The sequence below is a fragment of the Lytechinus pictus genome, chromosome 5, assembly GCF_037042905.1.
Source record: "Lytechinus pictus isolate F3 Inbred chromosome 5, Lp3.0, whole genome shotgun sequence".
Classification (NCBI taxonomy): Eukaryota; Metazoa; Echinodermata; class Echinoidea; order Temnopleuroida; family Toxopneustidae; genus Lytechinus; species Lytechinus pictus.
Genome location: NC_087249.1, coordinates 13,851,021 through 13,923,109, shown reverse-complemented (window position 1 = coordinate 13,923,109; position 72,089 = coordinate 13,851,021). Strand labels below are relative to the sequence as shown.

Here is a 72,089-nt window from a genome sequence, read left to right as displayed (position 1 = left end):
TTTCTTCACTCCTACTACTCGAGCTCCTCGGGGATGTATCTATAACCCAAGCTAAAATGGCGATATAGGAGTCATGTCACCCAACTTGATGCTTTGCTACCCTAATTGGATAAAAGACCGCTGCAAATATTGCTGCATTAATCATTTACACGACATCTTCGTGCATGTTGTTGCCGCGAGCCCTCACGTGGTTTTTATCTCCCCCTTTCTCGCGCGCTCTCTCTTCGACAACACAACACACTTTTTTGGTAAGACCAGCAAACAAGGCGCGAGCGTCTCGTTTCATATAATACACCTCCTTGTAATGGAGGCTAAAGCAAAACAAGCCTCGTGATATGGGTAGAGGAAAACCACATTTTAAACTCGAACCTCATATTGTCTTTATATTTCTTCACATCTCCTTATAAATCGAACTAAAGTATAAAAAAAACTGCCTGTTTTGAGAAGCTTTTATTACGTTGCACCTCCGGGGTTTTGCGAAAAAGCGCGCCAATTCGTTGTGGTGTAAAACGATATGGGTATCCAAAAGCGGAGACGTTATGGCTAATTGATGAGGGTGGTAGCTTTATCTTCAACTTTCTTCCTTCCTTTAGCTAATCGGTGGTTTCATCTAGTTTATAATCGTTTATATTGGTAAAATCTTTCTTCATTTAATTTCCAATGGGTACTTCCATTAGCGTTTGATCCGTAATACTGAAATTAAGGAATAATGATTATTTTTATCTTACCGTAAATTAAAATAAAATGTCCTATAACATAATGTTCATATAAGGTTGACGAATGCTTTATGTCCTCTTTTTTTCGTTTTCTTTTTGATCGATATCTTTTTATATGATTTGGAATGCTTGTATTTTTATCGGGCATTAGCCCTTATATTGCCTTCCTGCGTGTGGTGTAGGTCCCTGCCGTATATCATTGGCAGTGATGGCTTACCGTAGATGCTCAAATATTTGTCTTGGGACTCCTGATTGAATGGCATTTTCCGTGTATTTAAGAAAGTACGACATCAAGTACTCGAGCGGAAAACACGGGAGTAGGAAAACGCGGGAGTAGTAAAGTCGTCCGACATCGTCTGGAATTTACGGTACACCCATTCCGTATTTTCACTCCATCATGCAAAGACAATCAGCCCAGAATTTGAATTTGCTAAATAGTTTGTTGTAAAAACAGCAGAAAAGGGTAAGAACAATGTTGTGAAGGTTTGGGGAAAATCCATCAAAGATTTAAAAAGTTATTAGAATTTTAATTTTTTGATTTGTGACGTCATATGCGAGAAACTTTTCGTGTATCGTGAACAAAAAAAAATCAATGAAATTAAAAAAAAAATGAAAATCGGTTTTATTGTACCTTCAGTATATCAACAGACAAATTATTTCACATCTGCCCCTGAAAGAAGATTGTTTAGTCATCATGTACCATTAAAAAAATAAATGAAATTTATGCATTTTATATTACATATCATATTATATTACATATCATATCGGCCATAAAAAGCTCGTATATGGCGTAACAAACCAAAAACTTAGAAGACTATATAATAACTTTCTTAATGTTGAATGGATTTTCCTCAAACCGTCCATAATATCTTTGATTTTTGTTGTTGTAATTTCACAACGAACTTTTTCTTAGGGTGAACTTCCCTTTAGTGTTCGACAAGTGGTGCAGAGTATGCCTTGCTGAATGCATAATGGCTTGCCTGACATATCCTAAATCTTGAAGTAGTGAAGAAAATTGATTTGGAGAGAAAATCTGATCAAGGTAAGGCTGCTATCTTGTCACTTCAGACATTCATTTTATTTTACTTTACATTGCGTACTTTTGTTTTCTAAAAAAAATGTAATCAATTATTTTGCTTCTAATCACACGGTGGCAGCATTGCATAAGACATGGTTTCTCTAAGCTGTTTCTGCATTGTATTTTTGTTTTAATCTTGTAATATTTTTTATATATCTTGAATGCAATAAATTGAGATTAAATTTTGTTTATTTTTCACATTACATCGATTGTGAATGAGGCGTTGACACTGCGCTCTTAATCCTACATTGTTCGAACGAAATCGTCCATAAATGCCCCCCCCCACCTTCCCTCTTCCCCGCACGAAATACAAAATGCATAAGCCTTGGAGGACAACACGAATCAACCCGTGCGAGTGCATGGGACGCCCCGCAGAGGTGAGATGGTAATGAATGAGATAATGGACTCTGGTATTTGTTTCTTCTGTGTACTCATTAAACATTCTATATCATTTCCTCTCCCTTTTGTCTTAACCATGTCTTAACCAACCCCACAGATCGGTGAGGGTAACAGAGATGGAGTGGATTTAAAGATGGGTTGCTTGCTCCGGAGAAATGCACACACAGGAAACACCAAGAGGCAGGCGGGGATGTTGAAGCCCTCATCATCAGTGGTCATAAACTTCCTCTTCATTTGCCTCTTAGATATATGGGATGATGGAGGATTCCTGTGGTCTGTATGTGAGAATGAGAAAGGAGGAGGAGGAGGGATAGGGGGGGGGGGAGAATGGGGAGAGAGCCCAATTCACCAGTTTACAGTCATATTCAAGAGTCAATCTACTAAACAAAGTCGAAGAACGCTTTGTGTTTTTCATTTACGATCGTAGAGCAAAAAAAAAATCTTCGAAAATAGAGTGATTGATATTAAAACTTTATTTTGGTTACGAATGGAGAGAATACTCTTCCATAATTATGTTGCATTAAACATTTATTTGGCATATCTTCATTATTGGTTAGTGGGGGCGTCGTGGTCTAGTGGTTGCGACGCTCGTCTTTCAATCAGAGGGACATGGGTTCGAATCCCAGCCATGGCGTGTTTTCCTTCAACAAGAAACAATAAATTTATCCACGCTGTGCTGTACTCGATCCAGGTGAGGTGAATGGGTACCCGGTAGGATTTATTCCATGAGTGTATGCACATAGTAACAACGCTATATAAATGGACATATTATTATTATTATGTAGTCGGAGACCTTTTTTGGTATCAAAATCAACACTAAAGCGGTCATCATGAGCATTGTAGCTATTTTCATTTAAAATATCTGTAGGCCCTATATAATAAGATAAAGCTTAATCATTGGTAATTCGTCATTGATATCACACTTCTATATCAATATCCCTTCAACCTGCTCTAGATTTCATAAAGGAATTTCATAACCCTCCCTAAGTCTCCTAAATCAAAGAGATGGGTCGCGATAATTGATATAACACATTTTTTCGGGACGGTGAAACTAATTACTCGAAAAAACTGGCGCCAGCTATCCCCGAAACGCACCGCTGGTATAATTCGTTTGCCATGACATAGTCGTTACCTTCTTTTATTGAAATCCTTATAAATTGGTGATATTAGATTGTCCTTGTAATATAATTTTAAAATGGCGTCTTATTTCAGTAAGGTAAACGGTCAATTTACCCTTTCCTAAATTAATTTTGTGTACTTTGATAAATACAGTATATAGCGTTGATGAAAAATCCAAATGCGTTCAATTTTATCATCATTATCTTTGCCGACATCGTGCTTTGACCAGTTTTCATGAGGATAAGATGAAAATGTTTTTATCGTAAAGTTAAATCTAATTAGCATAAAAACTTGTGACTGCTGGGTAACTGAGATATTTAAAAGACTATAGCAATTTCATTAAGCCTTAAAGTATAATTTCAATGGATTTCTTTTACTTTTCAGTACACGAAATCACAATAAAGTGTACTTGAAGTGTATTGATGTAAATTTTATTAGAAGAAAAGAGTAATTGTTCAAACAAGACCGAATATTAAATCTTAGAAAATGTTGGAAATAATCCTAATGAAAATGAATGCAAACCTAAATTTATTTCTTATCATGGCTTAGTAAAGAATTTAAGTTAATGTTCGATCTTAGCGGAAGTTTTAATTCCAATGGCAACTAATTACAACGCCAAAATAACTAGAAAAAATGAATGTTTAGTAACAATGAGATACAAGTAGGAAGTAATGGTCCAATTAGTATACTATCGGGGAAAGATGAATTTATTGTCGGGTAGCATCCAATTTTCAGTCTGAAATTATTTTTTTCAGTCGGGAATTAAAAAAAGAAAGAAAATAAGTTATCTTCATATTTTAGACATAGACATCGAACAAACTTATAACAAAACAGCTAAGAAGCTTTAATAACGCAGCCATACAAAGGAGCGATCTGATAATGACACAGTGTGATTAGTATCAATGCGTGATTGTGAGAGTTAGTGATTTGTTGAATGTGTGATTGTGCCAAGATGAAAAGAAATATATTGTTGTCATGGTTTTGGTTAGATGAATTTGAATAGAAGAGTTCTTGAAAAAATTGTTTATTTTATTTTGTTTACAGTATGATGTGTGCTCAATTGTGTTGACTTTCTACAATCTTAAATTGTTGAATTTTATTCATAGTCCCTACTGGAATGAACACAGTGTGTGCCACAGTGTGTTCACAGTGTGGAACACAATGTGAAATCACCTTCACACTGTTAAATTTTTATAATTTTAACAATGTGAATCACTTATTCACATAGTAAATCCTGTGAACACGCTGTTAAAAGTCACACTGTCGAGGTGTCCACAGTGTGAAAATATCTTCACACAGTTGAATTTGAGCATTTTAACAGTGTGAATACTATGTTCACATAGTTCACTTTGTGAACACACGTTGATCACACTGTGTGACACTGTGTTGCTGTGTTCTTTCCAGCGGGGGTGTGACTGTGTTCGTGGTGTTGTTACCGAACGCAGTCAACACTGCGAACCATATTTTTAGTGTTCCACAGTATGGTGGGTGTTGTGATTGTTCATTGTGTTATGAAAATTAACAGTGTAAAATACGACCATTTTACAGTAAATGGTTTGGGAACACTGATCACAGTGTGAGACATTTGCTTTACACTGTAGTCTAATTCATTCACACTGTTAAAATGCTGGAAATTATTATTGTGATTCACAAAGTGATGTAGTATGGTGCACTTAATACACAATAAGTGTGTCTACACTGTTAAAAAATTGCTCTCCACTGACATATATCACTGTTCATACTGTAAAACGCACACATTTCATTGTGTCCATTTGGATGGACACATGTAAAAAATTGACAAGCAAAAAAAAAAAAATTCTCGACATAAATTTTAGGGGGGGGGGGGCCATCCCCCACCTCGAATTTAGGGGGGGGGCAGGACCCTCCCGTCCGCCGCCTATGCAGTTTAGTACTGTGACACACAGTGTTTCCACGATGTGAGGCAGTGCGTTTACACTTTGGTTTCACAGATTCACACTGTAAAATACCCGAATTTCACAGTGTGGTTCACACTGAGATGCTGATTCTGACATATTGTGATAACGTGTGACACAGACAGTGTGTCCACACTGTGAATCTGTGCCGCTCCACATTGTTCTCAGTGATTCACAATACAGTTTGTCATACCTTGAAACACACAGTGTGATTCTTTCTTCGATTCTTTCTTTCTTGCCCAGTCAATGCATAAACCTCACTAAAAAAATACACAATATGCCACAACTGCCACTATAATGATTAGGTAAGATTGTCTCTTTCGTTTCTACACAGCAAAAAACTGTGGTGTTAACCGGTTTACATAGAGGACCACACCAGTCACTTTACACCGGTGTTAAATCGACAGTATAATTTTAACACCTACAGGTGTTATTAAAACACCTTTGGTTGTTACATTAAGACTCTTTGGGGCTATGTTCAATCTATAGGGTGTAAGTTTAACACCTCAGGGTGTGGTCCTCTATTAACACCAACTGGTGTCTGTTTTAACACCACAGTTTTTACAGTGTATTATTATATTGGTTCGGTCTACCATTCTAGTCATTCATGCGATTTTACTCTGATGAGTGCATAACGAAAAACTTATTGTATGTCCGTTCTTAGGTGAGATTCCTTCTATGTTTAAAAAAATATCCACAAAAAACATTTGCAGGCCTAAACCATTCTCGTTTAGTTAATGCGCTTAAATAAACATATTTATTTTGAAATGATTCTTTAAGCATGTTAATTCAAATACTTTTCATTCAAAGAAACGTACAATGCAATTATGAAAGGAAGCATATTTCCGTTGCTATTGGTCAAAGACCATTTTATAAATAATCTGTCAGTGATTAAATTGGATCACGATGATTACAAAACAAACTCGACAAAAATCTCACGTACCTCCAGCAAACGTGTCAATATATCGATGGTAATTTATCAACATTAACGCAATCATTGTTATATTGAAACGACCTCAAGCACAAATTAACACGTGACCGGATTCAATTAGTCAAACGCATCTCCAATGTTGTTGAAATTCCAGTCTCACCCCGATATGAATGTCTTAGGACATATTAATATTCTTATTGGTTTCTCAAGTCTTTGAGAGATTTGGGGAGTCAGAATCCCCGACTTTGATTCCATAATGATTAAGGCAAATTAGGCATCTCTCACAGTTGTATAAGTGACAGTATTGTTCAATAAATATGTATATAAAGTTTGTGACCTGCATTTCGCGCGTATAATCATTATTTACATCCTGGTTTCCTAAACACGCGGCACTGTCAGCAAACAGTGTTGCTTTATAGATAAAACGAAGTCAAAAGTTAACGATGTTTCTATCATGAATTGATCTTAAAAAGATAATAAACGACCCATATCATGTCATGCAATTAATACAAAGAAATATTTCGCTCACGAGAAAGTGCAAGAAAATTTTATATGGGGTATCAATTAGTCATTTCATGGATCTCAATTTCGGAGAGAGAAAAAAAGTCATATTTTTAGCCTTTCTGCCCTTTCACATGACATAAAATAAACAGAAATGAACCAGAAACGCCCTTGTTCTGACTGTTTGAAATGACCCCACTACGCTAAAACGTTATAAAGATTATTCTTTTTTTACTTGCTACCTTTTGTCGTCATAGCATTAGGGCTATATCATCCACACCAAATCGGAAATGCGAGTATTGCGAATATGAGTACAATTGGCATGATCATGGCAGCGTTATAAAATAAAAGGGTCTTTATTGACAAATATGTGCATTTTATCAATCATAATTTGCGGATCGACTTGAACAATACGTTTTTCTTTTTTCTTTCTGGGAGGTATTGCTATTTACAAAAAATACTCCCCCCCCCCCCCCCGTTAGATCTGACATTTACTTTTCTTCACCGATATCAAAGAAGTTTTTTTTATCCAGCTCAATGTCATCACAATCATCGTCACCAAAATTACAGTAGTTGTAAAGAGAAAAATAACTGGCAAACATAATCGAAAAAGACACGTAGCTCCCATCGGATCTACGTGGTATCTACCCACGAAGGCTCGGCTCTTCCAAATGACTATTTCCCGAAATGGGGGCAAGTAATGATTGGTCACCGTTAGTGATTAGAGGCTGAGCACAGTCTGACAACAGGCATTTGTCTTCATTCTTAGAATCCCAAGACCCGTCTATTTCATTTTCCACTGTCATGTATTTGTTTGTAGGGTAATTAATACATCACACCGCTGAGCCGTGTTGAGATTTTGGAAGCAGTTAGTGATACAAACAAACCAAGTCTATTATCGCGTCTTCGTCAACAAGATGTGAAGGGGCGGGCATCGTAAAAAGAAAGCTGAACGGAGTTATATGTCATAATGATTTTCCCCTGATGAGAAATACGATCCATCTTTCCATTCAGTAAACAGGTCTTTTGAAGCGCCGCATTTTAACCCATATTACTCGTGTTTGGTTTGATATCGGATGGGAATGTAATATGCTTTTTGCACATCTTAATGGCTGAAGTATAATCTGATGAAAGAATGCAGGTTTATATTTCAAATGGCATGGAGGGTGAAGTTTATCATAGATATAAAGGAAATTGATGTATGTAGTCACTTATAGTGAACTTCATTCGTAAACAGATTTTCTTCATTGGTGACGTAAAAAATTGAAATTATCATCACTATCGTTGTTGATGTGTTGTGTCGATGAGGATTTCTTGAAAGTGAAAACATATAAGTTTGATTTCATTTCGTGCGAAAGTATCATTCTTTTTTTTATATTTTTGTTATTCAGTATTTAATTTGAACTTATTCATGCGTCTCTAATCTAGAACAAAATGAAAATCTTGCTAACCTTGACTTTTTCAAATGATTTGATGTGAATAGACGATTTGTGCTGAACCCCCCCCCCCCCGTTGTGATTCGGCTTATCTTTGGGGGGGGGGGGACCGCATCGGTACTCAATTCCCTCAGATATCAGTCAAAGTCATAATTGCCAGAAAATTTTGTATACCGATATGAATGTTTATCCTTTTTATTATTTGGAATATTCAAATATACGATAAAAAGAATAGGAAATTCAAATTTGATAGGCAATGTTGACCTATCTTGAAGTTATATACGTGTTTTATCATAGGTTTTGTGTGTGTGAGTGTGGTGTGTGTGTGTGATCGTGAGTGAGGGATGCGTCTGCAAATGCCATCAACCGTGGACTCCATAGAAAAGTATGCCCTCCAATCGTGGACGTACGTGTAATAGGGGACCGTCCACGGTTGGTGCGCGCATGTGTGTGTTTGTAAATAGGGGGTCAGCTCTTCACAAACTCCGCTTTTTGTCGACCCCCTGATTTCATTTGCATATTTAATGTTTAACTGTTTGTTATTGGCAGTCAGGGGGAGGGGGGTAGTGATCCAAGGTAATCATCCTAGAGGGTAGTTGTAACCGAAGTAATTGTCATAAACTGTGGTTGTTCGCAGTCTTCGAGGGTAGATGTCAAAGGGTAATGGTACCCAAGATAGTTGTCCTAGATGGTGGTTTCTAGTACCGATAGTTGTCCGGGGTAATCATCTTAAAGGGTAGCTGTAGCCGAGGTAGCTGGCCCCATTTGTAAATGGCAGGGTAATCATCCTTAGAGGTATTAGGACCGGAGGAAGTTTTACTAGGAGGTTGCTTTAGAGTACTTGCCATTGTGTGTGGTTAATAACCACTGGTTATCATAAGAGGTATCTGCGCGATGGTTTACAGGGTTAAGTCTCTAAAGTCCGATTTACCTGGAACGAAACACAGATACTTGATCCTCCAACACCCACCCTCCCCCTCCCCGCATCCGTTTACCCCTCCCTAATTTGTCCTTTCCAAACATCTCGACTGTAACCACTCTATCTCAAATATATGATCTTCCATAATGGATATTATTCTCAAGTTGTCACAAGTCGTTAGCCTTCTACAAACATCAGTTTCTTTCGAAGCGAACATTACGAGTTGCCACATCTCCCCCAAATCGAACATGACTACCAAAAAATGTCGGAAAGCGCTCCGGATTTAAGATTTTTTTTTCATCCGCGCCTCGATAATTGGGTTACCTAGCTTTCCCAAGCATGCTCTGGACGAGACGGTGTAAATTACCTTGTTGCTATTGCTGAAGTTTAATGTTTGTGTACATTAGGCGGGCGAACTACAAATTGCAAATGCACACCTTCTAAATGAGCTAAATCACGTTGTCGTGGGCCGATAATGAGGAGAACGAGATAGTCTTTGCCTATTTATTTATTAGAGTGTTTCTTCTTTTTTCTCCCCATGATAGCAACTTGATATAATTTACTCGTTCCAAGTCGTTTATACATGTTGTTGAGAATATGGCAGTGGCATGATAAGCCAACAATTTTGAGAGGGGCAAGGCATGGCGTATGGGGCAAAATTTATACCTAAAAGATGAAAAAATTTGCGGGAAATAATTGTTACATTTTCACTTTTTAAAAATGTGATTTTGACATAACTTTCAGAAAATAATCTCTTAATTTCCTTCTTTCTATCTATCTTTCTTTTTTTCTGTCTCAGAACTGATCAATATTTTGTTCATTCTTATAAAACATAGTAATCTCATAAGCCATATTTTAAATAGTGCGAGCGCGAGCTAATTTTTTTCAAAATTTCATGTATATTGTCCTGAAAATCAAACATTCTGGGCAATGTTTGTGATCCTGAACAAAATGCGTACATATAACTGATCGAATAGGGACTTGTTGAGGACTGTTTGTAGTTAGCCATAAAGCGATACATATTCAATAATCAAATAAAGCTAGCGTAAAGCGCGAGCGGAAATTTTTTGACATTCCAACCTAAAAAAATAGAAATTCTAAGCATATTTTATAATCATGGGCAGGATAGGCATTTAACCAAACAATGCGAACGCGAAGCGTGAGCGGAAAAAAAGATTTAGACCTAAAAACGGATCACTCTATTCATGTTTTGTAAATCATGAAAAGAATGGGTAATTGTGTATCCTAAATCAACAATGCGAGCACGAAGCGCGAGCAAAAATTTTAGACTGAAACTGGATAATTTAGGCATGTTTTAAATAAAGAACAAGCTGTGTATCTCAATTAACATGCGTGCGTGTGTTTAAGATTTATACCTATAGTGTCTGGGCATTCTAAATATATTTTTATCATGAAAATCAATGTGATTGCGAAGCGCGAGCTGAAAATATTTGACATTCCTATCTGAAAAAGGGCCAATTTAAGCACTAATTCAAGCACTATGTAGGAAAATTGTGAAGTGGATATTATGGATCGCTCTTGATAAATGATGTGAGCGCGAAGCGCAAGTTTAAATTTTTATCATTTTTATTTTGATCTAGGACCTGGACATTCTAAGGACATTTTGTAATCATATGAAAATGATTACTTTCTTATATTCCTCTTCCTAAGCGCAAGATATTCCATTCTGAAAAAAGGACAATTTGATTATTACGAATTCTTGAAAATTTTATTTTTGTATTTATTAGTCTTATTAGCCTAACGACAGCTCGAAATTTGTTGATATTAATTCCTGAAAACTGGACACTTTAAGCAATTTTTTAATTATGAATAGGATGCATGGGTTGATATATTTTTAACAAATTAATGAGAGCGCAAATCGCGATGCCATGAAAAGAGGATTTTAAGTATAGTTTGTTATATAGAATTGCTTATTATAGAGGAAATTATTGAGGTATATATTACTCACCAATCAAAATACGAGCGCGCTGGCTGATATATTTTGACAATCAAACCTGAAAAGGGATATTTTGAGAACTTTATGGAATACACAAAGAGAATAGGTACCTGAAAAATCAAATAACGCGAGCGCGCAGCGCGAGCTGAAAATGTTGATACTGAGACAATGAAACGGACATTTTACAGAGCACTTTTTGAAAATCAATTTGTAAATCAAACAAAATAATGAAAGCACGATGTCGGAGCTGAAATATGTTTGTACAATGACTTCAAAACTTGATATTGTAAGCTCCACATCAGCCTATTGAGCAAGAATCTCATGTAGGCCTATCTCATCAAACACGCAATGCGAACGCGAAGCGCGAGCGAAAACTTTATATAGTGACATGAAAGTTTTTTATTTTTATTTTCCAGGTCGTCCCCTCACCTTTATTTTATTCACTTTTCTTCATCCTCTTATTTTCTCCTCTCTTTTCCGTAATTTTTTTTAAAATGCCCCCCTTTTTTTTGCTCCGCCCCCTGGATCCGCCTATGTAAATTTGACAAGCAAAAAAAAGTTCCATTACAAAATGAAGGTCGTTTTGGTGCCAAGAAATTTGATAAGCAAAAAAAAAGGGTTTCAACACAAAATGGTAATTTTCCATACATTTCTCCATGTGACACACCAACCAGAATTCCAGAGGATGCTGCCTATGGAAAATAATACACGCAGCACTCCCTTGGAATATCCTGGGGTGCTTCAGCACCCCCGCTTCCCAGGTCCATGTCTGTTGGCTCTTTCGGTTGTCTTTATTTTAGCATGCTTTCAGCCATCGCGGGTCTTCATCAGGCTGATAATAAACTCATCAAGTCCATCTGTCGAAAGAGGGCGGTCTTTCTCAGCGGAAGATTGCCCTGTTGAAAGGCAAAAATGGAAATAGAAAAAAAAAAAAAATTGTACACGGTACAATACACACACAATCTAATCGAGATTATTTAATTATGAACAAAGATAATTTCATATTCGATTATCTGTTTATGATCATTTGCTTGATAGACGTTTGTTAAAACTCCAAAACATAGACGCACTAGATGGAATAACATATTTTCCCGGTTAGTTTGAGTTCGAATACCACCCAGCTCCTCTCCCCCTCCCCTGTGCATCGGCGCGATATCAACTGTATCACATTACCTAAATTCTCTTCCAGGGAATATTGCGATGGGGGTAATATAAAGGTTGTTCCGAGGTTTATCTCAACCATCAGGATTAGAAATAAAGTTACATTTTGGTTGGTGATTTACTTTTTCAATTTCCGGTCACCTTAAAGAAGCTCCATCACCCCTCCCCCCTCTAAATTTCTCTCTACCTGCTTCATCAGCTCTAACCCCAATAATTGTCATAATGTCAAAACATTATGACAAACTCAATTCAATAAGTTTACCCCCCCTCTCCGAAAAGGGTAGTTAAGAAAAAACACCTGTGTATGTACAACGATGTAGTTGAGTTCCTTCATTCTCACTTCTTTCTTTTCTTTGATTTCTGTTTCCCTTATTTTGCTTTCTTTCTATATTTCCCTCTTTTTCTTTCATTCTTTCTCGCTTTGTTTGCTTCTTTTCTTTATCTTCTTCTCCTCCCTTCATCTTCCACTATATTTCTTTGTCACTTTCTGTCTTATTTCCTCCTTTTTTTTCTTTCTCTCTTTGTTATTTGGTATTCTGTTTATTTCGCTCTTTCTCTATATCTTGTCTTTCTTTATTGCTTCCTTTCGTTGTTTCTTTTCTTTCTTTATGTTTTCCTTTATATTCTTCCTTCCTTCCTTTTCTTTCTCTTCTTTCTTTTACTCCTCCCCGCTTCTTCCTCCACTTTCCTTTATTTGTTATTTCTTTCCTTCCCCCTTTTATTTCTTTCCTTTTTTCTTTTGTTCTTTGTTTGATCTTTTATTTTTTCTGTTCTTTCTTTTCTGCCTTTCTTTTTTTTTCTTTCTTTCTTTTTTTTCTCTGTTTTTTCATTTTCTTTTTTTTCTTTCTTTCTTTCTTTCTGTCCGTCTTTATTGCTTAATTTCTGTGTTTCTTTTCTTTCTTTCTTTCTTTCTTTCTTTCTTTCTCTTCTCTCTTCTACTCCTCCCCACCTCTTCCCTTCATTTCTTATTTTTTCCCATTTTCCTTCCTTCCTTTCTTTCATTCTTTCTTTTCTTTTTTTTCCTTTCTTTCTTTTTTAATTTTGTTCTTTCTTTCATTTTTCTTTCTTACTTTAATCTTTTTTTCTTTCTTTTGTTCTCGTTTTTTTCCTACTCCTCCCCGCCTCCACTTTCTTTCCTCTATACCCTTTCTACGTAAGTTAACACTTGTGTTAACTTATTCAATGTTCCATCCAATTTCTTTCATGGTTTGTTGTGTTTTGTTGTTGTTGTTGTGTTCTTTTTTTTTGCTTCGTTCTGTTAATATGTTTGTGTTTCTTTTTTCCTTCTACGAGCCCATTCGTTCAATTTATATATGATATACATTTTCGTTCTTTTTGTATCATTATTCCTTTCCCTTTACTCACATTAATTTTCTCTCATCCCCCCCCCCCCCCCCCGAATCTAGGATGAAATATTTGACATCCCCTCATTTCTCCAGTTTTTCCTTTACCTTCCGGCCAACATAAGATATAAACAGGTGTGGCGAAAAGAAAATACTCGTCGATTGTTTACAACTATATAGAACATGCATTTGAAAAAAACCCGAATAATGCAACATTTGCATTACAAGTCACTTCGGGGGCGGGGAGAGGAATTGGATAATATAGCTTGCGTTCTTTTTTAAAGAGAGAACAAAAAATATGAGCAATGCATTAACCTCTTTGTATGCCCTTCTATTCTCGTGAAATGAAGAGGTTTAAGTCAAATAATTGACAAGATGCGATCGAGGCATTTTGTTTGACACCAGGTGATTGGTTTGCGGTGGTTGTGCTGGGTAATTGGCTTCACGGATTGCCCTTTTGCTCTCCCTCTCTCATGCTCTCCCCCCCCCCCCCCACACACACACTCTCTCCATCTCTCTCTCTCCCATGCTGTCCTCTCCCCCACTCTCTCTCTCTCTCATGCACATACATACAGGGGCGGATCCAGGTCTTCACCTTCAAGGGGGGCACACTTCTGTTTTAATGTCATTTTCACATTTACAAATTTTAATTTTGCTTCTCAAAGGGGGGGGGGGCACGGGCCGGCTGTGCCCCCCCCCCTGGATCCGCCAGTGCACACATACATACGATTTCTTTCTCTCTCAACCTAAACTACTTCCTCCCCACCCCTCTCTCACCCATTCCCTTTTCTTTTTCTCTAGTTCCTATTTGCAGTTTTATTTGTTTCATTATGTTCTGTAAACATTCCTTGTTACCCATGATGAAGTTTAATCCCAACCATTATAATTCAAACCTTCTATTATGTTTAGGTTGTTTAAGTTTAGTTTTGTTTAGTGTTGTTTAATTTTGATCTATCACTTTTTATATTTTCACTCCCTGGCTCTTTCCCTCACAGAGCCTTTTGACTTTACATGTAGTTTATCTCTAGCACTCTACATGTATATCAGACGATATCTTCCATTTTGTGCGCCGCATAATAGTCGTGTCATTTTGCAATAAGAACTACATTCGGAAAGAAAGTCATAAATAAAAGCTGAAATCCTTTTTTTCAACATAAGTTTAGTAATGATTCCCCCATACGCCGTGAGTTGCGAAGTTATAGAAATTTTAGGATAGACATGCTAATTTAAAACCACGAACGTCCCCATTCCCTTCAATGTTCAATTTTCATAACTGCATATTACGTACTGTATACTTGTTATTAACTTCCAGATTCCCTCTTCATTATACATTTATTTCTTCCTTGTTTCCAATCCTTTCTTCCTTTACCCACCACCGTCCCGTTCTTTCTGAGTTATTTGGATTAATCTTCGCTATTTTGATGTCGTACCTGTATACTCAGGTGTTCCAGGCAGGTGACACAATTTTGATGTACGTCTAAGGGTCAAATATTTGAAGCAATGGCGAAAAATGCAAACAGAACCTTCAGATCTGTATAAGCGCTGTATGAGTTTATCACCACCCTATCTGGACGTGTTTGTTAATATTACATTTCTGTATTTGCTTTCAGTTCATGTCTGACTTCAAGATAATCATGATAATTATCAGAAAGAAAGTGCAATTATTTGCTCTCTGTAGGCCCAATATCCGTCATGTACGTCGAAACCCGGTGTTGAAGGAGTCGATCGTATAATGCCCCTTTTCTTTATTTCATAGACGCTGCTTATAGCCAATGTACTTACTTATCCCATGATATTGCTTCAGATATGAATTAAAAACGATGACAAAAATATAGCAACAGTGTATAGTGTCATCCGTAAGAATGCCTATTTGGCCCGGGTGTCGTAAAAACCATACAGATAGCGCTTACAGGTGCATGGGCAAATCCAATGACTATAGGAGTGAGGCACTAACCTATTCGTATTTTTTGTAAAAGAAAAGATAATACTAATCATAAACCTTGGTTATGAATTTTTGTTTATGCTCATTAATTAAGTTAATACTTTAAAAAAGTATTCTAGATACAACAGTGTATTTTGCTCCAAAATGATAAAATTATAGACACCGATGCCAAGATTACCAACGTGAATCTTATCGTCTTTTCAATACCATAATTTTATACAAAGAGTAGGGGCGGCGCCACCTGAGAGCAGGGAAAGGGGATTCCCCGCCCTATGATTTTGCAAGTAGTGAACAAAAGTGGAAGAGAGGAGAAGGGAAAATGAAGGAGACAAGAGAAGCAAACGATAGAAGAGTATAAGAAAGAGACATATCGGCATGCACAAGAGGAGGGGGGGGGGGGGAGCAGGGTGACCCCTGACCCTTTGACCACCTCCATCCCCACTCCCCTCCAGTCCCGATCTCCTTTGCACCGGATCTTGCCACTGTCTGTGGCAATGACCTTCAGCCGGTTGGAACGTGAATAAGACTGTACAAAACACACATCACCTTTTGGTTGTTTGATCTGTTATTGTGTGTTCATCATCGTATCCTTCTTTCTCATCTTCCATCGCAGAGCAAAGAGAGCTGAAAGAAAAGCAAACAGGGAGGAAAATTGACAAAAAGAGTAAGGAAATGAATGAATATGAAGTGACCTCAGCGTTGCACTTTTCTTTCTCAGGTGTGTCGGTCTCCGCGTTCCGCCGCCCCTAACCCACCTCCTTTCTCTTTTTTAATTCTCCCTATTACATTCACAGTCACAGATATCATTATCCGTTAACGATCGGCCACTGAACATAAAACTAGGAATTTTCTTTAAAAAATTGCAGAAATTTTCTAGAAAAAGCCATATGAAAAAAATATTTGTCGACAGTTCGAAAGATTGTTTGTTTTTATTTCCATATAAAAAGTGATAAATAAAATACATGAAAATCATGAAAAAATATTTACAATGGAGGATAGCCCATTTCAGTGATATTTACAAAATATCACTGTTCTTCCATGGGGTCCTAATTAAACGAAAATAACTCAAAAAGATGTAAGATTGAAAATTAAAACAAAGCATAAAACACAAAACAATTAAATTAGTATTGAACAAAAATAAGATAAATAAAAGAAAACCTAGCTAACTCAAAATCATGTATAATGCAACAAATAATCAAGATTGATAGAGATAAGTTCGAACGTTTGATATAAAGGACTGTATTGTTAAAGAAAGAATGATAACATGGGATGGTAGTTTGTTGTACAATGAAGCCCCCCTATGTAGAAATGTCCTTTTACAAATCTTCGTTTTTGGTTTTGGAAGACAGGTTAGTGCAGAAGTACAAAGAGAATATTGATGAGATTTAACAGGTATTGATATTTTCATGTATTCCGAAAGATTGCATATCAGTGTTCTCTTCCATTCTTATTTGCAGTAATATTTTGGAAGCAGTGCGTACTTCCGCTCGATCGACAATTTGCAAATGTCAAACTTTTTAACGTCTATTGCAAACCATCCTTCTTTAATATGTCTATTTTAACAAAAAGAAAGAGCTTTCCACTAACACTTGGATCCATATTTACCCCCATCCTAAATCAGAATTCAGTCGTCTGTTTTTTTTTTCAAATTTCAAATATAGGTCAATTTTTATATTCAAAATATATTGATAAACTGATATATTATAGTTTATAATTGCATCGTATTCTCAAAAAAAAAAGTTTAAAATCTTCTTTAATAACTGGCCTACTCTACTTCCTACACACCAAGTCTTATATATTCATAAACTGGAAAGCTTACTTGATCAATTTATTCATTCATTATTTTTTTTCAATCAATTATTATCATTATTTTTTTTGGGAGGGGGGCTCGTTGACTCTCCTTTTATGTTTTTTTTTTCTCTAAATAGTGCGCTATTCCAAAAGCCAGCCCCCCCCCCCCTCTCCCCCGCATTTTTCCCCATCTTCATTATGCCACTGGGCAACGCTGGCTGCCTAGAGGCCCAACACTTCAACCATATAGTCGATTTGACAGTCCCATAGGCTCAATACACCAACCTAGAAATGTTCTTTCCGATGAAGTTTTTTTCTTGATTCGTCTTCCCATGGGGTCCTAGAACAAATTCAGATTGGTTGCCCAAAGTTGCCGTTTGGGCAATTTTGCTCATTTGCATAAATCCAAAATGGCCGCCAGATGACATCTTGAAAACCTAACTTTTGAACCCCTTGACCAAAAATGATGAGTAATGACTCTTTTTAGGGGTCTAGGGGTGTGTAGAACAGATTTCTATTATCATTTTTGCAATATAAGGTCATCTTCAGGTCAATTAAATCCAAGATGGCCGCCAGTTCCCATTCTGAAAAATTGACTTTTGATCCTTTTGCCCAAGATTTACGAGTTATGCCTCTGTTTAGGGGTTTTGGGTTGTGAATAATATCTTTCTGCTATCTATTTTGCAATATAATGTCATCTTCAGGTTAAATTCAAGATGGCCGCCAGAAGATGCCATTTTGAAAAATAAACTTCTGAACCCTTTGTCCCAGAATCATGATTAATACCCATTTCCTTGAGTTATTTGGTACGTTGATTCCATTTCTGTTAATAATTTTGCAATATTAGATCATCTTCAGATCAAATCTAACATGTCCAAGATGGCCGCTAAACGCAATATTTAAAAAAAAAACTACTTCCCGTGACTATTGAACCTTGAAGAATTTTGATCCCTAAAAGCGTACACGCTGTCCTGAAGAGGTTAGTATTATGTGTAGATCATGTAAGGGATTTTCAGTAAGAATGATTAATTTCTTTTAATCACTCCATTTTTAGTTCGAGGTCAAGTCATGTCTAAGATGGTCAGATGGTTGATAGATTTCATCATTAACCGCTCACTTTAGAATGAAACCATTCAAGGTTTTATGATCTTTTTCGGGAGTTCTAATTCTTGTTTATGTCCAACCGTACTTTTCTAGTGAAAGGACTTGTATTATTGAATTAAAAAGTGATTTCTCCGTATTTTTCAGTAAAATAGTTAAGTTATTACCTTCATTTATATCTATCATTGGACCTTTTGTCCTGACAAGAGCCATTGACTTGGTGAGCAGGAGTGCACTATTTAGCCTCCTGCAGAAGTTCCACCAAGACTGTTCCCTGGTCATATCATTCCACGAGCACAGTTTGCTACAACACTGAAACACCTGGTACCTTTCCTCAGTTCCTGTGAGCAGTGGCGTGAAGCAAGGCTGCGCCTGGCCCTGACACTCTTTAGGATCTTCTTCTCCAAGCTTCCCCAGTATGCATTTGGTGAATGCACAGAGGGCTTCTATATCCGTACCAACGCAGATGAGGAACTGAACATCGACCGACTACCTGCCAAAACAATAGTCAGGATGGTTCTCATTCGTAAGATATTGCACGAAAACGATGTCGTCCCTGCCTCTCAAGAAGCAGGAGTACAAGACCTAGTCATACAGCATGTACAGCCGCCTGTCCTGTGCAGGTAAGGAGTTTGGATCACCCATCAGCTTGTGAAACAGAAATCCTGATCGACTCAAGACACTGACTGTTCTCCAGATATCTCTATCAACAGCACGCACTCGTCTGGTTGTGATGGACTCCTCACCTGCCTTGGACCACATATCTGTCTCTAGCTCCCTTTCACTGGATAAGGAGATAAGCACCAGGATAAGAAAATCTGCCACAGCCATGGCAAAGCTCCTGTACGGAAGTAAGTCCTGAGAAAAGCGGCTAAACACCTTCCATGTCAGCTGCCTCAGACGTATCATGCACATTAAATGGCAGGACAAAGTGAAAAATACAGAGGCCCTTCAGCGTACGTGCTGGCATCCCCAGCTTATTCTCGCTCCTTTATTGTCAACATGGTCAAAAGCGCCTCCAATGGTTCGGGCATGTTCGCCGCATGAAACCTTGGCGAATCCCAGAAGGGATTCGCCAAAATAAGGTGAGCTGTGTGCTTGGTCTCACCCCATTTGTAGATCACACCTTAAAGACACCTGCAAACGTGACATAAAACTGGCCGGCATAGAAACTAACACTTATGAAGATGTATATGAAAGTCGCCATTCTATGGAGAGCTAATAACTACAGGGGTCAAGACGTCAGAAAATAATCGGAATGATAAATTGGCAGACCAAAGACCTAGGAGGAAGGCTAGGGCAGCATTTCTATCTATACCTGTCTCACCGCCATCCTCCTTAACCTGTACAAATTTGCTCTAGAGACTGCCACTCTAGAGCTGAGCTCTACAGCCACCCTCGAAAATGTAGGACCTAGCGCTACACCATCGTCTTTTAAAACGAACTAATGCCTACCAATCATTGGACACATTGATATAGGATAAATATTCAAATATTAAGACTCCAAATGCCTATTCAGTACAAAAGTATGGATGGACATTAAAACAAATAAAAATACACACGAAATGGATCATAGCCAAGACCTAAAGAGGATTCATTCTAAGGTAAGCAGTTAATGTCGAAATCTGACATCTCAGATGTGACTTCACCTTGACCTAAAACGTGAGAATTAATGAAAGATATGAGTATTCTTACTGAAATCCCTTTACATTAGCTCTCACACGTATAAGTCTCGAAAAGTAGTTTTTTAAGATGGCGTTTGGCGGCCATCTTGGATTTGATCTGAAGATTATCCTTTATGCAAAATTACAATATAAATTGAAGCAACATACCAAACATGCCAAATGACTCACCAATAGAGTTAATGTTCTTGATTCTGGATCAAAGCGTTCAAAAGTTAATATTTCAAGATGGCGTCATATGGCGGCCATCTTGGATTTGACCTGAAGATGACATTTTATTGCAAAATAGATAGCGGAAATGGATTCTACACACCCCAAAACCCCGAAACAAAGGTATTACTCATCATTCTGGGGCAAGGGGTTCAAATTTAATTTTTCAAGATGGCATCTGGCGGCCATCTTGGATTTGACCTGAAGATGACCTTATGATGCAAAAATAATAATAGAAATGGATTCTACACAACCCTTAACCCCTAAAATTAGTTATTGCTCATCATTTTGGGGCAAGGGGTTAAAAACTTAGGTTTTCAAGATGGCATGTGGCGGCCATTTTGGATTTATGCAAATTAGCAAAATTGCCCAAAGTTGCCGTTTGGGCAACCAAGCTGAATTTGTTCTAGGACCCCATACGAACATGAATCAAGAAAAAAACTTCATCGGAAAGAACATTTCTAGGTTCGGAAAATGTCAAATCGACTAATATAGCTCCATGCTCCAACAAAGCAAATGTGAAGTCAGTATGATCACGCTCTCCCTACTGGAAAGAACAGTGTGGAACACAATATGAAATCACCTTCACACTGATAAATTTGATCATTTCAACAGTGTGAATCACATATTCACATAGTCGAATATGTGAACACGGTGTGAACAGTCAACCTGTTCAGGTGTCCACAGTGTGAACATATTTTCACACTGTTGAATTTGAGCATTTTAACAGTGAGAATTATATTTTCCCATATACAAGGAACGATACAATGTGTTCTTTACAGCAGGGCTCTCTCCCCCCCCCCCCCTCTCTCTCTATTTAGATGGGTACAAAACCACGGCTGAAAGAAAATTTGTTGAAGGACACACTACGAGGTCTATGATGAAGTTGCATTTATTGTCCAAAAATAAAAACTTGCCTTCATACATGTATTCATCAATAAAATACGTAACATAAATGTACTAGACAAACAGTGTAAACTCAAATTTGCAGGGATTCCAAATTAATCTAAATGGATTGTAGTTAAGGACCAATCAAATTCTGAATTTAGTCTTAATCCTGAAAATTAATTTACAAATCTCAAAGGATTTTAATTCATATCCCTGGAGATTTAAAAAATATATTTTTTAAGTATAGAAAGTAAAACTAAATCCAGAATTCATTGGTCCCCAACTACAATCCATCTGGATTTATATTAAATCCCTGAAATTCATAATCTGACAAACAAATAGAACCATTCTGATACAAGTTGAAAAGACACTACAAAATATAATTGATTAAAAAATACAAAGTTTCCTTTCCCTCCTTGAGATATGAACTAATATGCAGAATAAATCCATTAACAATGAAATGAAGTTACTTGGTTGAATGAGATATAAATACAATGAAACATCTAAATTGTCATGATGGTTGCAGATACAGTGGAATGCACTGAATTAAAAAATTGTATTTTTTATATTAACAAAACTAAATTGTATTTTTGATTTTGTTTGTGGTATCACATTTTTATACTTGATAAGAACTGCCTAAAGATGCAATAATGCAAGCATTGTATTCTGGGAAATAAGTTTTAAAATGTCCTCAAAGTGTTACATATAGATAATTTTGTCGTTTGAAATGACTGAATTTGCATATTGATATAGATACCCCCAAATAATAAAATGTTAGAGGTTCGATGTCCCATCAATGATTAATTTCTCACTTTTTTATTTTCTATGATTTATAATCATTGTCCCATACATACTGCTCATTTTAACAATTATGCAAATTAGGTGCCCCAAAACTAGCATAAATATTGATACAGCTTATTTTTCTTATTGACGTCTTGTCTATTTGCAACAGTTTGTACACACTGCCATACACTATACAATATAAGTAGGTAGTGAAATCTAACCGAGGTCTGAATGAAAAATACATCTGAAGAAAGATGATTTCTGATTCCTTTCAAATTTCAATTCAATTCAATCATGGTTTATTTTGTATTACAAAAAAACGATACATGTTACACAGTCCAAAGGCTGAAATTAGCATGTTTATATGAAATCAATTCCCTAAGTTTATTAAGTATTTTAGAAATAAGAACACATGGCTATTGTGTATATTTTTCTTTCATTTTTGTTTTAAATTATTCTCACAGATGCTGGATGAATTGCTGTCAACATTCTGTTGAAGCTGGGGATGCTGAGGAGCAAGGGTCAACAGCGGAGCCTGCATCATCAATGGAAAATCCATCAGACTCTGATGAGCCAGGATGCAGCCAATGGCCAGATGAACATTCATCTGAGTATGAAGAATCCTTAGATGAACAGGTATAAATTTGTTTTCAAATTGTGCACCCGCTCCCCGTGAAAAAAACATGAAAGCAAACAAACATAAAAAGTATGTTTAATTTAGCAGCAAATAAGGGATAACATTGAGTATCAATCCCAATGAATTCAGCAGAATGTGGGATACATATACAGAGTGTTGACATTATTTTCTTTCCAAAGAAAACAAAACCTTTATACATGGTAAATGATCCAAACAAAATATATGGTTTATGAAAAACTTATAATATTGGTCTTCCAAGATTAAACCTGTGACTGAAATTACAGTTTATCAAAAAAATGATTCAGGTGTAGGTTTGATTGGTATTTGTGCTGGAAACCATACTTTATTTATGTATATAATTTTTTGCATGTCACTGGTATGTATTCAGCATATTTTGGCTACTGTATTGATATCCAATTAACAGCCGTTCAAAGATGCAGCTATGGAATTTCATCAGCATGGCCTTACAATCTCTGTTGGGATACAGGTCTCTGTAGCAACAAGAGTAAAACTTAAGTTTATTTTTCATTTGTTTATATGTATTAGATGATAATCAACAATCACCAATTTTCCTTTTGAGGCTGGTTATGTCAAATAGAATGAAATTTTTGTCAACATATGCTCTAGATAATAGATTTATTGAGGCTATAAATATTGAATCCTTGATATTCATTCCTAATCTGACAGAATCAATGTCATGTAGTTGAATTAACTTGGCTATGATAGTCATGAACATCTATAGCTAATCAAAGTTGAATGTTATACATTTACATTTAATAGAATACTGCATCATTCAGTGTTCCTTGTATATATTTGGATACTTGCAAGCGATTTTGATGATTTGCATATGTACAGTACCAATAAATTAAAAGAACACTAACAGATGCCATGCTCAGTATGTCACATATTATTCACGGGGCGTGTGGTCCAGTGGTTTTGAGCATTGGACTCAACAGAAACAGAAATAAGTTATGGGTACCAATTTGAAGGTGTTATTGTTGCAATTCCAGTTGAGGAATAAGTCCTCCGCAGTATAGTCTGGGCCACAGATAACTTACACTCTGGATTGCAGATGTGTTGTGTTCCCCTATGTCTGAAAATTTCTTCCACAACCAAAGTAAAAGTAAAATATACATGTACAATTTTAGGGGCCCAAAGGCTGGTACATGTACTTCTGCAGAACACAGGCTCACAGATAGCACCTGACTGTACCAGCTTTTGTATCAAGAGGGACCTCTTTTGACAAAGGGGATATACAAGAAGAGAAAGTTGATTCGGAGGAAGCTGAGGAAGAAAGTTTGTTATCACCAGAGAAAGTGACACTGCAGAACACTTCTCACCAGGATACCAACCACCATCATCTTCATCATCAGATGAGCGTGTTATTGACAAACCACAAAAAAGACGGAGAAAAAAAAACCGGATCGTTCTTTTAATATTGTTCAAAATCAACACTAGTGCTGTAAATTCAGAAAAAAACACAGACACATATCATAGTGATTTAATAAATAATGCATTTTAGATCATATTTCTTTTATATTACAGCAACAGCTGATGAAATTCTTACATCATTTTTTAAGTTTTTTCTATTTCTAAACAATTTTATTTGTTGTTATTTATTTCAAATAAGAAAAAGACGATCAAGCAAAAAGGCGCAATGGGAAGCCCCAGCCTAAGATATTCCTCCACACAAGGAAAAAAAAAAAATCGTATTTGAGTCAAAGCTTTTGGAGCTGTTGCAGGTGTGTCCATCCTGCAAGTGTGCAAATGTCTCCATCGTAAAGAGGGAAGTTAGAAGCCTTCTCGCTGTGACAAGGGAGTACCTGTCGTGTGACAAAAAGCCAACAACGTGGGAGAGCCAGCCATGGATAGGCCCCTTTCCTGCTGTCAGTGGCAATCCTGTTTGCTGGCGGGAGCCCCAGTGAGTCGCTACGAGTGCTGAAGCACTTAAACGTGGCAACCCACACACGCAGGACTTTCTTCAGACACCAGCAGAAAGTGTTACATCCGGCAATCACCAACCAATGGCAGAAGCAACAAAAGCATCTACTCACTACACTCTGTGAACGGGGTCTGCCACTCACCATTGGGGGAGATAGGAGAGCGGATAGCCCAGGCCATTCCGCAAAGTTCGGGGTGTACACTGCCCTAGAATTGAATGTCAACAAGATTGTTGATTTTCAGCTGGTTCAGGTGGGTCTGATTTTCTCTCTTTAGTTCATGTTCCCATGATTCATATGACAACAAGTGCCTCGTTTTATTTAATGAAATAGAAAGTAAATATAAAGAATCTGCATTTTTTCCAAGAAAATGGTTAAAGTAGAAACACAATTCCTCTTGTCTTGGTTACTGCCTTATTATATTCATGTCTGCCAATTTAAATTGATTAAATTTAAAGGATATTTAGACGTTCCAGCCCCAAAATGGTATTTCTTGTTACCACTTCTGTGTGTAATGCAATGTTAATTTATATATTTTTTTTGGATAGAGTAATGAGGTGAAGGGTTTGTACCATATGGAGTTAGAAGGGTTCAAACGTGTTGTCAACTTTCTTGATGGCAATAACTGAAAGTCCCACCACACAGAGAAACATGGTCCAGGGCAATGTTACTTAGCATTGATTTTTACCACTGATCAAACGCAATAATCAATGGAATCAATGCTAGAAACCAGCCCATGATCAATTACTAAGCTTCATGTTATGGGCCAAGATATCTAATTTTATTTTATTTATTGTTTTCTTGTGCATTCATATTAAACATTCGTATATAATACGTTTTTTCAATACATAACAAACATAATATACTGGTTACTGTTTGTTTTTTTGCATCAGTCATAGAGTAAAAAAGGACTAAATAAAATATCATTCTAAACAAATATGATCTACTACCAAATATTTTTAACATTTACTATTGCAGGATTGTCATTATAAGCAGATTGCTTGGAAAAAAATTGACAACCCCGAATTAAAACTCATTAAATTAATTGATATATTTATAAAGTAGAATGGTAATACCGGCTCATAATTTGAATAATGAAAATGGAGAGATTGTAAAGATGGTGACAATGGTGAAGATGAAGGCCATACATGGAGATATGTCGCTGATAATCTCACTAGAGACAAAAAGCGATTTAGATTCCACAACCTTGCCCAGGACTAGTCCTGTGACCGGGCCCATGACCTGGGGGGGGGGGGGGGGACGGCATTTCATCAAACAATTAGTCGGTGGTTTTCATGGACTAATTCCATTTTCACAGACAATTTTTTCTATCACCAACTATTTTCCATTTCATGAAAATTTGTTGTTGGAAAACACTGATTTATTTCCAAAAGACCACTGACTATTTTCAATAAAATTTTGCTGCCTTGGCAACAGAAAATGGCAGCACTACTAGATTGCTGGCTGCATGGGAGACTGCAGCTAAGGTGTTCCCCTCTCGATGGGAAAGAAGACAGCTGGGGCCCACCTAAAGGACATATAGCAGAAGATGGTCTCGAGGGCCAAAATATATTGGGACAGAGGAAAGACAGGTGAAAATCAATTCAAACATAACCAAGAATGAAAAATAATCACCCTTTTATGAATTTCATCTCCCATTGATTTTGGTCTAAAAAGTTGCACGACACTTCCAAAAAAAATTCACAAAATTGTGTGGCACATTTTTTGAAAAATCCTTTTAGAGTTAAAGGTAAAAGAATGTATATAGATAGATGTATGACAGTAAACGTATACTTTTGTCAAATTTCAGACAAAAGGACGATAGCTGGCAGCTTGGGAGACTGCAGCAGAATGCCTCAGGAGCCAAGGTGTACATGTCCCCCTCTCCAAGGGCAAGAAGAAAGCTGGGGCCCACCTTAAGGTTATATGGCAGAAGATGGTCTTGAGGGCCAAAAAATATTAAGATGACAAGACAGGTGAAAATCATTTCCATCAAAACCACATATCAGAAGTACAGACAGACAAATTACTACAGATAATTGCTTGAATTACACATTACACAGCTGTTGGTAGTAATAATTATAATAAGTATAATAATATACATGTAGACTTACTTTAATATAATAATATAGACTTGCCGGGAGAGACCAATTTCCCTCAATAGTCACATATTCCCCTCAAGACTTGGACAATATGAAACTACTTTTGGAAATATAATAGTACCGCCCTCAACACCAGTAATGTTTGATTATTATAACATTATTAAATGTAACTTGTTGAATGGATACCAATACAAGTATAAAATTGTTCAAAAAATATAAGTTTTTCAAGTCTGATGAAAGAATGTCATGTCTCATGACAGTATTCTAATATATAAATTTGAACTTACTAGAAAGCAATATTTCTCATTTTAGATTTAAAGAAAATGATTAGCAAGAGAAATCCTTTAATTGAATTACAAAGATGTCTTTAAAGGTGTACTATTCATTTTTTTACTGGATATCTTTTTGGCATTGATGTGACTGAAAGTGTGTTAAATAAGAGATTTTTAGACTGAAAAAGATGTTTCCGAAAGAAGAATGATTTTCATGACCTCCTTGTGAGTAATGCTTTGTGATATATCAATGGAAGACATTTCTCGTAAGGTGGTGGGCCCCGGCCAAAATTTCATGAATGGCGTGATGCCTTGCCCATGCCCGCAGTTGAAGACTTTCAACGCTTGGGAGTCTGAAGCTGGAGGCTTAATATCATTGGTGAGTTAAACATGAACTTTAGTTCATGTTTAAACATGTTAGTTCATGTTTACGGACTTAATAATTTGCTGCATGGCATGATAAAGGTAATTGAGAAAATTGTGTTTAACCAAGTATACAATTAAATTTTAAAAATAGTATTATGTTCATACCAACAAGGTTTTTGACCGAAACACTCTACATTGACTGTGCTTTTATCTCTCATCCAAGAGATCTGTAGACAATAAGAAAATGGTTACGCAGTAGGTATTGTAATGCTTGATTTAGAGAATGCATTCACCCTTATAACATTTTGTTGAAAAAGTTACGTTATTATGGTTTTGATCCAAATTCTACCTTATGGTTTGAAGATTATTTCAAGGTAACATGTCTTAGATCAGAAAAGTAACAAGTGGGGTGACCCAAGGAAATATTCTTGGGCCACTGATGTTTATCATTACTTCAAATGATTTACATACCGGTATATCAATAAGGAAGTGCTCTCTCCTGTATGCAGATGACACTTGTATGAACTGTATGGCAAAACGTCCAAGGACATTAGAGAAAGTAATTAATGATAATTTAAAATCAGCTTTAAATGTGGGCAACTAGCATATTTTGTTTTCAACCGTGAATACAGAAAGTTAAAACAAAACAAAAACAATAGCAAAGAATTGCAAACTTTTTTTGTTTGCTTGTTTAAAAAAAAATAACATAGTACATTTCATAGTTCCATGTTTTCTTTTCAAACCACCTATTAATAATATAGGAGTGATTGAGGTGCCGCTGCAAAGTATAAAGAATGCTGCAAAGGGGCTTACTCTGTTAGAAGCAAATCACGCCAGAGTGGACACTTTCAAGGCCACTATCAAAGGGAGTATAGGAGATCCACATACCAGTTCTTCCTGTATTGACGGATGGTGCCTGGGAACAGGAAAACTGTGAAGAGGCCAGTTATATTCTCCTTGGGGGATATAGCATGTGGGAAGCTCTGCTGGATCTTTCTAGCGAAGACAGGTAATCCTAATATTTTTAGGACTTCAGTTTCTTATTCCTGTACCATCCTTATCCCTAAGACTCTCAATCATCTATTTCCTTTCAATTTAATGCCTTTCAGATTGGAAGATGGCAAGACCAAGGAACTCCTTGTTGACGCTGCAGATATAGAAGCGCTCAGCGAGCAATTTAATTCCTGTGAAAACTTCACACTTAATGACTTGACCCTCGAACTGCAATTCCATTTTACCCCCAAAACACGTCCTGACCCTCAACCAAGGAGGAAGAGAGTGAAATTGAACCCAGGAAGGAATACCAACTCTGATGCAGCAGGGAAATTCAGAGGTAGGACATTTCATATTTTCTTTATCTGATGATGATTTAGAAACAAGTGCAGATATTCCAGTAAAAAATAGCTCAACAAATCTTCCAGTCAGTACTTGGGGGAACAAAAAAGTATCTGTTGTCTCTGCTTCATTGCAAAGATAATTGCAAACTATTTATTTGTTTATTTATTTATAATTTATTATTGTAATTATTATTATTATATATATTTTTTTTTGGGGGGGGGGTAAAAAGGTTGTTTTATTATGCATTAATAATGTATGTGTATATATCAATTTCAAACAGTTTAAACTGCTCTAATAATTTTTTTGCATGTTTTCTTTTCAATCCACTTATTAATGCAGGAGTGATTGTGTGCCCCTGCAAACAATAAAGAAGGCTGCAAATGGGCTTACTCTTTTAGAAGCAAATCACCCCAGAGTGGAGACTTTCAAGGCCACTATCAAAGGGAGTATAGGAGATCCACATACCAGTTCTTCCTGTATTGACGGATGGTGCCTGGGAACAGAAAAACTGTGAAGAGGCCAGTTATATTCTCCTTGGGGGATATAGCATTTGGGAAGCTCTGCTGGATCTTTCTAGTGAAGACAGGTAACCCTATTATTTTTCAGACTTCAGTTTCTTATTCCTGGACCATCCTTAACCCTAAGACTCTCAATCTTCTATTTCCTTTCAATTTAATGCCGTTCACATTGGAAGATGGTAAGACCGAGGAACTCCCTGTTGATGCTGCAGATATAGATGCACTCAGCGAGCAATTCAATTCCTGTGAAAACTTCACACTTGATGACTTGACCCTCGAACAGCATTTCTATTCCATCCCCAAAACACGTCCTGACCTTCAACCAAGGAGGAAGAGAGTGAAATTGAACCCAGGAAGGAAAACCAACTCTGATGCAGCAGGGAAATTCAGAGGTAGGACATTTCATATTTTCTTTATCTGATGATGATTTAGAAACAAGTGCAGATATTCCAGTGAAAAATAGCTCAATAAATCTTCCAGTCAGTACTTTGGGGAACAACAAAGTATCTGTTGTCTCTGCTTCATTGCAAAGAAAATTGCAAACTATTTATTTATAATTTATTATTATAATTATTATTATTTTTTTTTTTTTGGAGGGGGGGGGGGGGGTGGTAAAAAGGTTATGTTGTATTATGCATTAATAATGTATGTGTATGTATCAATTTCAAAAAGTTTAAACTGCTCTAATAATTATTTTTCATGTTTTCTTTTCAATCCACTTATTAATGCAGGAGTGATTGTGTGCCCCTGCAAACAATAAAGAATGCTGCAAAGGGGCTTACTCTGTTAGAAGCAAATCACGCCAGAGTGGACACTTTCAAGGCCACTATCAAAGGGAGTATAGGAGATCCACATACCAGTTCTTCCTGTATTGACGGATGGTGCCTGGGAACAGGAAAACTGTGAAGAGGCCAGTTATATTCTCCTTGGGGGATATAGCATTTGGGAAGCTCTGCTGGATCTTTCTAGTGAAGACAGGTAACCCTATTATTTTTTCAGACTTCAGTTTCTTAATCCTGTACCATCCTTAACCCTGGAATATTCTGGTTTCAGACTGTCTTAACCCCACACTATTTGCTTTATACATGTAGCTGGTGTATTAAAACACCTCAACCCCTGACTATAAGTATCACAAAGCTTTCGAATATTGATTAGTTTGCCACACCGTCAAATGAATGTGCGTAAAACAGAAGTGGACTATGTTAAAAACCCTGGGAAATCCAGCCTTAATCCCACCTACACTATTTCCTTTGGGTTAGGATATAAGATCGGGTGCAAGATAGTAGCAGATATTATTGCGGCTAAATTTAAACAAGGACTTTCCAGTTTTAACTCGAAAGATTACCTAAGACATGGATGTTCAAAATGACTCTCTTCCACCTAAAAGTACCTTTTCGCCGCATGTTAAGAAGTTGAAACTAAGTGATTCGCCTGCTAACGGTAAAAGGACAAAAGCCAGAAAACACTGACTCTAGCACTACGGTTGAGACAAACAAGTGCAAGCATGAAACGGCAGATGTTTGCAACAGTAGCCGATCCAGCTGATGGTTCTCCCCCGGTCTGGTTTCAGGAGTTTGCCAATAGAACGGATGCTTAAATGGATTTGGCGTTGGAGAAATTATCTGGTAAGTTTGTAGACAATGAACAAAAATTCAGAACCTAGATTTTGAAGTAGAGAAAGTGAAAGAGGAAATCATCCAAATGAAGAAAGAAAATGAGAACCTACTTTTATGTCTGCAAATTTAAAGGTAAATATTCACCTGTATTTGAGGGTTTCTTGGCTCTAATGAGGAAAATAGAATATTTCATTGCCAAGAAAAATAACAAACTTCCTCTACATTTAAAAAAATTGAGAATTGATTTCAATGATTGAAAAACCTTTGTTCTCTCTATTTAAATTTTTAATGCTGCTTTGTGTTATCGTGTAAATACATTGTAATTATTGTTTTGATTTCTGTAATTATGTTTTATTTGATCAATAAAAATTGAAAGAAAAAAAAACAAGCACATTGCAAGCCAGCTTGTGTGTACAACAAAACAGTCTTTGTTGTCAGTCATATTGTCTTTTTGATTCATTTACTACATGTTAATTTACATGTAGGAATGATGTTATATGCCACATATCTTATAATTTAATTCATCTTACAAATTTGTATTGTTCCAATAAATGCATTTAGTATTTCATTGAGGACTGCATTCATGACTAAGAACTCAAAATTTGTAAGGTTTGCTCTCTCTCTCTCTTTTCTCAGGTATTCATGATACAGGCAAGTTTTAGTCAAAGTATATGAAGGACTTTTTCCATCAGAGGCACTGCAAGTGGGAGCTCTCTTCCAGCAGGAACAGACCCTCTTGATAGACGATGCACCAACTTTACAGGCCAAGGTTGCATTGTGTTGAAGCCTACTGTATGCCATGCATGATGTAGATGAGACACAAGAACTACCACCAAGGGTACAGCTTGAGTGGAGGATGCAAGCTGCAGCCGCATTAGATACTGTTGCATCTACAAGAAAATACATTTTATTTTTATTTTGAATGTATATATCCGAGATTTGATTAAAAATAGCATTGATATAAAATGGCATTGCCATCAAGAAGTTCCGAGGGCTCTGCCCCGGACCCTAACCGCATAGCACTGCCGTATTTGAGTATGGAAGGCCCCAGAAGTTCTACAACCAAGAACAAAAAAAAGGAGGAAAGAAAAGCAAAGGAAAAAGAGGAGACATAATTTTATTTCATCGAGAAAAATTATGACAACTAAAATGCATTTTTTCATTGTTTTTCTCCCTGCAGAGTTGTGTGGTAGTTGGACGAGGGGAAGCTGGAAATCAGATTACGCAGCCAAGTGGGGTGAGGTCACTAGATGTAAAAAAGAGAGGATGGAGAAAAGGAGTGAGAGAGAGGATGAAGAGAGAGAGAGAGAGGATGGAGAAGAGGGAGAGGATGGAGAACAGAGAGGTGGAACAGAGAGTGTGAGAGAGGAAGAGGAAGAGTTGGAGAGTGAGCGATAAATATTGCACCGGTGACTCATCCCGCGTTGCACCGGAGACTCACAATGCCGTAGGGTTGTGTAGTAAACTTCGCACCGGTGGCATAGACGCTGAGTGAGTCACCGATGCTGCAGAATCGGTGGCACACTCGGCGAGATGATATTTATGGATCACCGTGCGTGGTTGGTGAGAAGTAGCAGGCTAATAATTGACCAATCTGAGGTTTGACGGTGTCTTCAAAATGGCAGACAACATTAAACTTAATTACATTTCAATTATCAAAGTCGGCTATTTTTCGTTCTTTTTTTAAATTTGATCATTTAATACTTAATTTCCCTAAATAAAATTGGCTCCCAAAGTAGAATTTGTAAGCAAAAAAAAATATTTTTTACCTAAAGTAAAATTCAGCTCGAAGACAGCGTAGACTCAATGCGTGCAAGAATCGGGCGTTCACTTCAGTTTTGGATAAACTGTTAAATTTGAATGCACTCGGCGACCCGGCTCATCTCATGCAAGAAGGGGTAGGTTATATACCGTATATCTTCATGTAAAATATTGAACTAACTTAGAGACCTAGATTTATTTTACGGTGTCTGAAGCCACAATGAAAAGTGTTGGCATAAAACAGGCTGATTTAGGATAAAAATGGTACATTTTTCGGGAAATTAAACCTGCTAGAAAAATGTGATCTGAATTGATCAGATGATTTTGTGCTTGGCCTGTCTGGCCCAGGCCTCCGGCCCGCCCGCTTCGCGGGCCGGATCTCCCTGACCCTTGGTATGGAAAAAGAAAATTCAAGGGCTTCTTTTGACAGTAAGGACAAGTCTATAATATATGATTATTTGAGATGAGGATTTAGAGATAAATTGCAAACCATTATTTGTGTGTGTGTGTTGAGATTGTCATGTCCCCATTCTGTAGGAAAATGAAAATTGTTTTTTTTTCACTTTGTCGTAATTTTTCATTGTGATCTGGTATCTAAATTTAAAAAAAAAATCAAACCATCAGAAAGAGCTAAAATTCCTCTTAAACACTTTATGGATAAGTTTTGGGCGTTAATAAATCTAGATCTGTATAGAACCATGATATTACGCCTATCAATGTTTTTAGTTACATCTCTTTCCTTTTCAGGTTGATTCTATCATTGGGTGTTGGTTTCCTTTAAATGATTTAATTATGAATCAACAAAATTTACTTCTTTTATTTATTTTTTGTCTCTAGAGTTTAAATTAGACAAATTAATTATCTTTGTTTCACATTCCGATTTTTTGACGACATCCCCGGCCCAGTAGGATACAGTAGTCAGTACATCTAAAGTTTGAACATGGAATTGGAAGGAAGCGAAGCAATTCAAGAAATTATCAGTGGTGAGTGTGTAATTTATTCCAAAATTATATTGTTCAAACTATCACGGCTTTTACTTGTAGGCCTGTTTTGCAAAACTATTGTACTTGCTGACAGCATGGGTTTGTTTGAAAGGATAAAAAACTAAAGCAAAATACATATGGACATTTTTAGGAATACAAAAACATCCCAATCATATACATGTAGCGTGGACATTGTATTTAATATTTCCGTCTCTAGAAGAATTGTTCTATATAAATTTATTTTGCATATTTGAAATTACTTCTGGACCCCAAACAGGAATCCTTTGTCATAATTCCATGAAATCATAATATTAAAACATTATGATAACATTGATTCATATCAGATTTTATTACTTCTTACACAATTAACTAATTTTAGCTTTTTTGCTGATTTATACTTTTTCATACCTCACCTATTTTGCTAATTTATACTTTTTCATACCTCACCTATTATGAAAGATGTATATCATATTTTGTATCATAATTATGTGTATTCTTGCTAGAGAGGATGGAGAAGAGGGAGAGGATGGATGGGAGAGTGAGTGGGTGTATGAAGTGAGTATGAGGGGCGAGAGAGAGGGAAGAAAGAACGGCAAAAGCTGTTATGGTAGTAAATCAGTGTCAAAAAGTTTGTATAGGATTGCAGTTGCTTTAGAGAGGTTGAATGGCAACATTGAAAAATTGAACAGCAACTTCAATAATAATAACCATGTAGCCGTACCCGTAGCCGAAATCATAGCATCATCCGTAGACGAATCGGATGATGTTAGTGCATCCGAGGAGGCAACTATCCCTCTCTCTTCCACAACGCTCAAGTCTATCCAGGCAAACTCATCCTCAATGAAGAATTTTGCAAAAAAGTTAGTTTGTAGATTAATTACAAATGAGGTTCTAGCACAGAGCAACTGTGCTGGCAAGACAAGCAAGGTAAGCAAGAGACCAAATGTACAACAGATTGATCAGGGGCTCCTCTCCTACGTACTCGAGACAACCATGGAAATGTATGGAGTTATTACTTATTTATCATTGTGTGATTATTTCTTTCACAGAAGTGGGCTAAGTTAAACCCTGGGAAATCCAGCCTTAATCCCACCTACGTTTATTTCCTGGGTTTAGGATTTTTTTAAAGTCTGAAAAGGATATAAGATTAAGTTCAAGATTGTTGCAGGTAGTAAACACATTGCAAGCCAGCTTGTGTGTACAACAAGACAGTTTTGTCAGTCACATTGTCTTTTTATTTTATTTACTAATCATTATGAAGCAGTTGCTAAAGTTACATGCAGGATTGATGTGATATGCCACATATCTTATGATTAGTCATCTTACAAATTTGTATTGTTCCAATAAATGCATTTAGTATTTCAGTGAGGACTGCATTCATGACTAAGAACTCAAAATTTGTGAGGTTTGCTCTCTCTCTCCCTTTTCAGGTATTCATGCTACAGGCGAGTTTTAGTCAAAGTATATGAAGAACTTTCTCCATCAGAGGCATTGCAAGTAGGAGCTCTCTTCCAGCAGGAACAGACCCTCTTGATAGACGATGCACCAACTTTACAGGCCAAGGTTGCATTGTGTCGATGCCTACTGTATGCCATGCATGATGTAGATGAGACACAAGAACTACCACCAAGGATAGAGCTTGAGTGGGGGACGCAAGCTGCAGCCGCACTAGATACTGTTGCATCTACAAGAAAACACATTTTATTTTTCTTTTGAATGGATTATAAGCATATATATTTTAGTTACATGTATGTATAGTTTGGCATTTCAAGGCCTGTGTTTGGTACAATTTTTAATGCATGCCAGTCCACGGTATTAATTACCAGTAAGAAATTCATTCCCCCTGAAGAACTTCAACAGAAGTATGCACTGCCACAAGACTACGGTAAAGTGCTCAGAAAGGATCCTTTTTGACAGGTTCTTGTTAAATACTTGTTAGATGTATTTTCCAGTTTATCAGAAGTATCCAAGGGCATCTTCCCAGAACAAATTTGATCCAACAAAGGAAATACTGGATGAAGCCATGGCCAATGCAGACTTTAATATGTTAATGGCTTCATATGAGAGCTTCAAAGAGGACATGTAAAAAGAATCTCTTGGGGAAAAATGCACAATTTGGCCGACGTACATGGATTGTGTGTGGATCGTTCTCTCACTGATCAGGTCTGGGAAAGAGAACAACTGCACCAATATCAAGGAATCCCACTCAGGTGCCTGTGATCTACTTGAACGAGTCAACTGGAGACCCAGTAACTGGTATTGTGAGGCATGAATCAGTAGCAGGATAAAATGAAGATGTCGACAGTTTATATATCAAATTCATCAACTTAATCCAATACAGAGACGGCATGCAATTCACATTTTATATGGACAAGAGCACAGCCGAAAATAAGAACTGGACCATATTTACCTCAATGGTAGCCGAGGTGAGCAGCGAGTGAGAGGGGTCTGAAGAAATCAACTTTAAATACCTTGAGAAGGGACATACCTTAATGTATGCAGATGCATTACACAGCAAACATGAGGAGGGCAATGGAGATGACGTCGTTAGAGCAGACCTGCCAGCCTCTGGGAATGAAAAATTGTATTCTGTGATAAAAAAAGGGTATTTTTCCCCCCAATAAGTGTATTTCATAATAAAATGTGTGCCGCATTCTCTCATCGGGGAGGAGACATAATTCTATTTAATTGAGAAAAAATATGACAACTAAAATGCATTTTTTCATTGTTGTTTTTTTCCCTGCAGAGTTGTATGGTAGTTGGACAAGGGGAAGCCAGAAATCAGATTACGCAGCCAAGTGGGGTGAGGTCACTAGATGTAAAAAAGAGAGGAAGAGAGAGGATGGAGAAAAGAATGAGAGAGGATGAGGAGAGTGAGAGTCAGAGAGAAGGAGAAGAGAGAGAATGCGAGAGAGGAAGAAGAGTTAGGGTGTGAGGGAGAGGATGGAGAACAGAGAGAGAGTGAAACAGAGAGTGTGAGAGAGGAAGAGGAAGAGTTGGAGAGTGAGAGAGAGGGTGGAGAAGAGGGAGAGGATGGATGGGAGAGTGAGTGGGTGGATGAAGTGATTGAGAAGGGCGAGAGAGAGAGAGAGAGGAGAGAAAGAACGGCAAAAGCTGTTATGGTAGTAAATCAGTGTCAAAAAGTTTGTATAGGATTGCAGTTGCTTTAGAGAGGTTGAATGGCAACGTTGAAAAATTGAACACCAACTTCAATAATAATAACCATATAGCCGTACCCGTAGCGGTACCCGTAGCCGAACCCATAGCATCATCCGTAGCTGGATCGGATGATGTTAGTGCATCCAAGGAGGCAACAATCCCTCTGTCATCCGCAACTTTGATGTCTATCCAGGCAAACTCCTCTTCAATAAAGAACTTTGCTAAAAAGTTGGTATGTAGATTAATAACCAATGAGATCCTAGCACAGAGCAAATGTGCTGGCAAGACAAGCAAGGTAAGCAAGAGACCAAATGTACAACAAATTGATCAGGGGCTCCTTTCCTATGTACTTGAGACAACCATGGAAATGTATGGAGTTGCAGCCCCCTGACAGAAAAAGAGCCGTCAAAGAGTGCAAAAATGCGATTGACCTCCACTGCCGTTTACTGTTTTATAAACAGTAATTTTTTTTCTTAAAAGCGCCAGAAAATTTCATCAATGTCGGTTGTCATGTGACCAGCCAACCCAAATCCAACAATAAGTAGCCGGTAAATAGCCAAATAACAGGCTGGTGGAGGCCTACAGCAAGTAGCCCTATGAACAATTTTGCAAGAAAATAAATCCACTCGGGTAGTTTATAAATATGTATATTAACTACCACAAAACCACAGGGGTAATCAGTACAATTATTTTTTCTTAATTTTCAGAAGTACAAGTACAATGCTAAGAGAGTGAGTGGGTGGATGAAGTGAGTGAGAGGGGCGAGAGAGAGGATAGAAAGAACGGCAAAAGCTGTTATGGTAGTAAATCAGTGTCAAAAAGTTTGTATAGGATTGCAGTTGCTTTTAATAGAAAGGTTGAATGGCAACATTGAAAAATTGAACAGCAACTTCAATAATAATAACCATGTAGCCGTACCCGTAGCGGTACGCGTAGCCGAACCCATAGCATCATCCGTAGCCGAATCGGATGATGTTAGTGCATCCGAGGAGGCAACAATCCCTCTGTCATCCACAACTTTGATGTCTATCCAGGCAAACTCCTCTTCAATGAAGAACTTTGCTAAAAAGTTGGTATGTAGATTAATAACCAATGAGATCCTAGCACAGAGCAAATGTGCTGGCAAGACAAGCAAGGTAAGCAAGAGACCAAATGTACAACAAATTGATCAGGGGCTCCTTTCCTATGTACTCGAGACAACCATGGAAATGTATGGAGTTGCAGCCCCCTGACAGAAAAAGAGCCGTCAAAGAGTGCAAAAATGCGATTGACCTCCACTGCCGTTTACTGTTTTATAAACAGTAATTTTTTTTCTTAAAAGCGCCAGAAAATTTCATCAATGTCGGTTGTCATGTGACCAGCCAACCCAAATCCAACAATAAGTAGCCGGTAAATAGCCAAATAACAGGCTGGTGGAGGCCTACAGCAAGTAGCCCTATGAACAATTTTGCAAGAAAATAAATCCACTCGGGTAGTTTATAAATATGTATATTAACTACCACAAAACCACAGGGGTAATCAGTACAATTATTTTTTCTTAATTTTCAGAAGTACAAGTACAATGCTAAGAGAGTGAGTGGGTGGATGAAGTGAGTGAGAGGGGCGAGAGAGAGGATAGAAAGAACGGCAAAAGCTGTTATGGTAGTAAATCAGTGTCAAAAAGTTTGTATAGGATTGCAGTTGCTTTTAATACAAAGGTTGAATGGCAACATTGAAAAATTGAACAGCAACTTCAATAATAATATCCACGTAGCCGTACCCGTAGCCGAACCCATAACATCATCCGTAGACGAATCGGATGATGTTAGTGCATCCGAGGAGGCAACAATCCCTCTGTCATCCACAACTTTGATGTCTATCCAGGCAAACTCCTCTTCAATGAAGAACTTTGCTAAAAAGTTGGTATGTAGATTAATAACCAATGAGATCCTAGCACAGAGCAAATGTGCTGGCAAGACAAGCAAGGTAAGCAAGAGACCAAATGTACAACAAATTGATCAGGGGCTCCTTTCCTATGTACTCGAGACAACCATGGAAATGTATGGAGTTGCAGCCCCCTGACAGAAAAAGAGCCGTCAAAGAGTGCAAAAATGCGATTGACCTCCACTGCCGTTTACTGTTTTATAAACAGTAATTTTTTTTCTTAAAAGCGCCAGAAAATTTCATCAATGTCGGATGTCATGTGACCAGCCAACCCAAAGCCTACAATAAGTAGCCGGTAAATAGCCAAATATTAGGATGGTGGAGGCCTAAAGCAAGTAGCCCTATGAAAAATATTGCAAGAAAATGAATACACTCAGGTAGTTTATAAATATGTATATTAACTACCACAAAACCACAGGGGTAATCAGTACAATTATTTTTTCTTAATTTCAGAAGTACAAGTACATTGCTAAGAGAGTGAGTGGGTGGATGAAGTGAGTGAGAGGGGCGAGAGAGAGGAGAGAAAGAACGGCAAAAGCTATTATGGTAGTAAATCAGTGTCAAAAAGTTTTTTATAGGATTGCAGTTGCTTTAGAGAGGTTGAATGGCAACATTGAAAAATTGAACAGCAACTTCAATAATAATATCCACGTAGCCGTACCCGTAGCGGTACGCGTAGCCGAACCCATAACATCATCCGTAGCCGAATCGGATGATGTTAGTGCATCCAAGGAGGCAACAATCCCTCTGTCATCCGCAACTTTGATGTCTATCCAGGGAAACTCCTCTTCAATGAAGAACTTTGCTAAAAAGTTGGTATGTAGATTAATAACCAATGAGATCCTAGCACAGAGGAAATGTACTGGCAAGACAAGCAAGGTAAGCAAGAGACCAAATGTACAACAGATTGATCAGGGCCTCCTCTCCTACGCACTCGAGACAACCATGGAAATGTATGGAGTTTCAGCCCCCTGACAGAATAAGAGCCGTCAAAGAGTGCAAAAATGCGATTGACCTCCACTGCCGTTTACTGTTTTATAAACAGTAATTTTTTTTCTTAAAAGCGCCAGAAAATTTCATCAATGTCGGATGTCATGTGACCAGCCAAACCAAAGCCAACAATAAGTAGCCGGTAAATAGCCAAATATCAGGCTGGTGGAGGCCTACAGCAAGTAGCCCTATGAACAATTTTGCAAGAAAATAAATCCACTCAGGTAGTTTATAAATATGTACCACAAAACCACAGGGGTAATCAGTAGGCCTACAATTATTTTTTCTTAATTTTCAGAAGTACAAGTACATTGCTAAGAGAGTGAGTGGGTGGATGAAGTGAGTGAGAGGGGCGAGAGAGAGGAGAGAAAGAACGGCAAAAGCTATTATGGTAGTAAATCAGTGTCAAAAAGTTTGTATAGGATTGCAGTTGCTTTAGAAAGGTTGAATGGCAACATTGAAAAATTGAACAGCAACTTCAATAAAAATATCCACGTAGCCGTACCCGTAGCCGAACCCATAGCATCATCCGTAGCCGAATCGGATGATATTAGTGCATCCAAGGAGGCAACAATCCCTCTGTCATCTGCAACTTTGATGTCTTTCCAGGCAAACTCCTCTTCAATGAAGAACTTTGCTAAAAAGTTGGTATGCAGATTAATAACCAATGAGATCCTAGCACAGAGCAACTGTGCTGGCAAGACGAGCAAGGTAAGCAAGAGACCAAATGTACAACAAATTGATCAGGGGCTCCTTTCCTATGTACTCGAGACAACCATGGAAATGTATGGAGTTGCAGCCCCCTGACAGAAAAAGAGCCGTCAAAGAGTGCAAAAATGCGATTGACCTCCACTGCCGTTTACTGTTTTATAAACAGTAATTTTTTTTTTTTTAAAGGGGCCAGAAAATTTCATCAATGTCGGATGTCATGTGACCAGCCAACCCAAAGCCAACAATAAGTAGCCAGTAAATAGCCAAATATCAGGCTGGTGGAGGCCTACAGCAAGTAGCCCTATGAACAATTTTGCAAGAAAATAAATACACTCAGGTAGTTTATAAATATGTATATTAACTACCACAAAACCACAGGGGTAATCAGTACAATTATTTGTTCTAATTTTCAGAAGTACAAGTAGAATGCTAAGATTTAGTAATGAAATTTGGAATTGCCCTGAAAAAAACTATTTCGGCACAATTGGAAAATCACTTAACTGTAAAAAAATAAAGTTGTCCAAACAGGATTTATTATTGTACCAATCCAGGTGACCTGTTTAAGTTGTTACTTATTTATCATTGTGTGATTATTTCTTTCACAGGATGTAAAATTCCCTATGTAATATGTTACCAGTATAATTTTAGTTCAAATGCTTTTAAATTAGTGAATGCAGCCTATAATTGAAATCATAATGCGTCATAAGTGCAATAAGCCACTGACTGCCATGTTTGTAAATGTTACATCCAGATGAAAAGGGTGACAAATGACCAACATGTATATGAGGTAGAAAGCATAGCAAGTCACATTTTATTCGAATATACTTCACTTTGTGTTAACATGTTTTCTTGACATTAGATCTGATTGTACCATATGAAGTATTTTCATAATTTTTTAGGACCAATCTCAAGTACATGTACCATCAAGGGCGCAAGTGATAATGTATGCTTAAAGTTATATGCAATAGTTTCCCTGCCAATGGTTTATAAACTGTACAAGGTTTTTAAAAAGATGATTTTTCTGGTAGGAATAACAATATTTTATTGATGAGATATTCCTATCCATGAGTAACTGAAAAATGTTAGTAACAGTCTCATTTACAGTCACGATTGCATTATTGAACCCCCCCCCCCCCCCCCTGTATATCCTGGTCTGAAATAGCCTAGTTAAGATAGGGTTAATAATGAATATTGTACGTATCAATTCTAAACACTTTTAAATAAACTGCTCTAAATAACTATAATTTTTTTTCAATCCACTTATTAATACAGGAGTGATTGTGTGCCCCTGCAAACAATAAAGAAGGCTGCAAAGGGGCTTACTCTTTTAGAAGCAAATCACCTCAGAGTGGAGACTTTCAAGGCCACTATCAAAGGGAGCAAGGGGATCCACCTGCCAGTTCTCCCTGTCATGACGGATAGTTCCTTGGAACAGGAAAACTCTGAAGAGGGCAATTACATTCTCCTTGGGGGATATAGCATTTGGGAAGCTCTGCTGGATCTTTCTAGAGAAGACAGGTAACCCTATTATTTTTCAGACTTCAGTTTCTTAATCCTGTACCATCCTTAACCCTAGACTCACCTTAACCATATACTATATTTTATTCCTGGTTTCAGACTGTCTCAACCCCACATTATTTGCTTTATAGCTGGTTTATTAAAACACCTGAACCCCGGACTACTAGTATCACACAGCTCTTGAATATTGATTAGTTTGCCACACCGCCAAATGAATGTGCCTGAAACAGAAGTGGACTAGGTTAAAAACCCTGGGAAATTCAGCCTTAATCCCCACCTACAGTGTATTTTCTGGGGTTAAGCTTTTTTTCAAGTCTTCTTTTAAGGCTTCTTTATGACAGATTCTTGTCAACTACTGGAGAGAACGCTGCATTTTCCAGTTTATCAGAAGTATCCAAGGACATCTTCCAAGAATGAAATAACAAAGGAAATACTGGATGAAGCCATGGCCATTGTGGACTTTAATATGTTAATGGCTTCATATGAGAGCTTCAAAGAAGACATGTAAAAAAGAATCTCTTGGGAAAACTCCACAATTTGGCCGACCTACATAGATTGTGTAAAGATCGTTCTCTCATTGATCAGGTATGGGAAAGAGAATATCTGCACTAATATCAAGGAATCCCACTCAGGTGCATGACAGGCATCATTTTTTATTAAAAGATTAAATAATTAAAAGGAATAAGAATGATTATAATGGACTATTTGTGTACAATTTGCAGAACTAATGCACAGATCCTATTCTTATGGATTCTTTAAAGCTGAAGAAGGGAGCATACTAATTAAAATGACAAGAACAAAGGTTTTTTTTTGGAAATTATATCAAACAATAACAAAACAGTCCTCTTAAGGACTACCTCATCTTCTTAGTGTATCCGCAAACCTCTTCACATCGACTTCCTTTAATCACCATTGTTTGAGCTCTTCCTGCATATCACCATGCAGTGGACACCATCTCACTTTCATCTCCTGCAGATTGCCTTCACTCCTAGATGGGCAGGACCAAGTTGCTGACCATCGACCTCTGTCAGTACATCTATTGGTGATATCCTTCACTCCTGGATGGGCAGGACCAAGTAGCTGACCTCACTCCTGGCTGGGTGGGACCAAGTAGGTGACCTTTGAACTCTGTCAGTTCATCTGTTGATGACATCCTTCACTCTGTCCACAATCGTTGTAACCTCTGCCATGGCTCCAAAACCTGTCAAAAAAAGTGCCAAAATAATTTAATTTTCTAAATAATACATTGCATTTAAAAAAGGTGGCTAAACCAGAAACTAGTTTCACAAAATAATACAGATATGGCAAAAATGGTGATTACAAAAGTGCAAGGCTCATCAACATTAGGCTAAGCAATTTATCTTTGGGCTACTTTCTGTGATAGATTGCAATGATTATGTGCTTTAATTAACCATAAAAATCAGCGACACAATCAATTACTAATCTCATGAGACAGGACCGAGACGATGCCTTAAACATAATGACACTGTGCAAGATGAAATATACTTTAATTGCCCCAATCTAAGGCTTTAATATCAAAATGATGATAAATATAACATTCTGTTTTAAATGACGTTTGGTACATAGGAACGTTTCTATTAAAGTACTTTAAAGATTATTACACAATATAGTATATTATACTCAAGGTTAACTGGAGACCTACTAATATCCCTTACTTTACAACAAAAGTTGCCCCAACCATTCATTTTTGCAATCAGCACATTAACGAGAAAAATATGTATTTGCGCTAAAATTTTTCCATCATATCCAAGACAAGTTCTTTTCAAACTTGCAACCTTTAAGAAAAATCATCAGTCAACATCATGTTAATACTGGACAAAAAATGGTTGCTGAAGGCATGGACAGAACAGAAGGCAAAAACAGAGATCAAATGAATAATAATAAGAAGAATAACGGTATATTTACCCAGGGTTGCCACTTCAGTACCACAACTGTTCTTCTAGCAGGCCCTGCTATTATTATTACCCCATCTTTAGCTCAGCTACCTAGGCGCTCAAGCATTCAAGGAATGTCTTCCTACCATGTACTCATTTACTACACCAGGGTTTAGTGAAGCACACTTTGGATATTTCTTGCTGAAGGAAAACACACCATAGGTATGAATCGAACCCACGTTCCTCAGATTGAATGACGAGTCATATCCATTAGACCCCCACGAGTTTGACTAAATGTCTCACCTTTGTCTCCACAAGCCAGTAGTTTCTCTACGCAAGGGATCTCAGAATAACCCAAGGAAATCAGCTCTGACACCTGACGCTGGGTGATTGGATGATCCCACATGTGAGTGTTCATTGATGGGCAGAACAAGAGAGGGCGCTTCATGTCCCATGCCCTCACAACACATGTCTGTTAGAGAGAGATAAATATAGAAGCAAAATCATTATGAACAGAGCAAAATAATTACTAGGGCCCTCTCTTTTTTTTTTTCCTAGTCTTTCTATGCAAAACTCAAACTTTTATTGACAAAATTGGGATTATGTTATAAGTTTTTAACTTTTTAAATGATCCCCCACATTTACATTACTGTTCAGATTTTGATTTATTGTTTCGTGTAGTGTATGTTTTCTTTATGCATTGGAATATTCATATGTATATATTGTACTGTATTCTGTAATACCATCTTTACACTGACTGTATTGTTCTTTTTATGAAGTGTGGAAATAAATGAATGAATCAATCAATCAATCAAATCTCTTTTCCCCCTAAAAAATGAACAACACAGTTTTGACCAAATTACACTGGCAGTAATGTCCCTGATCTCATTGCCTAACTTATGCCCCTTTCACAATTGGTGGTGTGACTACTTCCAACCATTGCGATTGTGTGCATTATATATTACATGTACGACCAAATGATCGCTAACGATCACACAAGCAATTCTGAAAGCCCTTTTACGTTTGAATATTCTGATCCGCCAAGTCAAGCATGAGTGAGCTCTTACTAAAGGTGTTATCACAGATTTTACTTTGCTAATGTTCAACAATACCCCTTCTGATAAATGGTTTAACTGTTAAAACGTGTTCATTAAAAAAAGAAAAAAGAACCTGCGGGCTTTGTGTGGTATTATAGCATTAAATGAGGTTTGGGGAAGGGGAATTCGAAATGTGGAATTTGTTAATTACATGCAGGTACTGCAGGTAAATGCAAATTTATTCAATAACCATTATAATTGAGTTCTAAAAAAATCTGATCAAACTTTTACAAGGGCACAGCACAAATTCCACTCTGTCAAAATCAACAATATTTTCAACACACAAGCTAGCTTCAATAATCTTGACTATGCACATGTTAATAATCAAGAGATAAGTTCGAGGCTATAGCCCCTCAAATCAATTGGTTTCAGAATCCAAAGTCACAAAATGGCAAAAGAAAGATCAATAAAAATGAGATTGAAAATTGGATTAAACAAACTTCCAAGTTTATTACACATGTTCTTCATAGGCATGTATAGTGATTGGCTCAATCACAAAGAAACTACATGAAATTAACATAAATATTTTACATGACTAGAACAATCACACAGCCACACACAGATTCCCTGGTCTTGGGGATATCTGGGTAAGCGGGGGATAATTTGTAATAACATAGCCACAGGTGTACGTCAAACAAATTTCTGTTGTCTCAAAAGCATCAATTTAATTAAAGGCAAAGTTTCATATATTTGTTTGTGGCAATTTCTGCTATTTACATGTACAGTATTTTTTTTGTTTAAACCTACCAAAAGGTTATCACAGATTCCACTGGCTATCTTGCCAAGAGTATTGGCATCCAGAGGAGCAATGACCATCACATCGGCCCAACGTCTTAACTCAATATGTAGGACTGGATCGGAGATGGCCTTCCACACCTAAAGCAAAGGATCAAATTAACATAATTAAAAACTATCATTAGATCTAGTTACATAATAGACGAAAATGTTGGCATGAATAAATCCATACTTTGCTGCACTTAACCCAGGAGAGATGAGTACATACCCGGTAAGATTAATTTCTTGAATGCACAGCACTGAAAACAGCAGCTCATGCTAAAGCTGGGGGTAATAACAATAGTGTGCCATGTAATACAATGAAGATTATAGCAGGTGCCAGGGATCGATCCCCGGCCGCAGCACCTATGTCTGTAAGCATGGCAATGCTCTTTTATCCTGTATTCACATATAAAGTGGAAATGCTACATGCATTCTTGGTATTAACTAGAAGTGCACTTGTTTAAAAAAAAAAAGATTACATGTATTTCTAGGTACACTCTGTAGATGTATGTGGTGCTATATGAATGCCTATTAAAAGGGCTTATGCACAGATATCAAATCCCTTCAACTGCTTTACATTTTAATCTCCACTGTAAAAGTAAACAAACAACGCAAAAGCGATTTTGTGGACATCTCGCCTACTTATGAAAATAACCAGAAATATTGTGATTTGCGAGGGCACGCAACAGAATTGTATCGAAACTTCATTGTGAAATGATTGGGATGGAATAACCCTTGTCATAAGTGCTTTGCACGTAAACTTTAATGTTGACCTGAAAATGACCTTTGACCTTACCATGTGAACTCCGACTGCAACATAACATGCAGGTCACCTAAGTACATCTACATGTACCATCCAAGTTTTGTTGAAAAGTGACTTACGGTTGCGGAGTTAGGTGTCATAAGAGAGTCTTGCATGTAAACTTTAACGTTGACCTGAAAATGACCTTTGACCTCACCATGTGATCTCCGACTGCAGCATAAAATGCAGGTCCCCCAAGTCCATCTACCATCCAAGTTTGGTTGAAAATTGACTTACGGTTACGGAGTTAGGTGTCATAAGAGTCTTGCATGTAAACTTTAACGTTGACCTGAAAATGACCTTTGACCTTATTATGTGACCTCCGACTGCAGCATAACATGCAGTTCCCTTAAGTCCATCTACCATCCAAGTTTGGTTGAAAAGTGACTTACGGTTGCGGAGTTAGGTGTCATAAGAGAGTCTTGCATGCAAACTTTAACGTTAACCTGAAAATTACCTTTGACCTTATCATGTGACCTCCGACTGCAGCATAACATGAGGTCCCCCAAGTCCATCTACCATCCAAGTTTGGTTGAAAAGCGACTTACGGTTGCGGAGTTAGGTGTCATAAGAGAGTCTTGCATGTAAACTTTAACGTTGACCTGAAAATGACCTTTGACCTTACCATGTGACCTCCGACTGCAGCATAACATGCAGGTCCCCCTAGTCCATGTACCATCCAAGTTTGGTTGAAAAGTGACTTACGGTTGCGGAGTTAGGTGTCATAAGAGAGTCTTGCATGTAAACTTTAACGTTGACCTGAAAATGACCTTTGACCTTACCATGTGACCTCCGACTGCAGCATAACATGCAGGTCCCCCAAGTCCATCTACCATCCAAGTTTATTTGGAAAGCCACTTATGGTTGTGGAGTTATGTGTCATCAGGTTTGTGACGGACGGACGACGGACAACATTTAGATCCCCAAGTCTCGCCTTCACCTCTGGTGGGCGAGACAATAAAAGTAAAATGAGACACTTTCTACCAAATGATTACAAAACACTATTTTCTTCTTTTTTTAACAACATTTCAACTATTGTTTATGTACATGTACTAGAAACTTGTTTTTTACTCCTCTGTCAACAATTCAAATGATTTTATATGAAAATCTATCAATAAATTATTTTATATGAAAATCTATCCATAAATGATTTTTTACAAACATAACTATTGTTGTTCATGTAAAAGGAGTAAACTTTTATTATCTACACCCCCCCCCCCCTCCCCGCCTTTCTCTAATATTAGACAACCGAATCCCAGTACATTAATAGGCCAAAGTCTGCAAAATCTACTTTTCCCTTTTTTAAAGATATAACAAGAGCACACCACATTAAGTTGGCTAAAATGTTTCACTGATAAACGTCAAAACATGATACTAATTTTGCCTTTCCTTGGCAGAATTTTATCCAGCCTGAATCAGGGATAAAGAGCCTTTCAGGTGAGCACAAATACAGGGTGTAAAAAAAAAAAAAATCTTATTAAAAAAATATCAAATCAGTGGATCATTGAACACCATTATTAATTTTTATAAATATTCAGCATGTATAATGCAAATTTGCATTTGACTCATTTGCATGCTAAAGACATTGAACAATGAAAGTTAAAAAAGAAATACGCACATTCATGCACACATGTACAAAAAAAATTCTAAGCAGTTGGTCCAATAATAAATCTCCGTCTTTAACATTCTGTGTGAGTAAAATATTTTAGAAATTACTGACGCCAACAAAAAAAAATGCTTCATGGCAGTTGTTTTTACTTGCATTTACTTCAAATGCCATTGAGAGGATTTATTATCATCTGACAGACACAATTTATATTACCATTGATCTTTTTTTTCTCTCTCTAATACAAAGATATCCATGTATATTAAGTACATTCTCTTAAGACACCCTGTATAACTGACATCAGATCACACCAAACAACAGAAAGGTAGAACGGTTATCATTACTAATGGACTTGCTGCGGGCTGTTTGGTCTTTCATTTCAGCTGTTCAAAAGGTCTCTGATGGATGGATGCTAAAAGGGTTTTTAAGGGAGTGTAATATAGGTAAAAGGATACTACACCTACAGGTATAATTTCATCTCCTACATTATGAAACCAAGATAGCTAGATATATTCAAAGGTGGAGCGGTCAACCATGATGATGATGATTAACATTGAAAATCAAATCAAAACAATGAATTCGAAGAGCAATAAAAACAAATGCAAGTTGTATGCAGATAAAAAAGAATTAGATTCGAACATGGATTTATTGCTCAGTGCATACTACATGTGGGTATTATTTCTTCCGTTCACGTGGAAAAACATATTAACTCTATCCGACATACATATTGCGAGATAGCATTTGGTGACGGTAGTAGACTGTATCTGAGGCTCAATATAAGTACTGCAGATATGTGGGTTGCCTAATAGTTGTGAGTGAATTAACTATAGCTTCATGAGACACCACCCCCCCCCCCCCCCATCCCTGGAGCTGTACATATTGGCCCGTATTCTGAACTCGGGTTTAAATTAAACCCTGGTTTAAAGTTGTGGTTAAACTATGGATAGCCAATTGGGGCACAAATCCCTAACACATTCAATCTATTAACTCATATGACACACAAATTGTTCATAATTGTCTGGAGATGATAGAACATATTTTTCTTCATTATGAAAACAAAAGGAAACAATATAGTAAAAATAAAAAATATACAGTGTAATATATAGAATTTTTTAATTTTTGGCTCCCCATAATTTTAGCAGAGTTAGACCGTGGTCGAAGTTAAACCTGACTTCAGAATACGGGCCATTGTATCTATCTTACCTCCCATTCATCTTGATCCCTGTAAAGCTGAACATCTGGTGGTAATACTGCCACATCGAAAAACTTGAGGGCGTGCTCCGTCACCACAATTTTTACCTCAACCTAAGTAACAGATACATTGGTTAAATGAACTTATGACAAAATTTGCAGACTAAAATATATCACATACAGTAATGAGCAAAAAAACATACAATCTATATTCAAATAACAGTAGAATGATGATGAAGAGAAGATGATCGCAACAATGAATGATAATGGTGATAATGATGATAGTACTGGTGATTGGTGAATAATGATGATATGATGATGAAAATTATGAGGATGATGATGATGATGATATTGATGACAGTGATGATGATATGATGATGAAAATGATGAGGATGATAATGACGACAATGATAATATTGATGACAGTGATGATGATGATGATGATGATAATGATAAGGAAGATGATGATGATGATGATAAGGAAGATGATAATAATATGATGATGATGATGATAACAACGACAGTGATGATGGCGATGGTGATAATTATGTGATGATGATGATGATGATGAGGAAGATGATGATAGTAATGATAATTACAATGTATGATAATTGATGATGATGTCGATGATGATGGAAATAATGAAAAGAATAATGATTATGATCATAAAACAATGATCAGCAATCATCACCACTGTCCATGCCAATATAATTTCTTATACATTATGTGGCCCTGTGATACTTCATCAATCTGCACTATGCCAGAATGCAAGTGCCACCACAAAGCCTAAAAAATAGTTTACATACATGTAGGTTCTAGGTTGCCCTCATTAGCCCAAATTCGGAAAATTCACTTTAGAAAATCATGCATGGGAAGATTTCTGCCTTGCAAAACACATATTATTAAAATGTTTTTTTTATTAGAAGCTGGCCATTGAATATGAATTTGAGCGAATTCTTCACCCAAATCTGAGATTTTCTCACAAAACATTGCATTTGTGCAAAAAAAATAAATACAAAGCGACCCTGTTTTTCACATTTTACGGTCTGTCAGATTAGGGCACCGTAAACAATTATTTTTAAAGGCCTAATTATTTCTTTTCTACACATGTACAGTGCATAAGTGTACATGTATGCCACCATCCCCTTCTTTGTCAACAACATTGCTGATGGATTCAAGAGTATTTATCATATTGTACATGATTTGAAAAGGCATACATGCATTATAGATGAAGGGATCCTTGGCTTTCTAGAATGGTGATTGATTGTTAGACGTTACCCAAGGTGACATAATGCATATTGAAATATTTTTTATTTAGGGAAGCCAAGGGATAAAACTTAAATGTCAAGTTTACCTCAACAAAAAGTGGATTTGCATAAAGAGAGAAAAAAAATCATTAAAATCAATACAAATACATGCACGATTAGGAAAGTTATGACATTTTAAAAATTTGTTTATTTTTCACAAAACTGTTACATGCGCATCTTGATCGGTATGCAAATGAGGGAACTAATAACATCAACAACTCAGGCACTCACTATATCTTTTTTATTTTATTGTACAAATTAATAAAATATTTCAATTTTTTCACATTTGAAAATAGGGAAGATTTTAATTGTCAGGGAAAAATTAAACTTGACAATGAGGCAAAAATTATTTCAAATACAAAAGAACTAGTGAGTGGGTGATGTCATTGGTTCCTCAATTTTGCCTAGGCCTGAGAGTGGCCCTTTTCAAAAATATCTGTTTTTGTGAACGTAGGGAGCGAAGTGACCAGAGTCTCGCACCTAACGGCCGAGGGTCCAGGGGCAACGCCCCGGAGGGGGTCGAGGGGGCGAAGCCCCCCAAAGGTCATGGATTTGGGGGCTTTCAGAGGATCTAGAAGGCATCTCTTCAACACCATGAAGTACCTGGAATTTGCTGTATACATAAAAGGGAAAGAATTGTGTTTCTGAGGCACAAAGTGCTTGAATGCACCAGGAAATATACTTTCATTGGTAGTGCATGCAACAATACCTCTCAATTATACATGTTAGAGGTTTATGAGATTTTGAGTTCAATATTTCTGAATCAAATGCACAATACGTACATTAAATAAAATTCTATAGTAAAACTTGTGAGCATCATACATGTACATGTGCTGCTTGATCATGCTCCAGCCGCCATTCGCGTACTTGACTTTCTTATTACACCACGTACAGTAAGCTTTACCGGGTTCCTCAATTTTCTGTATGCACTCACTTGCCACCCTTCCATCCACTGATTTTTCAACCCACTTCCAAGTCCATTTCTCACGAACTGAAGCGTCGATCCCTTTCACCCTCGCCTCTTCACCTCGATCAAGAAATTTCCGTTGAAAAGCCATAATTTTTCACAAACTTTTCTTGTTTTTTCGCTCGCACGAAAGAACTCCCGTATTGACAAATCACCGTAATCACGCCTAGCGCTAACCCAGGGAGCTCCCGCCCGCTTCGCGACACGGCCCAGAGTTCCCTGGGCTATCCTAGCGCCTGCATGCATGCATGAATTGAATGCAGCCATCGCCCGTGCACCGAGTGCCCGCTGTTTCCTCCACTGCAACGCGCGAACGGTCTGGTGGGTATTATACAAAATGGCAGCGCCCATGATCAATACCGACCGTGTGCGATAAACTTCAAATAGCCGTCGAAGAATCAAGTTTTCGAATGCATGACGGCAATTTTAATTTTCTAGCAATTTTTGCGAATAAATAAGGCATTGAAAATAGACACCCCAACCCCCTTAAGTTTATACCGGATTTACATCGATCTCAGAGACCACCTAAATGTATGTTGGTGAAAAAAATATCGGGAACCCGATAAATATCGGGAGAATCTCAGGCCTGCTACCAACCAGACTGGGTGTATACATGGAACTGTTTAAAAAAAAACAGAAAACTTTAAATCTTATACATTTAGAGCTGCTTTCTAATGTTACATTAGATTCTAATATAATTTTCAGCACTAAGAATGTTGGGTTTTTCTCTTTAATATCATATAAACTTTTTGTTGGGTGGATGGCACTAAGAATGTTTGGTTTTTCTCTTTAATATCATATAAACTTTTGTTGGATGGACTTTAAGTGTATTCCATCAGTAATGCCGATGTCAAGCTTCTGTGAATTTTGTTCTAATATGCTGACTGGAAGACAACATAAGGCACACTGCTCCATATTACAATTTCAATGCATAATTCAGACGACTAATCCCCGTCTCACAAGTCCATAACATTCTGGCATCCAAGACAGAAAATCCATCAAATTTCTTTTCTCATCCAATTAGCAAATTATGCGATGCTTTCTCCTCTAACCGGCTCGTCCGGAATGATTTCGAACCTGCTGCAGGCGACATATTCAGATTTTACTAAAAAGGAGGCTGGAGATGCCATTTCAGAATTCTTACTTGTTTTTCTACGAATTTTATAGCTGGAAGGCGCAGGAGTACAGAATTGGAACATGAAAGTAGGTCATGTACTGAACATGTAGGGGGAAAAAATAAAGCTCTGTTTTTTGGGGGGTTTGTTTTGTTCCTGTCAGTTAAAAAGAACAATAAACTATCATTAAACATACAGGTACATGTAGTGTGTATAAAGCATTAATCAAGAATTTAAATCCAGTTATAGGAGTTAGCAATGGTGATGAAAGAAAGCAAACCAAGTGTGCTGTACATATGAATTTTAATGATTGAATACATTGCTTCCATTGGCCACTCAAGCTCACAGTTTACTTCCTTTCTTGTATACTACGCTTGCTTGTAAATTAAGCAGAAATACCAGATTGAAGCAAATGATCAAAATAAAGGAGTGTCACATATGAAAGTTGGTATGCACCCCCCCCCTTCTATTGAAAGTTTTATTGGTCAAACCTTCAGAAGTCCCCCCCCCCCCCCGCTACAAATTTTGTCAGAAACCGAATGGTTAAAGGACAAGTCCACCCAAATAAAAAGTTTATTTGAATAAAAAGAGAAAAATCCACTAAGCATAACACTGAAAATTTCATCAAAATCGGATGTAAACTAAGAAAGTTGACACTTTAAAGTTTCGCTAAATTTCACAAAACAGTTATATGCACATCCTGGTCGGTATGCAAATGAGGGGACTGATGACGTCATCCACTCACTATTTCTTTTGTATTTTATTATATGAAATATTCTAATTTTCTCCTCATTGTTAAGTATTGTTAAGTGAATCAACGATCAATTCCTCCCTGAACATGTGGAATTAGCATTGTTTAATACTATATGGTTCAGTCAAGTTGGTCCTTATTGTCAAATCTGTAAAAAATGAAACATTGTATAAGCGAAACTTTAAATATCATAACTTTCTTATTTTACATTCGATTTTGATGAAATTTTCAGTATTATGCTAGTTTAATTTTTCTCTATTTATTCAAATTAACATTTTTCTGGGGTAGACTTGACCTTTAATACATGTAGAGCTATCAATGAGATAAAGACTGCATACAGATGAACAACTTAAAAACATGCTTTTAGCAACCAGCTACTTACTGTGAAGGTAAATTGCCAATTGGTCTACAACCACTTGGTCTACTACCCGTTCGAACTCATTCCAGAATGTCTGCATTTTCGTCTAATATCCTTTTGGTTTAATTGCCAATTGCGTCTATTTACCATTTCATTCAGTTCCCTTTCAGGCTTATGCACATTTAATTTCACCTGACTTCCAATAACAATGTGATGAAGTAAAAAATTAGACCAACTGGGAAGTAGACTAAATTAGAATAAACGGGTACAGTATTAGACCAAGCATACAGCTTTTCAAACAACACAATACAGAATCTACCAACTTGCCATTTTCTAGCTGAAAAGTCTCCATTTCATCCCCCTTTTAATAATGGCAAAAAGAAGCTGCTGAAAACTGTTTTAAATCTAATAAAAGAGAGCCAATGGAGTAAATTAGAAAGTCAAAAAGGGGCCTAAGCTTTCGATCCTAGCAGAATCTTCATCGGAGGCAAAATGACAAATATAATAAAGTGGAACCATAATATAGACCACAAACAAGCTACAGCAACACTAGAAACAAGGAGACAAAAGGGGCATTAGTGAGTAGAGAAGACCAATCAGGTTAGTGAAGGGGATGAAAGAAAAGGAGTAGGCAGACACAAAGGGAAGTTAGTGTGAGTAAGGCCAGTAAAAGACCTCAAGCCAAGAGGGATTAAGATAATGAGGCAGGCAACATCAAACAGGATCTGGAACAAAACAGTGATAGAGGGATGAATAACAAGAGAATTAGTGAGAGGTGGGTCAAACAGGTTACAAAGAAAGGCATAATAAACTGGTGCATAAGAGTGGGGGAAAAAAAGGAAAAGAATGGGGAACAACTGATAATGTGCAAAAGACATATAAGTATATATGATAAAGCATTAAACAAACTAAGAGAAGAAGGTAAGTGTAAATATGTATCTATAAGTGATATGTATATAAATATATCCAAAAAAGAAATGTATATGAAAAAATATAAATACACATATGGTGTAACTGATATTGTGATCCGCTAGGTGTGACGGAAAAAAAAAAAAAAAAAAAAGACTATATAGTAGGAAAGAAAAAAAAAAGTAGGAAAAAAAATATAATAATCGCGGCTTTGCAGCCCTTTTATAAAGAGCTAGAAAAGTGACTTTTGTCCCTTAAGATTTTCCCATAGGGATTTGTACGCCAAACGACGACAATCCAACAAATCGTGTCGCATCTGCACAGCTTGCTCACTGTGACAGTGTATCTAGACCAAATGGGATCTAGACCAAGACTATCTGTGAAGTATACCCATTGCTGGTAGACCAATAAACCATGGCTAGAGGAGAAATTTAAACAAACCATGAAAGAGGAATGAAGATTAAATATACTTACTTGTCCTATCTTCAAAATTTCCTGAATAAGAAGAGGAATTTTGATAGCAGCTACGCTCCCTGTGCAGCCAATTAATACATGTTTCTTGGGATTGCTGCAAGATGAAGATTTGTCCTCTTCTTTCATACAAGCCTCTCCGGAAGTGCTCATCTTTATATTTGGCTGCCAAGAACGTCTGTGAGGAATACAAAGATTAGAGCTAATGATAAGTGGAACGCCTGGCAGTCTAGCCTGCATTAGGAGATTCAATATAGTGCATTGCTGACACTGAAAACAATTATTCACAAAAATACACTTCATACATGTATGATAATAAAATACTATGTTCACTGACCCTAGATGACCTTTGACCTTGATCATGTGACCTAAGACTCATGCAAAATGGCAGTGCTACTTGATTACCCTTATGTCCACTTTCAATGAACTAGATCCATCAACTTTCAAAGTTATGATGGCAATTCGACAAATACCCCAAACATGGCCAAAGTTCATTAACCTTAAATGACCTTTGACCCTGGTCATGTGAACTGAAAACTCACACAGGATATCAGATACCTGATTGCTCTTAAGTATTATGAACTAGATCCATACACTTTCAAAGTTATGACAATTCAACAAATACCCCCCCACATGGAAAAAGTTTATTGACCCTGAATGACCTTTGACCTTGGTCATGCGACTTGAAACTCAGACAGGATGTTCAGTTATACTTCATTACCATTATTTTCAAGTTTCATGAACAAGGTCCATATACTTTCTAAGTTATGACATTTCTAAAACTTAACCTTGGTTATGATTTCATTGTACACAACGCCGCCGCCGTCGGAAAAGCAGCACCTTTAGTCTCGCTCTGCTGTGCTTTGATCTCGCCTTGATGACCTGATTTTGGCGCACTGTGTGAAGGTTGTATTCTGATTCTGCTGCAAAAATTTGAGCTCAAATTTGTTATTTTCTGACATTTTAACTAATCATTTATGTTTAATTTTTTTTATAAATCACCTTTTATTGATTAAAAGGGAAACAATTACAATAAGCCCAGGTTATCTGTTCTAGACAAACATCTAGTTATCTCAGCCAGTTTTGGTACATTAGAGCCCTGATCAATTGTAAAGTGCAATTCTGGATGTTGTGAATGTACTGCCTCTGTCAATTCAATGTCGATGTTGTCTTCTTTCATCCTGCTGTTTCATGTTGCTATACTTGTGGAGTGTACTGTTTACCCAAGTCTTCTGTCGTGTCTGCCCAAAAGTAAAACTAGCCCAGCTTTGATTCCGGTTTGAATGTACTGTCATCTGTATTACAGTACTGTCTATTGACTTCATTATTACTTTGTTGATTGGATTATCTAATCAATACCGGCTATCAAACATGCTGTATTGTAGGTCACTTGATCATCCATGTGCATAGATCTATATGCTACTGTCATCTTCCAATAATTCTGTGACAATTTATCCTCTGTATTAATTATGCACTACATTCATCATGCCAACTGCATCCTCAAATTCTTCCGGCGAGCCCATGGACTTTCTAATCTCCTCAGAGGGTCGTACAAAAGTTGGTCGGAGATTTGTAAATGTAGCATTCAAAAAGCTCTGTTCACAAGAATAAAAAAATATTGTATGAGAATCTCTGGTTAAACATCCTACTTCCAACCCAGCACATATGGCCGTTCCATTCAGCGGTAAAGTGAGCTGTGGCTTCGAGATTTACAATAAGAAAAAATGTGGAGATGCAAGAAAGGTAAAAAGTTATGTCCTATTTTCCTTTCTCCAAGAAATCGACCTTCAGCTTTATAGCTATATGTACATGTATGTCACATCTGATTCCTTTTCCAGAATTAGCTTGAACCGCCTCTTTGATGAAATCTGCAAGACAGTGTGCACACCATATGAAAATGTTTAGTATAAACTGGTAATGCAAAGGTATACCAGTGTTCCCCCGATGAGCGGAATTAGCTGTGCCCCATCTGCAACAAGGATGCGTGCTACAATACAATTTAATGTCATGCATGCAACACTTGGATTCCTTTTGAGTGTACAGGGCTGTTGGACCAAGATTTAGCAGAGCTAATTGACAAAGTGCCCCATTCACTTGTGTCTCATGTATTGCTACTACAAGTCTTCCTCAATTACAACCACACCTGGTAGCAGTGAAGGCTCCTTGCCAAGCCAATCCAATAGGAAATCCCATACTGAAGAGCAATCAGAAACAGACCTGTACTTTCTGACATGCCCTCGTGTAGTTCGACGGACTTCGACCCTTGCCTGCTACATGTAGTCTGCACTCCCTGGACAAGCCTGCCCAATACAAGCGCAGTGATGGCTCCTCGCAAAGCCATCTATCCAGGGAAGCTTTTACTGAAGACCAATCAGAAACAGATAGATTTTTTTATATGCCCGGGGGAAGCTTATTCTATATCTCCTAGCCCTCGCTCCTCCATCAATGGTCTGTTACATCTTTTCATCTCGCCAGCTCAGTCTGATGTACATGTAAGTGACAAATCCAAGGACAGCAGTGATGAAACACCCAATGATCAAGATCATGTCATCCAATCTGCCTCCATAATGGCTACTCATGCCACTGATCACAACGATGACCCAGCATCTGTTGATTGAGAATGTGTTAATGGAAACAAGGATTCTCTGAACACCGGGACAGTAGACATGAAGGGGGAGCAAGCGATGCTATCTGTATTACCAATGATAGCCGAACATCTACTTGCTTGGCGTGTGATTCTTATAGTTGAAAGCTCTCAAGGAAGACTTGAAGGAAAAAAAAACACTGAAACACTAATGGAGAATGAACAACTTTTGAATCAGCTCTGACAGCTACGTAGGAACTTCAAGACCAGCGTGATGATGACAAGCTCCTACTTGGAATAAGGACAAGGATTTACATTCCTCGAAAAATGTGCATGTCAAAAAAGAAGCCAAGTTATGATCCCTCCAACTGCAAGTTGACTTTTTATCAGCAGTCTGAAAATCCAAGATATATCTACATTGTAAGGGTGAGTGCATTGCATCCTTCAAGGCTGCAAAATAGCAGATTTTTCATGAATAGTGCTCAGCACCACTATGATAGGTACAAGGGTAATAACAACTATCATGAGGGTTACCGCCATCATTCACAGCCTGGGTCACCAAGCTCTAACCATCGTAGTGAGCAGGCCCGCACCAACCTATCTTCAAGACCTATGGGTCAACATCTGGGTGGCCATCAGCAATTTGTTCCTGGAATAGTTGGCCTGGTGAATCATGGGAGTAGCAGCACAATTATGTTGCCTGCTTTTCAAACCACTGATGCCACCCACCACCATAAGACTGACCAGTGTAATGTTCCAACCAGCAACAGGTTTAAAAGTTTAGTTTATTGACATTGATGTGATCCCTGGTAAAGATAGCAGCGCTCATTCTCCTAATGAATCAATGTCCAGCCACACAGATGTATCAAATCGCCCAAGGTCCACAAAGCCTAGTGGAAACTTCTTGCAGAAGAAACATCATTCTGGCAGAAGCCCAGTTGGCAAGCTGGGTCAGCGAACAATCATCTGCTTCTCACCTATTGCTACACATGACGTTAACGCCAACGAAAGCATGAACCTTTTTGATGGCCCCCCCAAAACATAACCTAGAGGTGCAGTCCCAGCTGCGCCCTGGTGAGTTATCTCGCACTGGAGGGGAAGCATGTGTGTGCAAACCAACAGTTTGGCAGGGAAGTCAACATTTGTAGGATTGATTTTCACTGTGTGAAGCCTACGACCAGAACAGATGAACTGCCGCAGGTGAATCTTTTGGTCGCTATCTTCAGTCCATATCAAAATTACGGCGAAGCCAAGCGAAACAATGTCTAACCAAGGATTTGAACGCTGACGTCGAGATCGAAGCCAAAATACAATTACAGCCCTTCCCGATCGTGATATTCGGAAAAGCGGTGGGCATATTGTTTATAGACCTCGAAATGTGACTGAGACTTGCCAATTCTCGTGGGAAAATTTGCTCAACGTCGCGTCGCGTCGGCCAATGTGAACCGAGCCATGCGCGCCCCAGATTTCAGTGTTATTTATTGCATCCGAGGCTCCCGCCAGCTTCACCAGCATGAGCTGGGTTACCATAGGGATGACTACAATCTACATGTTACATCAAGTAAATAGACTTAATAATAATATCAAGTACCAAGTTAGACCGATAAATAAGTCTATTTCTGTCAGGGATATACTCCGCTGAGACTTCGTCTGGCTCTGCGACATCCCCTCCGTCAATAGACCTATGACAGCTATTGGGCTCGTAATGGTAGAGCAAACAACCGCCGCTTAACGGTCTACAGCATCTATGGAGAAAGGGTGCAATTTTGCACCCTCATCGATTACTCCTTATTTGCTTTTTGACGGGGTAAAAGGGAAGAAATAATAAAGATGAATTTATATTAAATACACTCAGCTTACCACCATTCCGAAAAATATGCCGGAAAATAGCGAATTTTGATGACAAACAGATCAGGACTAGCCAGGTTCTTCTTCAATCGCTTGATTGCCGTCAGCGCAGCTACAGCTGAGCGTACGAACGTGCCAGCCAATCTGCTGGCGCGTCCGTTCGCTCAGCTGTAGAAGAACCTGGCTGATCCTGATCTGTTTGTCATCAAAATTCACTATTTTCCAGCATATTTTTCAGAAAGATGGTAAGCTGATTATAGTCTATTGATAAAAATTTATCTTTATTATTTCTTCTTTTTTCCCCCGTCAAAAAGCAAAATTAAGGAGTAGATCTACATCTAATCGAGGAGGGTGCAAAAGTGTACCCTTTCTCCATAGACGCTGTAAGTTTAGTTAAGCAGCGGTTGTTTGCTCCACCATTACGAGCCCAATGGCTGTCATCCATCTGTGTAACGTTGATACTAATAGGACAGTGTTGACATCACTGTAGGCCTAGATCTAGAGTTGAACTTAAAATCCAATGCAGGGTGACCAGACGTCCTGTATTTCCCGGGATCGTCTCGTATTTTGCTTTGTCCCGGCGTCCTGACAAACCCTTCCCGGGACGCCTATATGTCCCGTATTTCAGAATATTGAACAAAATGTAGTTATAAAAGTGATGAATTTTCATCAAATAGCCAACAGATGACGAAGCAGAGACAACAATAAAATCGGTAACTAAACTTTTGCAAGTTCTGCTGTGATTTTCTTGCTAACCCAATACATTGCAAACGAACTGGCCTCCTACCTGTGTTTGGCAGGCTACTAGCTAGGCATGTAGGATTGGAGCAGATTCTCAATAGTGCAAACAATGACATGATTAACAGTTTTTTTTCACCAAAATAATCACAAAATCGGCAGGAAATTTGTATAATTATATTATGGATTCTCAGATTAATGATTTGGAGATGTAATCGGAGGAACAAGTTATTGAGTTTTCATAACTAGATCTAGTTGTTCCAGCTTTCGTTTTGAGTTTTGCTGTGTATGATGCCGCCAGGTTTCATCTAATTTCTAAGTTGACAATGTTTCACTTTGAAATTTTGTTAATTTCTAAAACATTTTAGTTTTTTAAAATTTGAAAAGTACATTAAAAAAAAAACACTAAGTATCATTATAATTTTTGTTAGATGATTGGATTGTTTTTGTTTGCTTGAATTTTGAACTTTTTTCTCTTTCTTTTCTATCCTTCTTTCTTCATCCTATCCTTCCTGCTTGCCCTTTTTTGTTCTATCCATCTTTATTTCCTATCTCTTTCCTGATCCTTTCTCTCTCTGTGTGTTCATTTTTCTTGTTTCCTTCTTTCTCTTACCTGCCTTCTTTATTCAATTTCATTTTAATTTCCTGCATTCTTTCTTTCCTTAAACTTTTTTCTGCTTCCTTCTCCCTTCCTCTCCTTTTTCTCTTTGGTCTTTCTCTCCTTCCATTTTTTTCCATTCTTTCCTCCCTCTCTTTCCTCCTTTATTTTATTTTTCCTTCTAACATTTTTCCCTTATTCTTTCTTTTCCTCCCTTCCCGTTTTTCTTCTTTCTTTCTTTCTTTCAAAAAATGAAGGAAACATTTCTTTCCTTCATTCTTTTTCTCCTCCTTTTTTTCTTTCTTTCCTTTATTTTGTCTTTCACACATTTATTCATCTTCCCTTCCTTTCTTTCTCTATTCAATTCAAAGAATGACGGAAACCTTTTTTCTCTCTTTTATTCTTTTTTTCATCCTTCTTTTATGTTAACTTTATTTTATTCTTATTTTATTTTTTCCTTCATTTTCCCCTAGTTCATTCATGTCATTTTTTCTTTCTTTCTTCTCAATTCATCTCTTTTTTTTTCGTCATTTCTTTCTCTCCTTCATTCTTTCGTTCACCCTCCCTTCCAATTCTTTACATTTTTTTCACAAGTCTAACAGCACTGTCTGTGTGGCCTTCTGGCTTCTTTGACTATGACTTGATCTTGTTTTGTTGATTGTCCCGTAATCCCGTATTTCATTTTGTGAAATCTGGTCACCCTGATCCAATCATGTTCTAATCGATTATGAGACTGAGAGCATGGATTCTAACTTACTTAGAACGAAGCATCGCATACACGATTGGATTCTAAAGCCAAGGTAAGCCTCATCTCCTCCGAAAGTCGAAACAGCGGATTTTTTTATTTCAAGACAGACATCACAAACACAGAGAGTCGCGTGTGGGACTGAGGCGAGTCAAATTCGTCTTCCTCATGCCTCGTCAAGGCTCACGTATTTTGAAAAATATCGTCTGTAGGTTGTTATTATCTACATTTAGAGCTCAAATTCCTCGAAATGTACAAAGAAAGGGACGATAAAGACCTTGCAGAAACCAGTACAGAAAATGGGGGGAAAAATACATTACCAAGTCAAGATCAAGAATCTGTCGATATTCGAACAGCACACGACAAGCGATCCGATCCCCAGAGTCGATATGGCTGGCTTGACCGGCCATATATCGGAGCCCGCCGGCCGAGGCCGGTCGCGAGGCCCGAGCTAGGCCGCCGAGGCGCGTGTCGTGTGCATATGTGTCGTCCGCGCCGCGGTCGCCAAATAAAAGACACTGCATGGGGGTTCCCATTAATATAGGCCTACATGTAGTTTTACCAGGGGCCGCGGAACCGGGGGGGCTGGGGGGGGGGGGGGGCTGAAGCTTATTTCCAAAACCGTGTACAAAAACGTAAAATTTACCATATGATTGTGATTTTTAGCATGGTCAGCCCCCCCCACTTTTGGCTCAGCCCCCCCACTTTGAAAACCGTTCCGCGGCCCCTGTACCTTTACGGTAAAGGTTTACCACAACGAAAATTATTTTCTGATGGTTATATATGATAAGAAGGTGATTTGATGGATTTGCCAAAATCATTAATAACCAACCGACCAACCATGTGAGCCTTTATTCATTCAAGTTAGTGGTCTCACTGTTCATGGCCTTTTTTTTTTTTTTTTGTTCTCTTTCATCAATTACTCTATCGAAATCAAACCATTGGCAGATCTACGGTGGGAGGGGTTAGGGGGTTTAACCCACCCCCCCCCCTTGGGCTCCCAAGCAAAAAAAAAAAAAATGTTACCAATATTTAGGAGCCAACCCACGTGCTTTTCAAATTTCTCCGGACCAAAATTAATGACCATTTTTTTTTGCTTGTCAGAAAATTCTCAGTCGGCAACAAAATTGTCCTTCATTTGGGGGTAAAGCCCCCTCCTTGAAAAAAAGCTAGATCCGCCCTTGCAAACACTCAAGCCGAATTTATATTGTTTAGAAACCATGCAGGGGTAATTCAAATTGCCAATTCGTCTACTGCCAACTCGTCCACTCACCACATTCCGTATGTCCATCAACATTTAGTCTAACAAACCGTCGGCGGTCTTCCGAACCGTACGTCGTATCAGTCAATTTTGGTTTAAAAAAAAAAAAAAAAAAAAATCGATTTTGAGATTTTTCATAAAATGAAAGTACAAGTCCTACTCTATTCATAACTAAATTTCTAAGCAGCAATTTATTTTTTCTGAGATACTTTTGAGAGGATTTTCATGGCGATCCCATACAAATTTTTAATAAAATGCGCAAATCCCATTGGAAACGTATAACAAATCTAAAGCAATACGACCTTTTGACTGACCGCGATTTCAATGCGCGCTGTCAGCCAAACCGTCTTATCGGCACTAAGAACTGCATTGACTTTGCACATGATCATTCAACATGGTCAAGTAATAAGTTATAGAACATTAAGTAAAATAAATATTCATGATGGGACCTGCTCAGAAGCAAGCTTTGAACTGCGAGCCCCGATGAAATATAAACTAAGTTATTAATTGGTGGAAGACGCGGATCAAAAATTTATAGCCTCAAATATAGCAGTTTGCTTTTCATTCAAAATCAGAAAGGGAAACAATGAGAAAGGGGGGAGAAGATACACTTGAAGGAGTCAAAAGCTACATCCCTACATAATTCACCTCCACGTACATATTTTACACACAAGAAAATAGATATCTAATATATTTGTTTCGCAATACACAATTATGTCAAAATAGCGGGAGTGTTGATCAGCTGGTACTTTAAAGGGGGAGTGAAGTGTGTGTGGTCTCTCATTGACTGTGTGTTATAAATACATAGTCTCATAATATACGTCTTCAGAAACAGTATTTACTAATATACTACAGAGAAAAAGTTGACCTATAATTGTATTTGTCGAGAGAAACTAAAATGTTTTGAGAGGAAAAGTAATTGCTACTCGGTATAATTATTGCGGTATAAATGTATTGAGTAGTTAATTAGCATGTTATCATTCAAGTGAGTCTATATTACTAGACTACCCTAGCATTATGGGTCAGGAAACTAGCCAGGTATGAGTAGTTGAGGACTCGAGATGGCACTATTGGTTTGTATCAGCTTTAAAAGAAAGAGGGGTACAAACAGGAAAAATAAAAAGAATGCAAACATTTATTTAGTCGTGGAGATCTATAAGAAATAGTTCCTTGAGTTTGCGTTTAAAAGGAAACAAGGAAGTGCAGCCCTGTTACATCTGGCAAGAGAGAATTCCAGTTCAGAAAGCATTTTAGTATTTCATGAAAAATAAAAAACAGAGTGAAGGAAAGCGATATTGAGAAAGAGAGACAAAGAGGGGAAGAAAAAATGGTGGAAATTAGAGAAAGTTGCATGAACGCCAATTTTGATCTCAAAATTGTGCCATAGAGTGCCATATTATTATCCTAAACTGTCTTGAGGGGCGCCAAAATTGACCGAAATAGGGGTGCCGAATCAGATTTTGGTTTTGTTTTTGCTAAACTGAACTTTCCAAGGCGATCTTAAGGGGGGGGGGGGTAAATTGTATCCAGTCCATACATTGCTGCAGAGATATTACCTTTTGCTGCTATAATTCAAATTCATTCTGTTATAAGAAATAAGAAAAAATACCGCTTCTTGAAAATAACATATACAGGATATAGCAAAAGTGTTTTTCATATGCATAGAACGGACTTTGTATGGTGTACCCATATCTGAGAACTGGGATGCGCTGATTTCAATTTTTGTATTAATATTAATTGTATTGATAAACCAATGTGTCCCTTATAGAAAATAAATAAACCACTTGCTTTGCTTGCTCCCAATGTAGACAAAAAGCTTACAGATTGCTTTACAATAAGATGCGACATATTTTTCTCAAAACTTGAAAATGAACCACGTTCCTGCGAACACATTGTTTGAATACGATTGTTATTGTTAACATGAGACCGTCGACATAAAAAAAATCCACTTAGAGTCATGGCTGTAAAGTAGCCGGCGGTTAGGTGATAATAATAATAATAATAATGATGATGATGATGATGATAATAGTAATAAATAAATGAATAAATAAATAAAATAAGAATATAAATAAATAAAGAATAAATCACAAGTCATGTAAACTTCGAATTACAAAAAAAAAATACGTTACAAGTGTGTACCAAATTTATTATAGTTTCTTTTTCCATGCGTCCTCTTGACAAGCTTGCCGGCTTCGTTCCCTCACATTCGAATCGTTAAAATTTTACTCGCCTTGCCTCCCCATACCTCCAGAAATGTTCTACGTGCACCCATGCTTGAATGGGTTGCCCAACAGTGCGCCACTTGCAATCCTGAAGGTAGCCACACACACACACAAAATTAAATTTTAAAAAATGTGTATGGCCGTGAGAGGTGTGAAGGAGCAAACCTACTTCTGCCGTGAGATATAGTCTGCATCCCTTCGCTAGAAATTCAACTTAATTGCTGAACCTACATGCATGTACTTTATAGTAGCATGTACCCGTATATATGATAATATTCAGTTTACCAACCCTCAATGACAAATGGCCCATATATCATTAAACACCTGCTGACAATCGGTTGATCTACCGACAACCGTTAAAATGTATTCTGTGCTCATTAATGGTACAGTCAAACCAACGAAACCGATCCAGACAGGGGCGGATTCAGGAAATTTCGAAGGGGTGGGGGGGGGGGGCGGCACATTTCCACCGAGGTCTTCACTTCCAAGGGGGGGGGGGCACACTTTTGTTTTAATGTTTTTTTACATTACACATTTTGATTGAGCCTCTCAAAGGGGGGGGGCACACGTCTGTTTTCATGGTATTTTACATTACAAATTTTAATTGAGCCTCTCAAAAGGGGGGGGGGGCACAGGCCGGCTGCCCCCCCCCCTGGATCCACCACTGGATCCAGACATATCAAAGCTATCGCGTTATTTCCATATAGAGGTGGATGAAATAAGTTCCACCCCTATGGTTATTTCAGTGCTCGCACAATTATATTCGGTTCCTATGGAGCTATTCTATGGAAAAACAGCTCACATCGTCCAATATGAGTTTTAAAAATATCTACAATTTCTTTTGAATGTATTTTTATAAAAGTAGTCCTTCTCTATATAATGCTCTACTGCAAGTGCTCAGTCCATCGATTCCCTCTTGTTTTATTTTAATCTATTTCTTCCTTGATATTTGGGTATTCAACATTTCAAAATTATAATGGCACTTCTTCGTTATTATCATTATATATTCTATATTTCTTTCAATATTATGATTTATGTTTCCATCATACCATTCCATATGGCAGCGACGATATTGGTTACGGATCGAATAATGATATTTACATTCGTACATTATGACAGTCAATTAATATAGGCCCTATCGAAGATTAATGTACTTTCGAGTTCAATTTTTATTTCAAACTAAGTTTCAATTTCAGTTTTCACACAAAAAATAACCCCCTGCATGTATTCTTGTCTACGTGTCAGTGCTAACTTTATATAAATGAGTTCATTTGTTATTTTATATTATGTGTATACAAATTGCCTTATGAAGATGTAAATTTCCATATTCAAAAGATTTCGCCTTATGACCCTAATTAGCCTTACTTGCAATTACAATTTTATTTTATTGTAAAATTTCTGCTGATTTTTTTTTGTCTGTGTGGCTATCAAGTGTCAAACCCTGGGGCGCCGTGGTCTAGTGGTTACGAATCTCGTCTTTCAATGAGAGGGACGTGGGTTCAAATCTCAACTACGGTGTGCTTTCCTTCCGCAAGAAATTTATCCACATTGTATTGCACTCAACCCAGGTGAGGTGAATGGGTACCCGGCAGGATTAATTCCTTGAATGCACCAAGCGCCTTTAGCAGCTGGAGCTACAGCCGGGGTAGTATAGTGCGCAATTGAATAGGAAACTAAATAAATCGGCGCCTCATAAATGCTATATATCATTATTATTAAACCCGGAAAATGTGAAGCCAAAAAGGAGGCCTACATTGTTTTTTAAATTCCTTTCGTATTATGGTAACTAATTTAAACTATGTCTATGATTTTGAAATCAAGCTGTGTATACATCTCGATTACAAAGACGTATCAACTCTTGATATGAACATGGTAAATCTAGGTTCCCATTTTCACTACGTCGGAAAATATTTACCATTATTCTAGGAAATGTTATGCCTGTTTACCTGCTTGGTATTAAGCATGTTAAGCATTGGTTAAGTGAGCGAATGAAGCTGTCTGTAATTTTCGAGCTTATATCGCGATCGCCTACCCTCGACAGTTCAGTACATTGCACACTCTGTATTGTTAATATGCGGCGTACAAGCCGAGACGCCACGCAGGCTTCGCCCAAACTATCGTCTTGCACACACGCACGCAGAATGGTATAAGCTAATCAGGTCTCGCTCTGTCAGTATGAAATAACATATCCACGGAAGGAGAGGTCCGCAGCCCTCCCTGATGATGTAGAGGTACGTTTGTCAGGAACGTTTAAGGCTTTCCACTTAGCATCATTCCTCGCGATTTGAGCTTCTTATAGGACGGATTTATGCCCGAGACCTGACGTATTGTGGCCCCGGAGCGGTAGGATAACCATAAGTTCTACATGTGCTTTAATCGTCTGGTAGTCATAACACAACGCCATTTATACGCCCAGCCCGTCTCCCTATTTGAGACATAGTAAGGAATGCAGACGTAGCATCTTCAGTCGGTGGTTTATATAGGATTCCCGCAGGTAAGACACATCCCCAGAGATAATTACATTTTCTCTAAATACATGGAGTATATCTGCATAAATATACGGATCTATAATGTTATCAGTATTGTTCAGTATCAATTTTTGTTTATATATATTTTTTTTCAGGGTTGTCAAGTTTGCTGTCAAGAAAAGATCATGTCCATAGATTTCTCCCGATATAAAGTTCAAATCGATTACCAGTTAAGCACATTTCAAAACGTTGTAGGCCTATAAAACACCTTTTCGAAAGCATTTTGTTTTATCATTAATAATCTATCAAGAACATGAAAAAATGTCTGACATGTCTAGTCTGTACACCCTTCATGCTGATCTCTGAAATATTATTGTACCTGTATCAATATTTCATTATGTTCTCAAAGATGCCAAAAATGCGCTGTTCGCGATTGCTGCTCGACGTAAAGTATATCGCTTTTCAATTCTTATGGGAATCATTTTTAATTTATTAGATGATAATTAAGATATTCTTCTTTTTTTTTTGGAGGGGGGGGCGAATGGGTTCTTTAGGGGAAGTTTGAATCTAGACACGCTTACATCTAGTACTCTATACTCCATTTACGCAGTCACGAATCCGCTCCAGTATATAATATTTGAGCCTCAGAGTTCAGAAAATTATATTAAACATACCATGATTTAGACGAAAGACAATTCATAAATGTCACTGTAATACTGTCTGTAATTTGTCTCTACGCCACGCACCGCAAGGGCCAAATGTTGAGAAAAAACGAGAGCATTCATTTTCATTCAGTTAAACATTTTGGTAAAAAGCAGAATAAATATTTTGTGGCTTGGGTTGCTAATCACACCAAATTGCGTAAAGTTTACACAGAGTAGTTGGCTATATTGGGTAACTATTGGGTAACTTAAGAGTGTTTGTCAATCTCCCCCTCTCTCCCTCCCTCCCTCCCCTCTCTCCCTGCATATCCATTAATTTCTCTCTACCCCCTCTCTCTCTCCCTCTCTTTCTATCTCTCTACCTCCCCCTTCCTCTTCTCTTTCTCCACCTCATTATCAGGCTTCATCTCCCTCTAAGGTAAAATAGGTGATTTTCTCACCAGAACACGAATACCCCCTTTAACGATATCCGTAAAAATGTAATTTCCTGTCTACGATTATGATTGCGGAAATGTAGCATCTCGAGAAAATTCACAATCAGAAATGATTTCGTCTCGCTTTGGGCACTCAATTTATTTCGCTGTATGTACACGATGGCATTGGCAAACTGGCGTGTGTTATACACTGTAAAAATGAAGTGCTAATGTAGCACTTACAGTGCGTGTATAGTGACTGCACTACGAGTGCTGATTTTCTAGTTCAAATTTAAACTAGAAAATCAGCACTCGTAGTGCAGTCACTATACAAGCACTGTAAGTGCTAAATTAGCACTTCATTTTTTTTACAGTGTATGAACACTGCCTGAGATTGTCTTTTTATCAGCATCGTTTCCTAAAGATGATTTGAGTTTTTTCACGCCTGTTTCAAAAACAGATTTTGAATTCTCCTTTTTCGTGTGTCACACTATGGGCACTGAGTGTGACTTTACCTTTCATTTTTGAGAGCTACGCTTCTATTAAAATCTGCGATTGTATTTCTAAGGCTTTGTACACCAATTGTAATTATTTTATGCCAAAACAGACTATTTCTATTTTATATATGAGGAGTAGCGAGGTAGGGGTGTATTTCTATTTTGCCCCAAGCCCCCCAAGCCCACTTCTTCTTTAGCATGATTACTCGGAATAAAGAGACAACCTTTACTTCTCTTACCATTACGGCCACAGATTGGAGAGACGCTTTAAAATGCACACTTTTAGCATAATCAGAATTAAAAAGGAGGTTGCATCCTTTAAGCTCAATAATGAATAAAGAATTACAAAAAGAAGATAAATTTAAAACTAAAGAAAGATTTACATTAACATACAATGCATTACATTAACCTTTCAATGCGCTTTACAATATCATAACCATGATAATATACATGTACATTGCATTCCTTAAATCTTAATTCAACAAATATCCAGTATTAATTAACTCACAAGAAACAGCGTCAGGTATTATTATTACGTAAATTCAGATTCAAAGTTATTTATGAAGTTATTTGAGAACGGTGACATGCAATTATGTGCGTTATCATGTTCATTGAATACAAAAACTGTAAGTCCCACCATGGACGCTGATGGATGTAAAAAACGGGAATTCCATTCCCACAGTACCTACTGGGAAGATCACAGTGTCCCACAGTATGTGCCACAGTGCATGTGGTCACAGTGTCCCACAGTGTGTGCCACAGTGCATGTGGTCACATTGGAACACAATGTAAAATCACAATCACACTGTTAAATTTAAGAATTTAACAGTGTGTGTTAAATTTAAGAATTTAACAGTGTGGATAAAATGTTCACATAGTCCACTATGTGAACACAGTGTGATCACACTGTGAGACACTGTGTTATTTCCTGCAGGACATCTCATAAACAACTATATGCACATAATATGAATTTACAGTTCATGTATATGTAAACATCATAGCTCCATGCAGAGTTTGTTGATCTAGAATTTATATTTATTATCGTCACCATCATGTTGCACTATCGAAGATAATAGGCCTCAAGCCATCGACAGATGTTACTTTCTCCATCATCAGATCATTTAGAAAGCTTGAAATAATTCGCATGGTCCCACCATAGATAGCTCTATATGGTCCCACCATTCTTAGAACGGTCCATGGTTTCAACAGTTTTTTTTTCTAGGACTAGGAGGCCTTTAAATCACGTCGCTGTTTATTTACTTAAATTTATCCACCTGTTTTGTGTACTCGCAATCAATTTATACGAACGCCGCCAAAATGACAGCTATGGATCTGGCATTTATATTTCCGCAGATATGTCGGAGTGATTTATCGGGCCGCTGCGCTCTTGGACGATAATCTTTTCAGAACATGTAAATACTGCATAATGCTGGTGGGCGTATAATGACCATTATGATATCAAATAGTTGTTCATTATCTCATTGCCTTACAATGCACTTAAAATGACAAAGACATGGATTCAGATACATTGCGTGAATATAAATATGATTTATTTTAAATGCCATTTCCTAGATCTCCAATGTTTAAAAGAAGGAAATTCACGAGCACGACATTGGATGATCTAATATTTTCCTGTCGATATCATATAAGTATTGTTCAACTTATAATATTGCACATAACAGACCCGAGAAGAATATAATCATACCGTTTCTTTAATTACTACTGTCACAGTCATCATTATTATTATTATTATTATTATTTATTCGGCATTTCAGACAAACAAAAACCATAGAATGATGACATTACAAAGTATAACAGAATTTTAAAAAGGACTCCCCCGCTGCAGTCCTGGAGTTGCCTGGAAGAAAAAAAGGAATATAAAATTCCTGTAACCCGCAAGTCATTCCTTCCAACTCCAGGTAAGGCAGCGAGGGATGTCTCTTACAAACATATATATATTATATACAAACATATAATTCAATAGAAAAAAAATGAATAGCAAGTTTTAAGTTCATAGTCAATGATCTACAAAATAAATCTAAATATTCCATCCATATGTCACTGATGTATACGTGTCAACAATATAGCAGATAATTGAACCGGTATTATATGATAGTTGAAACCATGAAACCATATACTAACATGACATTGTTATCATCGTTGTCATCAATGTTAAATTCTTGTTACTATACAAGGTAATTATTCTGTGTCGATTTTTCCCCATTTTCTTTTGATTACTATCTTATAAACATCAATCATTACAATTTTAACATTATTATTATGTATCATAACCAACATCAGCATCTCAATCCTCTACAAAATCATCATAATCATCATCATCATCATCATCATCATTATCACCGTTGTGACCATCATCATCTTCTTCGTTTTTCATCATGATTATCTATAACATCACAACCTTTTTTTTTCTTTTTTTTTCAATTTAGTATTTTAATCGTTCTCTGTCATCCATTCTGCTCATTCAATATTAATATATATTGAATATATGTTTGGTTTGTCATATCACGGAGTGTTTAATAGCTCCATGGTCATATGGTCAAGCATTATTTTGCATACAATGCCAAACCGTCTTCCGCAAGTGATTTTATGTTCAATAATGTACATTTTACATGTTTTATATCTGATTTATTGCCCAAACTGCTTTGTTACCATATCATATTGTTATGCGGAAGAAAATGAATAAATCAAATCAACCTCATTATTAATGTAGTAATTTTGATGACGATCGATTATTATCCGTCAGTCATGTCAGTCTATCAATAATTATCGGCATATTTGTTATCTATTACATCTGAATGAAACGCTTTATCACTAAAATGGGGGAAATTTTATAATCAACCGCGGCATTTCTGCACATATCATTTTCATAATATCAATAATATCAGGGAGGTGAATGGAGGGGGGTTGGGGCATTAACAAAATTTCAGTTTTCGGACGCACGACTAGAAAATGCGTATTTTTTATCAGTATCTTTTACTTGGTTTGAACACGGAATGCGCGAGATGCATGTTATAAGAAAAAAAAATTATGAAAAAGGTGGAATGTTTGGGTATAATTCTTT

The 72,089-nt window shown here is 37.4% G+C and overlaps 1 protein-coding gene and 1 pseudogene across 1 annotated transcript; one reads left to right on the top strand and one right to left on the bottom strand.

Moving 5' to 3' along the window:
* Window positions 1-29,221: 29,221 nt before the first annotated feature.
* On the top strand, window positions 29,222-35,140 carry LOC135154104 (uncharacterized; annotated as a pseudogene).
* A 4,651-nt stretch (window positions 35,141-39,791) lies between these two features.
* LOC129283653 (phosphopantothenoylcysteine decarboxylase-like) lies at window positions 39,792-61,875 on the bottom strand. Its single transcript, XM_064099857.1, has 6 exons — window positions 61,805-61,875; window positions 54,975-55,149; window positions 49,106-49,207; window positions 45,465-45,593; window positions 43,924-44,092; window positions 39,792-42,926 (listed from the first exon to the last, which is right to left on the bottom strand). Exons 2-6 carry the CDS (start codon window positions 55,122-55,124, stop codon window positions 42,862-42,864), a joined length of 615 nt encoding a protein of 204 aa, XP_063955927.1. The 5' UTR covers window positions 55,125-55,149; window positions 61,805-61,875; the 3' UTR covers window positions 39,792-42,861.
* Between the last annotated feature and the right edge of the window lie 10,214 nt (window positions 61,876-72,089).

Bases quoted from the DNA above. Each gene is read 5' to 3' on its own strand.
- LOC129283653 (XM_064099857.1), bottom strand. From the start codon at position 55,124: ATGAGCACTTCCGGAGAGGCTTGTATGAAAGAAGAGGACAAATCTTCA. The intron at 45,594-49,105 runs GTAAGATAGATA...CCTTTGCTTTAG, and splicing joins GGGATCAAGATGAATGGGAG to GTGTGGAAGGCCATCTCCGA. The intron at 44,093-45,464 runs GTAGGTTTAAAC...TCTCTCTAACAG, and splicing joins GAATCTGTGATAACCTTTTG to ACATGTGTTGTGAGGGCATG.